Below are 65,766 nucleotides of genomic sequence, written 5' to 3'. Positions count from 1 at the left end.
GGACTCACAGTGACCCTATATAGGGTTACCAAGGAGCGGCTGGTGGGTTTGAACCGTCAACCTTGTGGTTAGCAGTCCAGTGCTTTTTCTACAGCGTCGTACCAGGACTACCAGTGATGAGTCTGTATTTAGGGCTCTGATCTCTCTCTGATGGCTCAGGGGCATACTCCTTGTATCTTTCCAGCATCTCTTCCTTAGCTCCTTGGTGAATATATTTTCCTTTATTTCCCCTTCCGGGTGGCGTCCCTACTTTGCTGGCTCTATCTGCTGTTTCATATCTTAAATGAAATTGACTTAAGACACACCCTACACTAATCCTACCTCATTAGCATAACGAAGAAAACCCATTCTAAAATGGGGTTATAACCACAGGTATAGCCTCAAAAAAAGAAATAAAATAAGCACCCCTTGCCTTCAGGCTGGTTCTCCTATAGGACTGAGGAGAGCTGCCCTATATGGTTTCCCAGGCTGTCATCTTTACGGAAGCAGACAGCCACATCTTACTCCCTCAGAGCAGCTGGTGGGCTGGAACTACCAACCTTTCAGTTATCAGTTGAGCACTTAACTGCTGTGCTACCAGGGTTTCATATATAGGGCAACACAGTGTTAGCTGCACATGATGTTGCCAGGAGTTGAACCCAGGTCTCCTGCCTGGAAGTTGAGAATTCTACCACTAGCCCATGGCTGCCATTCAGGTGTTGTTGTTGTTATGTGCTGGGGATTCGGTTCCGACTCATAGCGACCCTGTACAGGATTTCCGAGGCTGTAAATCTTTACAGGAGCAGAAAGTCTCATCTTTCTCCCACGGAGCAGCTGGTAGTTTCGAACTGCTGACCGTGAGATTAGTAGCCTGATTCGTAACCACTATGCTACCAGAGCTCCTTTCAGGGGTCGAGGTTAGGATTTACAACACATGTTTTGCAAGGGACTCACTTCAGTCCATAAATGGCAGCTGAATTTAACATTTGTCAAAACTCACTGAAGCCCTGTCCTTAAGTTCTACGTTTTACTTTACATAGGAGCCCTGGTGTGGTGCTGTAAGATCAGCACTGGACTGCAAACTGCAGGGTCAGTGGTTCAAACCCACCAGCCGCTTCTTAGAAATCGGACTCAACACCACTTAAGTGTATCTTGATGTATCTTGATGAAAACAACAAAAAATCTGCCCTTCAGAGAGTCACTGGACCAAACAGTCATCCAATGCCCTCCAAACACTTATCGTCTTTGACCCCGAGAGAGTCCAGTTATAGAAATGGATCCAAAGACAACAAGTAAAGATATGCTCCAAGATTCGCTGTATGGATGTTCAGTGCTGTGCGGTTTCCAGAGGAGTGACAGAAACCCCATCCGAGAAGCACGAAGCCATGCAGGTCAAGTTTCCATGGAGGCACACGGCAGATTTTGTCATTCCACTGCCATCAAGTCCATTACAACCCACTAGGGCAGAGGAGAACCGCTCCATAGGGTTTCCATAGGCGGAAGCAGACTGCGTCATCGTTCTCCCGAGGAGCAACCTGGTGGATTCCAACGGCCCATTTCTCCGTTAGCAGCCCAACCCTCAAGCACTGCATCACCAGGGAGCCTTTTGCGTATCACTGTTGTTGTTAGGTACCACCGAGTCGGGAAGGACTCATAGTGACCGACCCTATGCACAATGGAAAGAAACACTGCCCAGTGTGTCATCTTCACAATTGTTACGTTTGAGCTCGTTGTTGCCAATTCATTGGGGGTCTTCTGCTTTTTCACGGATCCTCCACTTTACCAAGCATGATGTCCTTCTCCGGGGACTGATCTCTCCTGACACCATGTCCAAAGTACGAGAGACAAATCTCGCCATCTTTGTTTCTTAGGAGCATTCTGGTCATACTTCTTCCAACACAGATTGTTTGTTCTTCTAACAACAGTCCATGGCACTTCCATTACTCATTTCCAACATCATAACTCTATGGTCTTCCAGCATCACTTCTTCTATGGTCTTCCTTATTCATTGTCCACTTTTCACCTGCCTAGGAGGCTTCTGAAAATACCATGGCTTGAGTCAGGCACACTGATATCTTTGCTCTTGAACACTTTAAAGAGGTCGTGTGCAACAGATTTGCCTGATGCAGTATGTTGTTTGATTTCCTGACTGCTGCTTCCATGAAGACTGATTGTGGATCCAAGCAAAATGACGTCTTTGACAACCTCAATCTTTTCTCCATTTATCTTGATGTTGTTTATTGGCCCAGTGGTGAGGATTTTTCTTTGCTACATTCTTCTTTCTATAACCCAGTTTCTCTATTTCCACAGCATACAGATTGAATAAGTATGGTGAAGGATACAACCCTGACACACTTCTTTCCTGATTTTAAACCATTTGGTGTTCCCTTGTTCTGTTGGAACAACTAACCGCCTCTTGGTCTATTATGTGTAGTTTCCTCATGAGCACATTGAAGTGTTCTGGAACACTCATTCTTCGCAATGTTATCCATAGTTTGTTATGAACCACACAGTCAAATTTCTTTGTATAGTCAAGAGAACACAGGTAAATATCTTCCTGGCATTCTCTGCTTTCAGCCAAGATCCATCTGACATCAGCAATGATATCCCTTGTTTCTAGATTCTTTTGAATCTGATTAGAATCTCTGGCACCTCTGTCGATGTTGATGCTGCTATAGTTTTTGAATGATCTTCATGAAAATTTTAGTTGCATGTGACATGAGTGATACTATTCAATGCTTTCTGTATTCTTTTGGGTCACCTTATTTGGAATGGGCACAGATATGGATGTCGTTCAATCAGTTGGCCAGGTAGTCCCAAATTTCTTTACACAGCCCAGTGAGCTCCTCCAGTGTGACATCAGTTTGTTGCAACATTTTATTTGCATTCTGTCAATTCCTGGAGACTTGTTTGTCACCAATCCCTTCAGGGCAACTTCAACTTCTTCCTTCAATAATACCAAAGACTCTTGAGCCTTTTGAAATGGTTGAACTCGACTGTTTCTTTTTTGGTGCAGTGACTCTTGTATTCCTACCATCTTCTTTGGAGACTTTCTGCATCATTCAATATTTTGCCCAGAGAATCCTTTAGTATTGCAAGTCAAGGCTTGAAAAAACAATTTTTTTTTTCTCCCCCAGGTCTTCCAGCTGAACATATTTCGGGTCTTTGCACACATTTCATTATAATACTTGACTTGTCTTCTTGAACCGACCTTTCAAATTTTCGACCTAGCTATTTTACATCTTCATTTCTTAGTCCCTTTAGCTTCATGCTCAAGTGCAAGTTTTCAGAGTCTCTTCTGACATCCTTCTGTTCCTTTCCCCCCCGTCTTTTTTAGTGACCTGTTTTCTTTCTGTATGATGTTCTTGATGTCATCTTACAGATCTTCTCATCTTTGGTCATTAGTGTCTAAGGTATCAAATCTGGTCTTGAAATGATGTCTAAATTCAAGGTCCTATATTGGCTTTCGTTGATTTCATTTTCTTCAGCTTCAGCCTGAAGTCGCATCTGAGCAATTGATGGTCTGTTCCACAGTCTGCCCCTGGCCTTATTTTGGCTGATGACATGGAGCTTTTCCACCACCTCTTCCCACAAATGGAGTCAGTTTGATTTCTGTGCATTCCAGCTGGTGAGGTCTATGTGTACTGTCACCTTTTATGTTGTTTTAAACAGGCATTTGCAAGAAGTTGTTGGTCTTGCAAAATTCTATCATGAGATCTCCAGCATTAATTCTATTACCAAGATCATATATTTCAACTTCTGATCTTGCCTCTTTGTTCCCAACTTTCACATTTGAGCCACCAATGCATCTTGATTGCATGTTTGGTCAATTTCAGACTGAAGAAGTTGGTAGAATTCTTCTTCAATGTCATCATTATTAGCTTTCGCGGTTGGTGCGTAGATTTGAACAACAGTGATTTTAACAGGTCTTCCTTAGGCGTAAGGGTATTACTCTATCACAGAATTGTACTTCAAGATAAATCTTGAAATGTATTTTATGTTGATGAATGTGTTGCCATCTCTCTTCAATTTGTTGTATAGTAAATCATATGATGGTTAGATTCAAAATGACCAGTACCTGTCTATTTCAGTGAATTACTGAAATAGATGAATACCAATTTCTATGCGTTCCATTTAATTTTTGACTACTTCCAATTTTCTTAAGATTCATACTTCGTACATTCCACGTTCCAATTATTAATGGGTGTTTGCAGTTGTTTCTTCTCATTTTGAGTTGTGCCCCATCAGCCTATGAAGCTTCTGAAAGTTCACATCATTAAGGTCAACGCTAGTTCAGGAGGCAGCTCTTCCCCAGTCGTATTTTGAGTGCCTCCCAACCTGAGGGGCTCATTTTCTGGCACTATATCTGACAATATTTTGCTTCTATTCATAATGTTTTCATCTCCTGGCATTGTATCAGAAAAGGTTCTGATGCTCTTCATTAGGTTGTCAGTGGCTAACCATTCGGAAGTAGTTCGCCTCTCCTTCCTAATTTGTCCTAGCCTGGAAGCTCATCCGAAACCGGCCTGCCATGGGTGACCTTGTTAGTATTTAACTCAGCAACACAAAAGCCACCACAGTACGACACACTAACAGATGGTGGCTTGCAAACCGTGTTGTGAAGTGCCCTGGAGTCCGTTTTGACTCATAGCCACCCTGTATAGGGTTTCCGAGGAATGGCTGGTGAGTTTGAGCCACAGACCTTATGGTTCAAACCGACCTTGCAGTCCAGTGCTTGTCAGACAGTGCCATATCATAGAAGCTCAGTAATCACTCATAGATGGAATTCATACGTGAGTACAGAGAAGGCCTTCCATCTAGCCCCCTTTCCCCACGTGTTTATTTTCATTGTGAATTGGATAAAGGTTTACAGGTCAGTTTTCCATTCAGCAATTGATACACATTTGGCTTCATCTCATTGACATCAATGTAACATCATTCGCCCCACGTTCTCCCTGCGTTTCATATTGTCATTGCTCTCTTCCCCTCCTTTCTCAATTTTTTTTTTTTTTCTGTTGTTGTGGAGAATGTACACAGAACACACACTGAACAATCAAAACACCCAAACCTATGTTCATCGTTCATTTCAATGCATAGCAACCCTCTAGGTCGGAGTAGAGCAGTCCTATAGGGTTTCTTTTCCTTTGTCCCATGTACTTTGAATGTCATCAGTGCCTGGAGAAGGACATCATGCCTAGTTTGGTAGAGGGTCAGTGAAAAAAGAGGAAGACCCCCAATGAGATGGACTGATGCAATATGGCTGCAACAATGCGCTCAAGTGTAAGGACAATTGTGAGGATGACGAAGACCCAGGCAGTGTTTCATGCTATTGTACCTACAGTCGCTATGAGTCACAATCAACACAACAGAACCTAACAATAACAGAAGTCTTCATGGAAGCAGGCTGTTACGTCCTTCACCCCAACGAGTGCTGGTGGGGGGTCTTTTGAATTAGCCACTACCTTAACAGTACTCCCTGAACACACATCAATTCATTAGGTTCTCCATGGCCAGTCCAGCGACACTGGTGACATTCGCCCACTTGTGAAAGCAGTCTCTCTCTCCTTTTCCGAGCAGTTCCTCCCCCACCAATTGGAACCCATCGCCGTCTGAATTTATTGTTCCCTTCTCCACCATTCTGTTTTCTCTTACGTCCATAGAGCCCCACCCAAAGCAAGCATGCAGGCAGTCCTCACCGTTGGGTGCTGACTTCTGGCGACCCCGAACGTGGCCCATCCCTGCGTCATCAGCAGCATCACCATGGTTGGTATGCCAGAGCACACGTTGTGTCTTTGTTGTTGTTAGGTGCCTTCGCCTTGGCTCTGACTCATACTGAAACACTATGAGTGTACCACCCCCAGAATGCCTCCCAGAAATAAGCCCATCGTTGACACGGCCACTCTGACCGTCCATCTTCTCCAGGGCCTTCCCCTTTTTTGCACATCCTCCATTTCACCGAGCCTGGTGGCGTTTTTCAGGGATTGGCCCCTCCTGACATGCCCAAAGTCTTGCTATCCTGACTTCTAAGGAGCAGCTGGCTGTACTTTTTCTAAGACAGATTTGTTTGTTCTTCTGGCAACCCGTGGTATATTCTTAGCATCTTTGCCTCAATCCAACTCACCAAGTGCCGCCCTCACTTTCGCTGGCCCTCTATGTTATCAAACAGCTAGTTCTTCTCCAGGAATCCCTTCCTCCTGATGAGAGCCAAAGTTTCAGGCAATATGCATAAAGTTTTCATTGGCTGATTTTTGGAAGTCAATCACCAGGCCTTTCTTCCGAATCTCAGTCTGGAAGCTCTGCTGAAACCTGTCTGCCGTGGATGACTCTGCTGGGATTTGGGATGCCAGTGATGTAGTTTCCAACCTCCCATCAACATGCAAGGCACCACACAACCACACACGGACAGATGAGTGGTATGTGTCAGATGGAGCAATGTGTAACCAGCCCACTCCAAGTCAAACCAGGGGTTCAAATCATGAAATAGTTCAGCATTCCTACCTGGGGCACCTGTCCTGCTAAGCCCTCTCCCTCACCCACAAAGCTTCAGAGAAAAACTCCTCTCTGAAACAGATACCGATTGTTGCTCTTGTTAGGTGCTATCGTAGCTGTTCCAACTCATAGGGACCTTACATAGGATTTTCTGAGGCTTCACATCTTCAAAGGAGCAGAAAGCCTCATTTTCCCCTGAATTCACAGCAATTAGGTGGATGGCTGGTTCGTTTGCATCGGAGTGGGCTGCGGGGCTGGTACACTTCACACAAGAGGCTTCCTAGTTCTGGTCCAGAAGGTAGAAGAAAGGAGTGCAGTCCTGACACTGCCTCGCAGCTGATCCTACTGCAAAGCTCAGTATTCCTTTCTGTACAATGGGCCTGTCCTGGCTGCAGCTTCCCGTTCTAAGCAAGCCTGCTCACCTACCCCTGCCCTTCTCTCCACTTGAGAATAGCCGCCCGCCCCCTCCTCCCCACCTCCCAACTCATCCTCTCTCTCACCTCCAGATTGGATGGTGGTTCCCAGGTACCCCTCAGAACCACAGACAGGACTCCGATTTAGGGTCGGCCTGCACTTGTGTCTTTTGGTTCCTGACTTGGCTCCATGTCCTCCACAGCCAGACCCCAGGCTTTGGGAATTTGTTTAGGGCCGTGGGTCTCAGGGAAGCAGGGAGGGGTGATTCTGGCCTGTATTCATTATTGTGGAGGAAATTTTGAGTTTGATCCCTACCTCACACCATATCCCAGAATAAACTCAAGACGGTGTCAACCAAGGGGTCTGTCCTGCTCCTGTGATTTCCCCTGTCCCCTCCCCACTCAGTGTGCGGATTTCAATGTGGGCGGCATCCCAGGATGTCAGGGGTCAAATGACCATGGGACACAGAGTCTCTTGGGGGTTGGTGGGTTCTTACCTGGTGGTGATTTTGCTTCCAGGGAACACTGGGCGGCGTCGGGGGACATTTGTGGTTGTCATAACCAGGCAAGTGCTACTCGTATTGAGTAGTGGATGGCAGAGATGCTGCTCAACAGCCCCCAGTACACAGGACGCCCCCACCCCAGAGAAACATTTGGTCCCCAGGTCAGCAGTGCCAGCGGGGAGGGACTTGCCCTGAATAAATATTGGCTTTGTACTATCTTCTCCACTAAACCAGCAACGAGGCCTGGGATCTATCCAATTTGTTCACTGCCAGCACCCCAGCACCTGGTTTAGGTTTGACGCATACTACGTGGTGACCTCGGAGTCCTGGTGTGGCGCTGTAGGTTAACGCGCCAGACTGTAAAGCTGTTTGAACTGCAAGGTCGGCGGTTCAAGCTCACCAGCTGCTCGGAAACCCTAGGCAGGGTTGCTATGGGTTGGAACCGACTCAGTGGCACTTAACAACATGGTGACTTCAGCCAGTATGGGATCAGACCACGTACATCATACGGTTTTCATTGGCTGATTGTTTGGGTACTGATTGCCAGGACTTTCTTCCTATTGTCACATTGTTGTTGTGTGTTGTTGAATCAGTTCCAACTCATAGTGACCCAGTATAGGGTTTCCAAGGAGCAGTTTCTGGGTTTGAATCGCTGACCTTTGAGTTAGCAATCCAGTGCTTACAAGGTCTAATTTCAATCTTGCCTACTTCTGAATGTTCCTGTTTGCTTCTCCCCTTCGTAGCTGGGCTCTGCAGAGGAGGACAACCACACTTCATGGCCTCTGGACAGCCCTGGTGTTGCAATGGTTAAGCGCTCAACTGTGATCTGAAACCTTGGTGATTCAAATTTTCCCAGTGGCTACCTGGGAGAAAGACCCAGCGTCTGCTCCCATAGAGATGGCAGCGTAGAAATCTCTCTGGGAAAGTTCTAACCTGTCACATGGGGTCGCTCTGAGTCAGAATGAACTCAATGGCATCTGACAACTGGTACCTCACCTCTGCAGCAGCAGAACCTCCAAGGTCACCTGGTGCTATTCTCAGAGGTGGGGAGTGAGGGTGGGAGGGGTGTGGCTATTCTCTTTGGGGGCATCTGGGGACTGCTAGAGATGCACCCTTGGTTCTCCTCCTGAGGACCCCCAAATAAAAACCAGCTCTGTCCCCCTTAACCATACAGAACCCACAAGACAGCACCCCCATGAGAGCAGGCAGAGTCAGGAGGGGGCGGGAGGGGAGAACTAACATGGCAGCTTTCTGATCCTTTCTGGCGGGGCTGACCTCCGACCTCTGAGGCGCTGTCTTTTTTTAAATCACCGCAATGGAAGGCTCCTCGGCCCCTCCCTCAGTCCTGCCTGTCTGCCTGCTGCCACGTGGGCTGGTGGCTGGAGACCTCTCCCTTGCCTGAAGGGCTGGGCTGCAGGGCAGTGGCTTCGGTTTCACTTCAGTGTCACTGGTTTCACTTTCAGAGAAAGAAGAGAGAAGGACAGGGGGGGGAGGGGAAGGGGGAGAGAGGGGACGGCGGTGGGGGGTGGGGGCAGAGAGGAACAGAGGGGACACAGAAGGACAGGGAGGAAGAGAGAGAGAACTGGGAGAAACAGAGAGGGACAGAGGGGGCAGAAAGTGGGGGCAGAGAGAAGGGGCCAGAGAAAGGATGAGAGAGGGAATGTGGCGGTGTTGCATTCAGCACACGAGGCTGAGGTCGGCCACCCTTGCCCTATGTGCTCCCTTCCCTGATCTCCTTCCAGGCTCCATATCTGGAGTCAAGGTCAAGCTCTTCTTGAGTGACCTTGGGCAGAGTCAGTGGCTTCCTTGCTCTGGGTCTCATCATCTCCCTGCTACCCCCATCCCCCAAAGTGGACTTAACCTCCCTCCCACCCCCCGGGCGGGGAGACATCCCAACGCCCCTGCCCAGGCCAGGACTTGGCGTGGACAGTCTCTCTCGAGGTCCCTGGTGGGAGGGGGCAGGGCAGTGTCCCCACAGAACAGGATGTAGCTGCCTTAGCCACCAAGGACCTTTGGCCCAGAAACCTCCAGGAAGAAGGCCCCATAGAGCCCGAGACGGGGCCTGGAAGGACCTGTGTCCCCTGAGGTCCCTGCTCGTGGCAGATCTAGGCTGGAAGACTGGCCGCTGGTCTTCCCAGTACAGCTGTGTCTGAAACTCAGTGATTCCAACTGTAAAGTAGGTTTGCCGTGTTCCCCAGCCTCACCCCCACCCAAAGGGGCCTATCCCCTCACCCCGCTGGCTCTGGATGGTCATTCCATCTAAGGCTGGTGGAGAGCCACTGAGGGGTAGGTAGCTAGCACCCAGGGAGAGTTTTTAGAGGTGCCTGCGAACCTTAAGGTCAGCGGTTCGAAACTACCAGCCGCTCTGCGGGAGAAAGATGAGGCTTTCTACTCCCGTAAAGATTTACACCCTCGGAAACCCTGTACAGGGTCGCTATGGGTCGGAACCGACTCGACGGCACTTAACAACAACAACAACAAGGAACTCGTCAAAGAAAAGCGTAGAATCTCTGTCCAGATGGTAAGCATTTGTCTCCATTAGACCGGAAAGTTCGGTGGCTCAGGAGAAAGAGCTGGAGATCTCTTTTCATAAAGATAGTTGTTGTGTGCCATTGAGTCGGTTCAGACTCATAGCAACCCTGTATAGGGTTTCCAAGGACTGACTGGTGAGTTTGAACCGCCAACCTTGTGGTCCAGTGCTGTATCCCACAATGCCACATCAGGACTCAGCCTAGGAAACCCTATGGGGCAGTTCTATTCTGACCTATATAGCATTACTATGAGTCACTCAGTTATTAAGTACCGTGGAGTCAGTTCAGACTCATAGCAAGCCTGTATACGGTTTCCAAGGCTGTAAATCTTTGCGGGAGCAGAAAGCCTCATCTTTCTTCCACAGAACAGCTGGTGGGCTCGAACCACCGACCATGTGGTTCACAGTCCAGTAGTTAACTACAGAGTCACCATGTTGCATTTCAATCGTTTTTAGTAAATCCACAGGGTTATGCAATCAGCACTACGATCTAGTTCCAGAGAATTTCCTTCACCCCAAAAAGAAACCCCGGCTGTTAGCAGTCACATCTCCCCTTTCTGTTTCTCTAGCACTGGGGTTGCTGTTGGGGGGAGGGGTGGGCATTGAGATTTCTAGTCACAGAGACCCCATGTTACGGAGTTGTACTGCTCCACAATGTTTGCTAGGCTGGTGTCTTTCTCTGGAGCAGCCCTCTAACCCTCGGCCATCATGAATCCACTCCTGTTTCTAAGGAACATTCTGGTTGTATTACTGTGACGGAGGCTGCAGGCAATCCTCGACTTCATGGCCACCCTATAGAACAGAGTGGAATTTGCCCTGTGGGTTTTTCCTAAGCTGTCACCTTTATGAGTGCCAATTACCAGGTGTTTTCCCAAGGAGTCTCTGGGTGGGTTTGAACCGCTGACCTTTTGACTTCAACAAATTGTGCAACGGGGTTCCTCTGGGCACTATCACGCACTCTGTCACTCAACAGAAACGCCCTTGAGGTGTAACACCCCACCCGCCCTTACACCTTCCCACCCCTATCCCTTGCCCTGGAGCCACCAAAGGTGTCTTAATGGCACAGTGGTTAAAGTGCTCGGCTGCCAACCATAAGGTTGGAGGTTCAAACTTACCCAGCAACTCTAAGGGAGAAAGCTGTGGCAGTTTCCATAAAGATGGCAGCCTAGAAGACTCTTATGTTGTGGTTGTGAAGTGCCGTCAAATCAGTTCCGATGCATAGGGTTTCTGAGCAACGGTCTTAAGGTTCACAGTCCGGTGCTGATCCACAGCGCCACACCAGGAGAAGAGCCGACAGGGCAGCTTTGTCTCCTGGGGTCACTGTGAGTTAGAGTTGAGTGGATGCTACCCAACACCAAGAACCCAAACCCCGCACATCTCCCGAGATCCACAGAGTGCTCTCTGCTTTAAGTCACCTTGTCTCAGGCTGTAGTTGGATCTCCAACTGGTCCAGCTTTCTCTCCGTTACCCTGTCTTCATAAATGTGAAACCTTAATTGAGGGTCCCTGGTGGCACAACAGTAAAGCTCTGGGCTGCTAACTGCAAAGTCCACCCAAAGGTACAGCAGAAGAGAAGCCTGGCGATCTGCTTGTGTTAAGATGACACTTTTGGAAACTCTGTGTGGCAGTTCTACCCTGTCACATGAGGTTGCCAGGAGTCAGAACCAATTGGACAGTGGTGCTCCAGTGGAGTGTCCCCTAGGACCTCCCACCCCACCCAGAGGGTTAAGAGCTACCTCCCCAGCCTGAGGCTTTCAGCCCCGGCAGCATGGCTGAACACTCTTCTCTAGACTCCCTGCTTCTAGAAGGTTCTATGGGGGTCAGAGCCCATTGTTCCTTTGCAGAGGCTGAGACCCATGGAGATAAAGCAGGGGTGGGATGGGCGGGGGCACCAGGTGTCCAGCCTGAGACTGACCTGATGGTAATGGGGTACAAGATGGTGGCCCTGGGACGGAGGAGGCTCTCGCAGGGTCAGCCCCACCAAGGCACAGGGCCAGGGGGCGGCTGTGATGCGCCCCTGCGTCCCCCGGGATCCAGAACCCAGGTTCCACTGGCCTGCATTGGTCCTCAGCCTGGGCTTGGGACCTGGGGTCGGTGGAGGGTAAGTCACTAGTGGAGGGTGGCGGGGGATATGACCTAAGCAGCCACCATCTGCCACTGCCACATCTATGGTCACTCCCAAAGCCCCTCTTCAAATGCTCCAGAAACTTCTATCCAGGTGCCCCTCCCAAGGGCAGCCAGGGCAGAAACCCCTCTCAACTCAGGCAGGATAATGGGCTAAATTATGTGCACCCCAAATACTTGCTGGAATCCTGATCCTTGGCAGCTGGGAATGTAAGGTCCTTTGGAATCTGAAGGTGTTATTCCAAACCAAACCCTCTGCTCTAGAGTGGTTTCCATCTCACAGGGACCCATTAGGTCAGAGCAGCATCGCTCCCTTGGGTTTCCCTGGAGGCTGCTAATTAATGCCTATGGAAGCAGGCAGCCTCATCTGTGTCCTGACCTTCTGGTGAGCAGCTTAGCGCTTAACCCACAGCACAACCAGTGCTCCTCAAAGGTACTGTTAGTTAGTTAAACGCGGTCACCTTCAATTAGGATTGGACTTAGACCCTCTGAGTGGTCTTAGGTTGGTTAAGTGCCATCGAGTCAGTTCTGAGGAGCAGCTGGTGGATTTGCACTCCAGTGGTTACCCTACAACACCACACCAGGACCCCAACTGGTGCCTTATTAAAGAGAAGACCTGGTGGTGCAGGGAAGTGCTCAATGGGAAGGAAAGGCTGGCGGTTCAAATCCCCTCAATGACTCAGAAGGAGATGAACCTGGCAAATATGCTTCCGTAAAGACGGCGGCCTAGGCACACCAATGGGGGCAGTTCCATTACCACACACAGGCGGTCACTGTGAGTTGGAATCCGCCCCACAGCACCCCATCCCAATAGGAGCGGGAGAGGTTGCACCAAAGAGGAGGGACAACGTGGGGACAGACGCAGAGAGGGGACTGATTCAGGAATAATCAACAAGACTGACACCCTGGCTGGCACCCAGTCTGTGCTGTTTCCCCGTACGGCAGCCCCAGGAAACTGGCACCAGGTGCTCCTGCCTGCCCTCCCCCTCCTCGGAAGCCAGCCCAGTTGCCACAGGAACTACAGAACAGGTAACTCTACCTGCTCCACCCACCCGACCTGTTGCTGCACACCTGCTCAGCCCAGGGCAGGAGCAGAGGCAGGAGCTGGGTCCCCCCCGGAAGCCATCTTGTAGTTTTAATTTGACCTGGAGCTGGAAATCTAACCTTCTTCCGATCCCTGCTGTTTCAGACGCATAGAGATTTTTAAGAGTTTACACTCCACAACCAGCGAACCAGGAGGTAGAGCAGAGGTTCTTAAATACAATTTGAGGCCAATCCACTGGACACATTCAGGAAATTATGACCCCAAACCTTCCAACAAAAAAGGGAATCCAGTGAAATGTTGAGTTGTTCCTAAGTTGTATCAGCTTTGTTTAGTTTTGGCTTGGAAACCCTATACAGGGTCGCTATGGGTCGGAACCGACTCGATGGCACATAACAACAACAACAATATTGTTGTTGTTAGGTGCCGACTCATAGCAACCCACGTGTAACACAGTAGAACCACCATGTAGGTTTGCTAGGCCGTCATCTTTATGGAAGCAAATTGCCAGGTCTTGCTCTCTCAGAGCCGCTGGGTGGGTTTGAACTTTGACCCTCATCGTTAGCAGCTGTGCACTAATTTTACAACCACACAGGCTCTCCTTGTGTGGTTGTAAAGTTATATAAAATACCTTATTCCCCGTTTTACCCTCTTTTTTTCTTCTGGTGGACAGCTTTGTAGGAAACCATGTTTGCCTTCACCTGAATGCTTTTGATTTTATTTTATTGTACAAGTTTGTTGTAACGATTTTTTAGTGCACAGTTCAGTGACAACATTAATGATATTCACTACGTTGGACTGCTAACAGCAAGGTCAGCAGTTCAAACCCACTAGCCGGGGGAGAAAGATGAGGTTTTCTGCTCCCATGAAGATTTCCAGCCTCCAATACAGGGTGTCACTATGTATTGGGGTTGACTCGGTGGCTTTGGATTTAGCTGGGTTTTGAGGTCATCCTGGTGGCGTAGTGGGTTGTGAGTTGGACTGCCAATCATAAGCTCTGCTTTCGTAAAGATTGAGTAGTGGAAACCCTAGGGAACAGTTTTACAGGGTCGCTCTGAGTCGGAATCGACCCCACAGTGGTGTGTTTGGTTGTAGTCTATGTTGTATTCCTGTAAGTCTTTCATCAGCCCAAATGGAAACTCCAAAATCAAAAACCAAAGTTCATGCTGTGATTCTGACCTTATAGGACACACAGTAAAACTGCTCCTCAGGGTTTCCAAGATTTTGATCTTTGCAGAAGCAGATTGCCACATCTTTCAACAGAAGAGCGACTGGTGGGTTCAAACCTTTGACCTTTCTGTTAACAGTTGGGTGCTTAGCCACTGAGCCACCAGGGCTCAGTTCCAAGCCCCGGAGAGTTCTCTTTGCTAACCCTAACTCACCAATTTCTCCTCCTCCATGAACTCTCTAGGAGCTGAGCTACCTCTTGAACACCTGCCCCTCCCTGGTAGCCTGGCTGAGCCCACCTCTCCAGAATTCCCAGTTTCTGGAAGCTTCTACGCTGCTCCTCTGCTCACAGAACAAGGCAGCTCCTGACCACACCCCCTCACATGGTGTCCCAGCCTTTGGCTGCACCTCTGAGCTCCAAGCGGGGGTGGCCGGGGATAGGACACAGGAAACTGGTTGCTCTAATGTGTCCAGGTGGCACACAGTGTGTCTGTGACCCTGTAGGTGACAGAAGAGGCACTGTGGGCGGTCCACATCAGGGAGCAGTCTGGGAATCTCCCACTCAACACTGCTGACATGGGGCCCAGTCCCTTCTGGAGTGGGGGCTTCCTGCACACTGTGGGGTATTGGGCAGCAGTGTCCACCCCCCACCCTATGCCAGTCACATCTCTCCTGGCTGTGATACCTACAGATGTTCTCAAGACATGGCCTAGTATCCCCTGGAGCAGAATCACCCTGGATTAGGGGATTCCACCGATATCCAACATCCCCCGCCGCAGGAGATGCAGGAGACTGCATCTCACAACCATGTGACGTCCTAAGATGCTGTCAGCACCAAAAGGCCCCCATTGATGGGAAGGAGTTACTGTTTGTTGCTAAGTGCTGTGGAGGTGGTTCTAACCGATAGGTGGTTCTAACTGAGTGGCTGGTGGGTTTGAACCAACTTTGCGGTTAGCAGTTCAGCGCGTATCCTACGGTACCACACCCGGACAGAAGAGAGAGAAGGGAAATTACAGGAGCTTGACTGTCTCCCCCACCCCCGACCCTGGTTTACAACATCTGACCCACTGGGAGTTTATTCTGCTGCAAGATAAGGGATTGGATCTCAAAACTCAAAAATCTCAAAACTGCTGACATGGGGCTGGATCCTTCTCTGGGGTGGAGCCACCCTGGGTACCGTAGGGTATTGAACAGCATCTCTGGTTTCTACCCATCTGATGCCAGTAGTACCTCTCCCCAAGTCACAGCAATATAAATGTCCCCAGACATGGCCCAGTGTCCCCAATGTGAGGTAGGGGACAGAACTGTCCTTGTTAGAACCCAGTGGGCTGCAAATTGGGAAAGGACAGAGCACAGTAAAGAACTGACTTGTGTCAGCAAATAGCTGGTAGCGTCGTGGTTCCGACTTGGTCTGCTAACCTCAAGGACAGCAGTTTGAAACTACCAGCAGTTCTGAGGGAGAAAGATGAGGCTTTCTGATCCCATAAAGATTTACAGCCTCAGAAACCCTATGCTGTCACTATGAGTCGGAACCGACTCCACGGCACACCAGCCAATACAGCAACCACTGGCCCGAGGAACTGTGGAGAGCTTGAAGTAGGGCCAGGCTGAATTAGCAAAAAAATACCCGAAAAATGTTAACATGGTAAGTACCTCTATCAAAAAGTTAAAGACCATAGAATGATCTTTTCCACCTATGGATTCCATATTGAATAGGTAGTATTTTAGCTGTTTAGTGCCATCGAGTCGATTCTGACTCATAACTGACCCTGTACAGGGTTTCATGGAACAGCTGGTGAATTTGAACCGCCAGCCTGTGGTTCAAACTGACATTGCAATCCAGTACTTTACCCAACAGCTTGTTGTGAAGTGCCACTGAGTGTTCCGACCCATAGTGACCCTGTATAGGGTTTCCAAGGAGTGGCTGGTAAGTTTAAACTGCCGACCTTATGGGCCAACGCACTAACCCACAGCGTCACAACAACTGGATGGGGGAGTGAAATGAAACTATGAAATTGATCTCGCCTGTCTGTCCCCTCTGTTCTCGGTGTCCCACTGTAAACTCACAGATCTGCTATGCTCTTCATTCGTGCCCCCGCTTTCACCTGGAATTCCATCAGGCTTCGAGAAAGGAGTGAGCCATCCCCGGGCCCGGGGCTCCTTCTGTGGAGAAGTCCGCAGGATGACGTAGGCAAGCAGTCACCCGAGAGCCCAGCTTCAGAGATGGAACATGCTGGGCTGCGAACCTCAAGGTCAGCAGTTTGAAACTACCAGCTGCTCTGCGGGAGAAAGATGAGGCTTTCTGCTCCTGTAAAGATTTCCAGCCTCGGAAACCCTGTACAGGGTCGTTATGAGTCGGAACTAACTCCACAGCACCTAACCACCACCACCCTGTTGTCACCTACAAACTGTGGGCTGTCTGGACTCCTTTTCAACTTTTTATTGTGAATGGAGAGAAGGTTTACAGAGCACACGATCAGTTTTACATCCAACAAATCACACACATCGTTCCATCTCACTGATTGTAATCCCCTTGTGTGAAAACTGAGCTACAGGAGTGATTCAGTTCCAGACCTGAAGAGTGGCTAAGGCCGTAATCTCCAGCATTCTACTAGTGTCTGGCCAGTAAGTCTGCTCCTTATGATTTTAAGTTTCTGCTCCACATGATTTAGGGCAGTTGGTAAGTGGTGGCTGGGCACCATCCAGTTCTTCTGATCTCAGAGTTGTGAATTTTGTTTTTCAACTGAGTTATATATTTCTACCACACATACACAGAAACAACGAAACAAATGCGCACCCACAGTAGCTGACATTTTCTTCTAACCAAGCATATACACACATAAAGCAGAAGATACACATAGAAACCCCCGATGCGTGAGTCTAAAGCTCTCAGGTTGGAGGCTCTTTCTTTTGCAGGGTGGGCAGATTCCAACTGAGCAGTGTGGGGTCACAGGTGTGACATGTGGCCCTCCAATAGTTATCAATTTGACCACATTATTTGGTGTTAACCATCTCAAGGTTTAGAGATGTAACCAAACCCACTGCTGTCTAGCTGACCTCGACTCCTAGTGACCCTGCAGGACAGAGCATAACGGCCTCAGGGTTTCTGAGACTATAAATTTTGATGTGAGCAGCCAGCCTTGTTTGTCCTGCTACACTCCTAGGACCCCTGCTATGAAGAACAAGGACCCCAAGACACCCAGTGCAAACTCTTGTGCTCTCTGCATGGTGGTGGTGGTTATGTGCCTTGGACATGAATCCGACTCATAGCGACCCTGTACAGGGTTTCTGAGGCTGTAAATCTTTACAGGAGCGGAAAGCCTCATCTTTCTCCTGCGGAACAGCTGGTAGTTTCGAACTGGTGACCTTGAGGTTTGCAGCCCGATTCGTAACTACTACGCTACCAGAGCTCCTTTGCAGTGCTCTCTGTATGATGTTGCTCTAAATCTCAAGCTGCTCTAATCAAAGTCCATCCTTAAAAACAAAAACTCCAGTTTGTACAAGTCATAAAATCCTCATACATGTAAACAGAGTACCACAGGGCTGTTGGGGGGGAGCGGATCAGGGTTCCTAGCACGCCCGACAGCTGAGCCAGACGATGCCACCTGTGGGTGGTCCTCCCAGAGATTAAAACCAGCAATCCCTGACGCAGGGCAACCGACCCCATGTGTCACGGGACTTCTCGGGAGAAAAGCCCAGCTATCTCTACTTCTCAAACAGCAGCCACCGATCCCCCGTGAAGGCCACTTCAATTTGGACCCAGTGGAGCCACCATGATCTAGAACTGACTCAGTGACAACCAGGGAATGAGGTGGGAGCAGGGTGCACCTGGCACATGCGAGTACGTGTACCCACCCCCCGCCCCCCGCAGCCAGAAAGTCGGTTCTGATTCCTGGCGACCCTGGGTGTGTCTGAGTACAACTGAGCACCGCCACGTTTACACGGCTGATTTCCCAGTGACTGCCAGAGCTCTCTTGTCCAGTGTCTCTGGGTGGACTTGGCCCCTCTGACCTCGAGAGGCTGGACCCTTGAAGAATAGATGCAGCCTGAGAGCACGCTTATTTTGTTTCGTCCAGATGACTAGCCGCAGGTCTCCACCTTCAAAACCTGACGTTTTTGGCTTGTTTTGTTTTTTTTGGTGTGTGTGGGGGAGGTGGGTGTATGGATTCCTAGGGTGGCGTTGTAGGATAAGCACCTGACTAGGAACCACAAGGTCAGTGGTTCACACTCACTCACCAGTCCGAAAGCCGGATGAAGGGGCCACACTCTGTCCTCTTCGGTATCCACAGAATAAAGACACGGACTAGAAGGATTTCCCCAAGGAGAGAAAGGTCAGTCCAGCAGTTCCCACTGGACCGCAAGCTTTGCTGATTTTTGCTACTTCCTCTGCAAAGTGCCCGTAGATAACTATCAGCCGGTTTCAAGCTATCAGGAAGTACGGAGGGGGACAGCTCTCTCAGAGACTCAACCCTGCCCACCGCCACTTCCTATTCCCCGAAGCCCCAACAGGACTGGGCCCCGGTTGTCTCAGGGTTTGAGCCCACTTGGTCTGACAAGTCAAGAGTGACCACACTGACCAAAACGCAGGGTCTAGTCAGGTCCCTGAGCGAGGACTGACGCGAGACCTCCCAGCTGCTCCTGCGGATTCACAGCTGCCGAGCGCCGCGCACTCCTGACTGGCGGGGATGGTACCAGCCACCCACATCTGTGACTTTGTCTGCTGGATCGGCTGTGGTCTTCGCCACACTGACAGCGAGGAAGCCCGGCACTTCCTTTCTGCCACGCCAACTCTCAGCTCAACTGCAGGAGAAGGGACTGAGTACCTGATGGGGGCGCCAGGCTCCCCACGGCAGGGCCTGAAGGGGACCAGTGCTGCGTTCTGCTCTGTACATGAACCGCCTGTGAGGAGGGTTCCACCTTCCTCCCCCATTTCTGCGAGGCCCCGCTGAGGCTGACCTCACCGGAAGCGTCCCGTCACTATGGAGTTGATGCTGATAGCTCCTGGTGGCACATGTGGGTCAGGGTAGTCAGACTCCACAGGACTTTCAATGGCTGCCCTCTGAGAGTGCAGAGCCAGGCTTTTCTTTGCAAGAGCCTCTGGGTGAATTCAAAGTGTCCACCTTTTGGGGAACAGGGCAGCATCCCTGTCTGCACCCCGAGGACACCCAAGCCAGAGGCTAAGGCCACTGCACAAACCGAGCATCACAAAGAGCACAGTAAGCAACTGTTTGCTTTCTTGGCAGGTTTTTTTTTTTTTTTTTTTTTTTAAATCTAGGAAAGCAGGGACCCAGAAGACCACCCAAACCATGGCGTTCCCCAGAACCCAGAGAGTGACCCCAACTGTGACAAGAGGGAGGGTAGGGGTGGGCCCTCCCTAGAGGGGCTGGGGCGCAGGGGTGGGAGAGCTGCAAGGGTGGGGCCTGGACAGGGACGGAGGCCCCACGTCATCATCACCATCGTTCACACTGCGGTACGCGTGGGTGTGCTGGGCTGGTTCAGCCGCAGCGTTTTACACAACCAGCCTGCAAAATCCACTTCTTCCACCTCGGACCGTTTGATGAAGGTATGGTTCTGGAAGGGAAAGAGGCAGGTAAGTGGCTGGCCTGGCACAGGATACCAAGGGAACAAGGACATCGCATCCCACCCTCCACAAGAAGCCGACGCATCTGATGGGCTGGTTCACAGAGGCAGCAATGAATGGCAGACTCAGAGCCTGGGACCCAAAGGTGCGGATGTGGGGGCACGAGGGGCCTCCGCCTGCACTGCTGACATGGGGCCAGGTCTTTCGCTAGGTTCCTTGGTCTCCACCTATCAGATGCCAATCTGACCTCCGGTCATGACATGGCCCAGGCTCCTGGGTGAGGCCCCTCTGATCTACAACATTCTGCCTGATATGGCAGCCACTTACAACCTGAGGCTACTGAGCCCTCCGGACGTGCCTGGTGTGACCCAGGACCATGAGAAGGAATTAATTCTGGATTCAGTGAGACAGGCCAGCGGCTTCCACACAGGATGGCGCCACACTAGGGATGAACGATTCTGGGGCCGGGGCTAGGCAGGGGAAAGAGAAAGGGGGTCAAAGCCCGCCTAGAAGCAGTGGGGGCTCAGAGGCAGAGTCCTAGCCTTCAGTGAAGGAGACCTAGGCTTGCTTCTTGGTCAGTACACCTCATGTGCAGAGCCGCCACCTGCCTGTCAACGGAAGCCTGCGTGTGGCTAGGACAATAAACAGGTTTGCACCGTGCTTCTGGGCTGACAAACTAGGAAGAAAGATCTGGTAATCTACTTTCAAAAATCAATAGTGAAAACTCCCGGGGGTTTATCAATAGCTGTAAAATATGTAAAAACATATCCACCCTCAAAACATGGAAAAGCATGCTAATGTTACAGAGGTGCAACTTTTTGTCTCATACCCTGTGGTATAAGAGGTCACAGGGAAGGGGCCCAGTCACGTGGTGCTGGTGGGTACCTATCCCCACAGCCCTTGACAGAGTCATCTGGGGAAGAGTCACAAAAAAAAGTACAAATGTCCCGATCTACATTACCCCAGAAAACGTAGGTGACAGTTCACCCGAGCACATGCAGAAGGACGGATCTCAATGGGGTTTCTTGCAGCATCAGTGATCACAAAGGATCAGAAATAACCTAACTGTCCACACGGACTGATCCCGAATTACGACCAGTCTATGCAGTGGGGCAGCACGTAGCTCCAACACCACCACGGTGAGGAAGTTCTCTATGTGCCCCGAGTGAAAACACCCCGCGTGCGGGGCGACGTTCTGCAGCGATGTCTGCTGCGACAGGGCCGAGGGGTAGGGGACAAGTACCAGGAGCTCATGTCTCTTAACTCCGTTTGCCACTAACTTTCTGAAGCCCCCTCGTGTATGTGAACGACACACAGAAAAATCCCCGCAGGTGACGTCGGTGTGGCTCGTGTATAGGCCGAGCCCGTTCACTGGGAACATGCCTTTCCATGTGTGCAGACACCACCTCCCTTGGTGCCTGGGGTCAGCGTGGGCTAGGGCTGATTGGTGGGGGCAGCCGGTATGCAGTCAAATTGACTCCGTCACAGAGCGACCCATATAGGGTTTCCCAGGCTCTAAATCTTTATAGAGCAGAAAGCCTTGGTGGATTCGAACTGCCGACCTTATAGAGCAGAAAGCCTTGGTAGATTCGAACTGCCGACCTTGCAGTTAGCAGCCCCACCTACTATGCTACTGCGGCTTCTTATCTCTGCTGGAGGATCAGGAGGGTGTCTTGGTGGTGCGATGGGTTGTGTGTCAGGCTGCTAACCCAAAGGCTGGAAGTTTGAACCTACCAGCCTTTCCGTGGAAGAGGAGGCAGTCTGCTCCCACAAAGACTGTCCGCTTCAGAAATCCTATGGGGGCAGTTCCAGTCTCCCTTATAGAGCTGCTAGGAGTCAGAGCCAACTCGGCAGCAGTCAGTTAGGGGATCACAACTGCAAGTCACCACCTGGGACCACCTACAGACACCACTGGGGAGGCAAAAACACCCGGCTCCTGAAAGGTGAAAGGTGGTCGTGGGCCTGGTTAACAAACCAAGGCAAACACACTAACAGAGCTCCTCTTGTTGCCAGAGCAGCAGCCGCAGTTACAAGAGCCCACCAGGCTGCTCTGGATTGTCACGATTACACTGCATCCTCTGAAACCCCAGCTTTCTTGGCCAGAGGTCGTCTCAGTGAAAGGTGTGTTTTAAGCCAATCACTTCGGAGATGGAAAAGGAGCAGACGAGCCAGAGAGGCGAGCAGAGAGGCCCCATCACAAGGTGGAGACCGGCCAAGAAGCAGAAACTCAAAGACACAAGAAGCTTTCCTAGAAGCGACGGAGGTAGAAAGTCATCCCCGAGCCCGCGCTCAGTTTGGCCTTGTGGGTGCCTGTGTTATGGTCCCGGCCACACCAGAAGCTAAGACAACACTATTAGTACAATTAAGACAGCTTGTTATGGACTGATGTCTCCCCCTAAACATCAGGGTGTCAATCCTCACCCCTCAACCTGTGGATGGAACCCCATTTGGGACTTGTTAAGTGCTGTTGAGTCGATTCTGACCTACAGCGACCCTGTATAGCGTTTCTGAGGAGCAGCTGGTGACCATTTGGGACTCGGCAGGATTAATGCGGGGTGGGTGCCTTTTACGTCAATCTCAAGACATGCCATGGGAAGATCACTGAGGATTGGGGGGACAGAGCTGAAAGGAGACAAGGGGCTTCTACCTGAGGTGGCACCCTGAATTTGGCCTTCTGGCCTGTTGAACGGTGCTCCAGTCACCTGCCCCTACCCCAACACCACGCAGTGCTCCTGTCACAGCCACGTCAGGATGAAGACCCACAGAGACAATGTGGTTTTGACTTATGCAGAGAGAAGAGATCGGTACGGTGTGAGTGAGCGCATGGTGTTACCACGGAAGCTGGTGTGTTTGTGTGGGGTGGTGTCACTGGCCGTCTCATTCCCATGTGTACAGCAGACAAAGAACACGCCTCATTTAAGACACGCTAATGAGAAACCTGGAATCCTGCAGGGCCGTTGGTTCAAACTCACCAGCCGCTCCTTGGAAACCCTACACAGGGTTGCTGTGAGTTGGAACAAACTTGATGGCACTTAACAAGAAACTTGGTGTGTGGCGCTGTAGGATCAGCACTGGACTGTGAACTACAAGGTTGGCAGTTCAAACCCACCAGTTGCTCCTCAGAAACCATATATAGGGTGGCTATGACTTAGAACCAGCTTGACAGCACTTACCTGCTACGTGTCAGCAGCAGGACTGAGGACGTGCTGAAGCTTCTAGAAAGACTCAGACAGACTCACCCTCCCCACCCAGTGCTTCCCTAGTCTGTCTTCAGGAACCACTGACCCTCCCCACTGGGCACTCTCTTAGTCTGTCCCCCGGAGGCTCTGACCCTCCCCACCCAGCACTCGCCTCGTCTGTCCCCGGGAACCACTGACCCTCCACACCAGGCACTCGCCTAGTCTGTCTCCAGGAACCACTGACCCTCCCCACTGAGCACTCGCCTAGTCTGTCCCTGGGAACCACTGACCACCCCCACTGGGCACTCGCCTAGTCTGTCCCCTGGAGCCTCAGCACACAGGCACACAACCCTGATAGGCTGGCTGTCACTGCAACTAACAGGTGACTGGGAGGGGTGGTTGGGAGGACATGTCGTTGAGGAATGGGTGGTCTGGGAGGGGCTCACTAAGGGAGAGGGGTGTGGGCCCATGGCCAGAAAGCAGTGAGCCCCTGGCTGGCCTTTGGCAGGGGCCTGGGAACTCCCTGAAAGGTGGCCTGGTTTTTTTCTTTTTCTGAAACACCAGACTCCAACCACCACAAGCCTGTTCCTTTCCCATTCAGCTAGCTGGCTGATGGGCTGGAACAGTGTCTGAGCTGCAGGCGGCAACACTCTGCACCAGGAGATGCTATGTAACGGCAGGCCTCAGGCCTAGTGGCTGACGAGGGAGCCGGGAGCCACACGCCAGTGGGTCTGCAGGTGGGGTACTCAGGTCCCAAGCTTGCGTTTCAAGTCAAAACTACCTGGGTTCCCCGGGGCTGGATGCTATCAGTCCAGAGCTCGGTCTCATGGAGATGTGAGGGGGTGAGTTTAAGGAGAGGGTCTCAGAGACCACCCCCTGGACTGAGGGGCAGGGCCTGCCAGGACTGTGAGACCAAGCCCCAGAATTTGTGGGCAAAGAAAGAGGGGAGGTGGGGAGATCAGCTCCCTACCCACAGTGCTCAGGAGGAACCTCCCAGGGCTCACCTGTCCTCCTGCTTGCCCTGCTGATGGACCAGGGAGACCCAAGGGCTCAGGGGCCTGGCTCTGCCCCAGCTCACCCAGGGATCCCAGCAGCTGAGGGCTCACTGTGGATGCAGGGAGGGGAAAGTGGTGACCCCGCAGGCCCTCTCGGGGGGCTGTCAGTCACATTACTCACCATCAACATCTTCAGGTCAGCACGTTCTGCCGGGTTCTTGATCAGGCTGAGGTCAGCATGGCAGGAGAGACGGGACAGAGAGTTTGGTCAGTGGGAGCCTCAGCTGGTCCCACCCTGAGCACTATCCTGGTTCCTGGGAGGGTAAGCAGCTACCCTTGTGCCTCTTGCTTCACAGGCAGGATGCTGGGGACACAGGGTGGGAACTAACCTCCCTCTTTCCCAGCTCGATGCCAGGAGCCAGCACAGCCATGTTTCAGAGTTATCTCAGGGCTGACCGGTCCTGCCATCACTCACCACCTCACACCGGGAACGACAACACTACAGGGCAAAACCGGATTGTCTCATTCTACAGCTAACCCAGCGAAGGGGCTGCGCAAATGGCCTGTGGGTCGGTGGGTGCCCCCAATGGACAAGGGGTGTGGCAGGAGGGTGCTGGCCCCAGCATGGGAGCATCCCGGAGAAGGTAGCTGGTGGTGGGACCCAGGGGCTGGGAGGGGGTAGCTATTCTGCCCTAAAGGCCCTCTGAGTGTGGATGGGATACCTAGGTTTGGGGCCTAGACAAGGCCTCTGGGATGCTTACCATTTATTTACGAACTCCTGGAACTCCTGGGTGAAGACACCGCTGGGCAGCTTGGGAGGAGGCTGTGGGGAGTAAGAGGAGGGTAGGCTCCACCACTAGCTCAGCTGGGCTATGAAACCACTTGGAAAGGTGCCCACGTCGGGGGACACCACGTACCCCCTGCTCAGGGAGGATCCCTCACTGTCCCCCGGGGCATAGGGACCTCGTAGGACACAGCGGGCAGCATCCCTGCCTCCGAGGGCCCCCGATACCAGAGGCGTTTCAGTTTTTCTGGAACTTTCTGAGTCTCATGTATGGCTATGGTGAGGAGAGCAGGGGTCAGTCTCATCTAGAGATGTCTACGTGCTAACACACCTGTTTCAAGGCTCAGAATGTCCCTAGGTGGGGCCAGGTAGACGTGCTCGTGTGACAGACAACCCAAAGTTGGTGGTTCTGCTTTACCTGGGCTTCACAGAACAAAGGCCTGGAGTTTAGCTTCTAAAACGTTAGCCACTTGAAAACCCCGCGAGCCCAGTCCTACTCTAGCACGAGGAGCCACGAGTCGGAACTGACTCAACAGCACCTGGCTTGGTTGAGGGCTCAAAACGTGACCCCACGGCACATGGGGTCTGTGGAGCACCTCTGTGGATGCGCCCCCCACCACCCGGGAAGGGGTCTGGCTCCCGAGGAAGCTGGCTGGAACAGGGAATGTTAGGGTCAAGTCTCAGAGCCTCCCCTTCACTGCAGGCCCTGGGCATCTCTGCCTTGTCATTGGACCCACCATGCCTTGTGTCACTTTGTGACCTGACCACCGTGCCCTGTCTTGTTCCAGGAGTTAAAAGGCCCCAGAGGCCCACAGATGGCCCAGAAGGGCCCTGTCCCAGCGGTTCTTCCTTGGTTTACTGAGTGGTACAACAAAGGGAATGTGACCACCACCCAGGCCCAGGGTCACCCTGAGCATGAATTCAGGTAATGCTCAGTAATGGGGCCGGTGACGCGCACTGGGCACCAGACGCCAGTGTGCCCTCAAGCCCTCAGCCACCCCTGACAGATGAGAAGAGGAGTTGCCCCCTTTCCAGGGACGAGGGTACACCTGCCCTCCTGGGGAGCAGCAGCCGTTTACATGCTCTGATGCCAAGCTGCCCGGCGACGGGGGGGCTGGAGGGGAAGCCTGACTTAGGTGGAGCAGGAGGAAGGTAGGCTCATGTTTTCACACCTCCCCTGGTCCCCAAATAAACCCCAGTCTGCCTGGTGGACCTAGGGTCTTTTCTGTAACGTATCAGATGAGGATGAGCCCCCGACCCTGCAGCTGTGAGTAGGGTCCAGTCTGCACATAAGGGGCTTCTCTCGCTTGGGCTCCTGTAGAGACGACAGCCTTAGAAACCCTGGGACACTTCTCCTCTGTCCTGCACGGTCGCTGAGTGGAAACTGACAGTGGATTGTATCAGGGAGCCCTAGTGGCGCAGTGCTGGTTAAGGGCTAACTGAGAGACCAGCAGTCCACCTGCAGAAACATGACAGTCTTGGTCGCCCCCCTACGGTGCTATGAGTTGGAATCGACCACGTGAATTTTAGGGTTCTGCGCTATGTTAACGAGGTGATGGTGGGTCCTAAACCCAATCCTTCTGAGTGGTGTCTTACAAACTCACAGAGAGACACAGATAGACAGACACACATGGGAAGACAGAGGTCAGGCAATGGTACAGTTAAGAGTCCAGGATCGTGGGAGCTACTAGAAACGAGGAAAGGAGGAAAACAGGGAGAGAAAGAGGACTCAGTCCTGTGGGCTCCTCAGCTTGGACCCTCCAAAACGGAGCCCATTGATGCTGCTCTTTCCAGGCAGCACCGGGGCCTCTAGGTACTGACCTCATTCACAATGTAGTCCAGCAGTTCAAAGATGGCCATGGCAGGCCGGTTGTCCATCCCGTGACCTGCATGGGAGAATCACAGTAGCAAGGGTCAGCGCCATCCATGGACAGGTGGGTGAACAAAACTGAGGACCACTCAGCGCTGTGATCCTGCTCCTACGAAACCTTGTTGAGTCAGGGTTACAGGAGTCCAGTTAAGCACTGGACTGCTAACCCCAAGGTTAGTGGTTGGAGCCCACCAGCCACTCCAGGAAGAAAGAGGATCCTGGGAAATCCCAGTGGACTGGTGGGCAGTAGGTTTGGTGTTTGCTTTGCTGGGGGGTGGGGGGGACACGGATCCTCCTTTGAGGGAGATGGAAAATGTGGGAATAGAGAAGCGTGATGCTTCAGCTACATGACGAACACTGCAGACGGATAAGATGTCGGTAGTTTGGTTACAGATCTAGTTCTCACGACTAAAAACCTAAGACGAATGTGTGATTCCACCTCCATGCTCAGAGACAGGAAGTGGACTAGTGGCTGTGGGGGGCTGGGTGTGAGAGCATTTCTATCTGGGGGATGGGAAACTCAGAATTGAAGGTGATGCATGTACAACGTGGTGGTGACCGACCCAGATGCTTAAAGATGGTTAAAACGGCAAGCTTCCCAGACTGATCGCTGCTGCTGTTGACAGGTGTCGGGTGAGTCCTAACCCAGAGGGACCCCATGTGATAAAGCAGAATTGCCCCCACGGCTTTCCAGGCTGTCATCTTTACAGGAAGAGTCCTGGTAACACTGTGGGATAAGCAATGGATTGCCAACCACAAGATTAACAGCAGTTCAAGCCCACCAGCCACTGTGTGGGAGAAAGATAAGGCTGTCCCCATAAAGACCGAGAGCCCCCATAAAGACCGAAAGCCTTGAAAACCCTATATGGGGTCAGAATCCACTGCACAGCATGGAGTCTAGCTAAACTAACCGTTCTTTCAATGACATCAGACCAGATGGGAAACTCGCAGAGGCTGAACCGAGGCCCCTCCAGCCTGGGCCAGCCATCTCTCCCCTGAGCCTCACGAAGTGACCACATGAACACAGGGTTCTTTTTGATTAGTGACCATTGACACAGGCCTGATTCCAGAGTGTGCCAAAGTCAGAACCCCTGGACGGGTGAGCCGGGGGCACATGACCTAGCAAGGAACTGCTGGTGGCGAAAGCTGAGGCCCTAAATGACAGGGCACGTGGGTGGTAGACCCGTTTTTGCTGCAGGTGGCCAGCTTGGAGCTTGGCAGCTGGACTTTTGTCTCTTGCATCTGTCTTCATATGGGCAAGAAGACAGGGCCAGGGTGGTGTTGGGCAGCCCGACATGCGTGCCACCCCTCTCCCCTCAGGGAGAGACCTCTATGAAGCCAGGGACAAAGAGGAGCAGAGGGACTATCCCATGGGACAAAGCCAGTATGCTTCAAGGAGCCTGTCTGCCACATCAAAAAGGAGAGGTGCGGGCCCCAAAACACCGTGAAAGCCCTGGTCAGCTCGGCCCGTGCCTCCCACCGGATGACTGGATGATCACAACATGGTCCATGCACGGAACAGGTGACTCGTGAGGATGAACCTGACACCAAGGTCACAATCAGGCATCAGAGGGCACAGTTTGTGTTAGTCTCATTAACATGGAAAGGTCAGAACAGGCCCAGCCATAAAGGAGCTCTGGTAGCGTAGTGGTTACGAATTGGGCTGTGAACCGCAAGGTCAACAGTTCAAAACTACCAGCCACTCCACGGGAGAAAGATGAGGCTTTCTGTTCCTGTAAAGATTTACAGCCTCGGAAATCCTGTACAGGGTCGCTATGAGTCAGAATCAACTTGACGGTACTTAACAACAAAGGCTTGGAAGGAGGCGGGGGATGGGGTGCCACTGCTGAATGCTGAATGGTACGGGTTTCGTTTTAGGAGGGAGGAAGATGGTCTGGAATTAGATATTACCTGACTTTGCCAGATAATGGATACTGCACAACTTCGCAAAAATACTGGCTTGGAAATTGAAGTAGGTGAATTGTATCTTAGTAAAGCTTTGAACAAAAATTCTCACAACTGGTCCTCCAGACTCTTAACTTGACCCTATTGCTGTCACTTGACTAAAAATAAGCCTCAACCTTCTCTCTCTCCCATCCCCCTGACGTGGCCAAAGTGTCCCAGCTTGACCATGTCTAGGAGTCAGGGAGTTCTGCCACACGAGGTGCTGCACTCTAACCTCCAGAAGGTTCTCCAGGGGAAGAGGTGTCTCCCCAGAACCCCGTCTCTCCCAGACAGTGCCTCTGGTGGGAGCGTGTGGAGACTGCATTCACTGAGCCACCTAAGGACGCTCTGAAGCAACACTGGTGGACCTGTCTTTGTATTCGAAGCTTGGCTCAGTCCAGGCACCATGTGAATGGGCAAACCTAGGGGGTAGGTAATCAGCATGTTCACTGAGCAAGTTTTCTGACTTTTTGGTCAATTTGATTATTTTCATGATAAAATGTGGGGAAACCAGCCAACTACAGGCATGGGGCCAGGGAGCTTGTTTCCGGATCCTTTCAGCTGGCAGCAACAGGTGCAGCTGCCCTGCAAGGAATGACTTTGTGACCGTCTGAGGTTGCTGACCATGCCAGCTCTACTCGGGGACAGGTGGTGATGAGAGGGGCCCGGGGAGGCAGCTGCTGTCCCCAGTGGAGGTCACCACCCGCTCAGAGCAGAGGTCCCTGACGCGGGCCGTACCACTGATGGGGCGTCCAGGGGGTCGAGGCCGCGGCGACACGCTGTGGGACTCTCCTTCAGCCCCGTCGACCACGGGCCGACCGAAGATGGCCTCCAGCTCCTTGGCATCTGGCGGGGGGATGGGGTACCTCCCAATGGACAGCTCCACCAGCGACAAGCCCATGCTCCAGATGTCTGACTGCACCGAGTAGTGGGTACCTTGCAAGCGCTCCGGCTGTCGGGAGACACAGTGGTGCTGGGAGGGGGCTGGGACCTAGAGGCGCTCCTCCCCTGGCAGCCCCTCTGCCCTCTCCCACTCAGCCCCACGCGTGATGAGAACCTTGAGGCCACACCTCCCTTACTGCTGTGGGCAGGGACAAGTGGCCCAGACAGACTAGACCCTCCTTGGTCCCGACCTCTCGAGACAGACATCCTAGGATCTGTTTATAGGACCCAGGCATCCGGCTCCCGCCCATCCCCCACCCCCATAGAAAATCAGTTGCTGTGGGGTCAACCCAGACTCAGAGCAGAACTACCCCCGAGGGTTAACCACCCGCCGCCAACCAGCAGTTGGAGGAAAAACCTGTCCAGAGCGCGCCCACCCTCAGCAAGATGATAATGGGGTCAAAGGAAGAGGAGGGAGAAGCAGGAGGCCCATGGCTGCCTGGAGCCGGAGGGAGGGGGCAGGGGACGTACCGACATGTAGGAGCGCGTCCCCACAAAGGAGTTGGCCATGGAGTCAATGAGCTGCCCGCTCACCCCAAAGTCACATAACTTGATCTCCCCTCGGGAGTTGACCAGAATGTTGGAGGGCTTCACATCTGAGGAGAGAGTCGGAGCGCATGACCACAGCGGACCAGCCGCTGGGCCTCGTGGAGTATAAGTGGGCGGGCATCTTTGTATTTGTCTGGGAGTCGCTTACCTCGATGCATGATCTGGTGTTTTTCTCGGAGGTACGCCAAGCCCCGGAGGACCTGCATGGGAGCCGGGTCAGTGGGCGAATGAGCACTGTGGGGTTGGGGGGTGGGAACAGCAGGCAGAGCCTGTGCCACGCACGTGCTGTACACAGACGGTGGTCTTATTCTGTGTCTGTGAATTTGCAGACTTGTCCTGGACTGAATTCCGGAAGTCAATTGCCTGGCCTTTCTTCCTACTCTACCTTGGTCTGGAAACCTATTCTGCATCCTAGCAACACACAAGCCCTCGCTGACAGACACAGGTGTTGGAGAGCCCATGAGGTGCACTGACTAGGAAACGAACCAGGGTCTCCCGTGTGGACCGTGAAGACTCCAGCGTGGCCTCTGGCTGTATGTGTGTAATTCATGGATTCTCACGCAGTGTCCCCACCCCGACACAGGAAGCAGGTGTGTCACATCCCCATTTTAAAGGAGAGGGAGCTGAGCACTGAGTGGCACCAGATTGAAGGTCCTCAGTGGGATGAAAAGATAGTCCTAGTGACCCCATTGTTACATGTATGGTCAAGCCTATATGAGGCAGTCAGGGTTACCCCCACTTCACAGGCAAAGAAACAGAGGTTCTTCCAGCAGTCATAGGGCACAGACACCCTGGGAGGCACCTCTGGCTCTGCCCTGTCATCCCACCCCAGGTTTTCCCTCCAACCAGCTTCTCAAGCTCCTCTTCCCAACACCCTTCTGCTGGCACCCCATCGGCAGTGTCCAGGAAGTCTGCCCACCAGTGTGGGGAAGGGGCTGCCGCTCAGGGCTGAGGTCTGCCGGGACTGCTCTGCAGCTCCCACCAGGCCGAGGCCAGTTCTCAGGACAGATCTCCGGACCTAACGGCTTCACTCGGAACTCAGGACTCAAAATCCTGCTGCAGTGGGAGACGGGATAGCAGACTGTGTGGTGGGTAAGGCTGGACCACAGCACAGCCTCCGGATCACGCAGGGCCGTACTCACCGCAATGCTGACCTTCCCTAGGATCTCTTCCGGGATCCGCTTGGCTTCTTTTAACACCTGGTCCAGTGAGCCTCCGTCCTACGTGGCCCACAGAAAAGACACGGAAAAACATGTGAGTTACCAGTCTCCAGATGGGGACGGTGCTGCCCTTCCCTCTGGGGCCCAGGCAGTGGAGCCAGCATGGCAGGCCTTGTCCTACGTAAGGCGTGATGCCATCTTCTCCTCAGGCAGGCTGCTGCTGCTCCCAGTGCCACCATAAGCAAGAAGAGGGCCTCACATCAGGGCTGGCCCCAAGGGCGCCCTACGGGGGCCATGACTCAGCCACCTAACACTGTTCACTCTGGGCTACAGATCAGTCTGATTAAAAACACGCTGGACATGTGGACCCATGCGCAACCAGGCTACACACTGGGAGGGCGCCTGGAGGTGGCCTACTGACCAGAATCTACCGCCTCCTTGCCCACAACCAGGAACTGACTTCTCCGTCCCTGGCAGGGGTCTGGTACAAGTGGGCAGGAAGACGGGCATCTAGCACCTGAGGGGCCTGTGCGCTGGACAGACCCTTGGGGGGGTTATTAGTCTACCTGCTGTGGTGCAGGGGCACGCGGGAGGACCCCACAACACACGCCCTGAGTGGGGCACCAAACACATGAACCTTAAACAAACACAGAAACAGACTGCCATGGAGCTGAACCCCAAAATGCTGCCAGTGGTCGCCCAAGTCCTGGGGTCTCAGCAGAAACGACCTCCCAGTACAAGAGGGGCTCCAACCGTGCTGGACACCTGCTAACTGCACAGAGGAAACGGAGCCTCAGTGGGGGTCGGTGGGGAAGGCTGTGGCTGGGGGGGGGCTCTCTAGAACCTGCTCGGAAGGGGCAGGAGACCCTAAGTGTTTGCGCTGTCGGGACAGGCGGCTATGGCTGGGGAGGGACGCCCGGGAGGGACCCAGCGTATTCCTGCTCCAGCAAGCCCCCCGCTGGGAAGTCCCCGGGTCCCTTCTCATTTGTTTAGCCTTCAACATTCTAAGAAATAGGAAAAAGTGTTTCTGAACGGTGACCCGAGCCAGGCTTCTGCCCGCATGGGTGACACAGGGCTGGGTCTTTCCAGAGATGTGAGCTGCACCCCAGCCTTCACCACTCCCGCCTGTAGTACCTCTCTGGTCATGACACCCACAAATGTCCCCTGGGTTAGGGGACTCCGTGGGCTCCCACCAGACTCTGCGTCCCATCATCACCAGACCCTGAACTTCCAGGACGCTGCCCATTCTGAAGTCCACAGACTTAAACACTGTGCCACCAGGGGTCCTCCCAGAATGAACTAACGACTCCCCTCTGTCAACTAGTGAAGATGGAAATCCCTGATGCTGGGGGTGGGGATCCCCTGGCTGACACCATCTAACCTACGGGGAGTTTATCTGAGTGGACGGTGTGAGACAGGGGCCAAACTCCATTTTTCTTCTTCATATCAAAAACCTCTCTTCTGCTTCGGCACTGGACACCCATGGCCCACTGTTCCTTTAGAGGGGCCATCTGGGGCACCATCGAGTGTTGAACAGCATCCTGACCTCCAGCCTTCATGGAAGCAGCACGTTTCCCGTCATAATGAACACAAAGGTGCCCAGACATCACCCAGCATCCCCTGGGAGAGGCCCCTTTCCCTGATCTAAGCACCGTGCCTACGTCCCCACAGGATGTGGTACTGGAGATGCCGCGCACCGGCCTTGTGAACCCCAAAAGCACCTCAGTCAACACCACACGATGCTGCTTCTGTTTTTTTAATGCTCTTTACATTTTTTTGTTTTTTGAAGCAAGACACACAAGTACATGTGTTTCATACAGAATTCAAGCAAATAACTCCTCTATCTCCACCACCTCAACAGCAACACCACCTTCCCTACCTCAACTGCACTGAAGTCAGCTCATATTCTTCCAGAGACTTCCATGTGCCTTTACAGACACATCTATGTACAGAGAGGCACAATCGGCTCAGACACTGGGTACTTTCTGCAACTTGCTTTTGTCCCCCCACTTGATAATATCTCTCGATCTCTTCACATTGAGCACGTGCTTCCCTTTCCATTACATGTGTACAGGGAGCTGGGCTCCTTCAGGAACCCGCTTACTGACGGGCCAGTCTGCTCTGGCCTTATTGTAGAACACACTTCAACAGATCCGACTCAACGAGCCCACGTTTTCCACGTGCCCACTGTCTGGGAATACGGGGATGGCAGGACAAGTACACCAACTGCTCCGTGGGGAAAAAGATGATACTTTCTGGTCCCGCAAAGATTTACAGCCTCGGACACCTTACACAGGGTCCCCATGAGTCAGGACCAACTTGGTGGACTTAACAAGCCCTGAATTTTTCCAGTAACACGTTCAGGGACAGGTTTACATGTCCCTAAACCCTAACTGCCAGTCTGTGCTAGCCAGCCCCACAGTGTTACTTCCTGTGCTGAAGCTGTCTGGCTCATCATTAAATTAGGGGTCTTCCATGGGGGTGCACACTGAACATGCTTGGTTTCTGACTTCAAGGTTAGAGCCATCCCGAGGTGCCTCACAAGGAAAGCCTGGCATCTGCTTCCGACCCATCAGCCGCTGAAACCCCCGGAACACAGCGGCACTGTCACATGTGTGGCTTGATTTCTTGGTGCCTCGAGCACACCAGGATTATGAGCCACCTTCTGTGGGTGTGTGCTGGCCCTGCCGGGCTGCACAGCTGTGCCACAAAGCATAGCTTTAAATTCACCAAGCACAAAGGTGGAGCAAGGGACCAGGTGGGCTTGCTCCTGTCTGTCTGCTCAGGGAAGAGGAGTGCACTCGTGGGCTGTTAAAGGGATGAGTCGCTGTATGGGGGCGCGGGCGGAGCTGGGAGGGGGCACCGTCGGGGGCGGCAGACCACAAAGCACTTCCCTGTCCTTCCTTCTCCCTTTGATTTCTGTCTGCAGGGTCACCTGGAGAGGAAGGAGGCAGACAGGATTCCCCCCAGGTGACAAGGGAGGCGCCGGCAAAGGCAGTGCCTGATTTGGGATCACCTTGGGGGGCACCATGCCCAACTCACACCCACACTGGGGCCTCTCCCAGTGCTCACGGGGTGTTCCTCAGAGCTGCTTGCTCAAATTCATTTCCTGCCTCCCTTACAAAATCAGCCACGGTGACTGTGCATTTTCCAGGCATAACCAACGTGTCAAAAGCCGCACCACCTCCTGGTGTCGAAAGGGCACCGGCAGGCCTAGGACCCTCGAAGAGTTCGGTTCCACACGGGGTGGGCGGCACTTGCGCTCGGGGCCTGCACCTCTGACCACTTCTGCTTTCAGGAGGCCCCACCCAATTTGCCTGCTTTTCAAAACCAGTTTCTTAACGACGGGGCACGTCGGAATCAACCAGGATGCTTTATAAATTGACAGTACCTACACCCAACCTGGAGATGCTAATCCCAGCGGTCTGAGCCAGGATGTGGCTGCAGGTCCCTTCCAGAACGTTCCTTAGCTGGCAAGTCTCCTTGTGGTTGCTATTGCTGGCTATTGCCAGCTCACAGCCACCCCAGGGAACAAGATTTGCGTGTTCTGTGCTAGCCCCTGGGTGCTGTGGCCTGGCCCACTTAGAGTCAGTTACCAGGCCTTTCTATCTAGTTGATTCACCTACAAGCTCAGCATGCTGGCAACATGCCAAGTCCACTGACTGGGAGCTATACCCAGGTCTCCTACTAGGAAGCCATCATCTTGGCCTGGTCCCTGGGGCCTGGCCTTTCCACTCTCTGCACGGCGGATGAGAAGATGGGCCAGATTACTAAGGAGCCCCGGTGACACGGTGGGAAAATGCGTGTCTGCAAACCAATGGGTTGGCAGTTCCAACCCAGCCAGGAGCGCTGTCGGTGGGAGAAAAGGCCTGGCGATGTGTTCCCAAGAGACGACAACCTCGGAAGCCCACGGAGGCAGGTCCTTCTCCTACGTCACACGGGATCGCCGTGAGCTGGACTCCACTTACAACATATGAACCAAGCTCTTTATAAGCTGACAGAATGTTTCCTGTGATTTATCAAGTGAAGCAGCATAGGACTAAGGTTGAAACCAGGGCTTCAAAGCAGCTCAGTCATGGACAAGGGAAACAAGGGTTGCCTACACAGTACACACAGTAATCAAACCTCTGTGTTGGATTTTGACCAGAGTCACGATGGTGGCCAACTGCGTCATTTTAAATATGTGTCACCGGCCATCTCTGAGCAGCTTATTTCTGACTTGGGTCAAAATTGGCTGCACAGGAGATCTGGCTGCTATACAACATGTATACACTGCCCTGGTTTCGGTTGGCCATGACTCAATTATCTTGAGCCAGTTCAGAACCCTGGTTTAAAACTAACGGAATCTCTCTGTTCTTAAGCTTTGCTTGGCATCACCAGTTTCCAGAAAGATCCTCTTTGAAACGAGCCAGAGTGGATTCCTCTGAAGACAGAGATGTTGGGTCACAGACATGCCCTTCTGGACGATGTGAATTTTATGTTCTGTGAGTCCTGAGTAGTAGAGCTGCCCCAGAACTTCAAGTTCTTTCTGGAAATCAGACTAACTGGGCACCCCGAGACTGTAACAACCCCCCAAATCTATGGCCTGGAAGCAACTTTTAAAGCCCTAACCATGTCTCTCCCACACGTCACCTTTACACTCACCACTTTCTAAAGGCTGTTCACCTTGAGCAGCGCGCTCTTCTAAAGCATGAGGCCAGAGAGAGCCCACAGCAGGTACCCTCCCAGCGCAGAGGGGACTGGTCAGGGGCCGAGAGTCTGAGGTGACCGTCACAGGGAAGCAACATGGAGAGACACTGGGAAGAGTGACATGGCACCGGGAATTGTACAATTGTACGTGGAGAGACTGCTGAACGGGGTATGCTTTGTTGTGTGTGTTTTCATAAAAAATTTGAGAAGAACACGAGCTGCCGCCCATACTCACCATGTGCTCCATACAGATGCTGATCTCCCCGTCACTGTAGAAGGCCCCGTAGAAGCCCACGATGTACGGGGAGTTGCACCCGTGTAGGACCTGCAGCTCCCGGATGATCTGGTTCCGGATGGCCGGCTTGATCTCCAAGTGAATCAGCTGTTAGGGAACAAGGGTGGAACAGTGAGGTGAGGGACCACAGGGGAGGGGGAGCTGGTCCTTGCCCTTGAGGGGCTCAGGACAGCGGTCCACATCCAGATCTCTGCCCCCAAGATCTGGAAGCAGGGAGTCACACAGATAAGTGTACACCAACGGCTACTGCAGCATTGTTCACAGGAGCCGAGGGGTGGAGACTACCCACATGTCTGCCTGTCCATCCAGACGAGGGGCTACAACTCAGCCATAAAGCGGAATGAGGCCCTGATATACACTATCACATGGATGAACCTTGAAAACTGGAAGCAGAAGAAAAGCTAGACACCAAAGGCCATGGTTCGCTTCCATGGTGATGAAATGCTCAGAGACAAAAAGTAGACTGGAGTTTGTCAGGGGCTTTGGGAAGGGAAGGGGGGGAGGGGGTGGTAGGGAGTCACTACTCAGAGGGAAATGTTCCAAAATCAACTGTGGTCATGGTTGTGAGACTCTAGAAACACACTAAAAACTACTGAATTGGACACTTAAGAGAGTGAATTGTATGTTATAGAAATTACATCTCAAAGGCTTTGTGGGGTCGTGCACTGGACTACATGGTCAGTTTGAACTACAAAGTTGGTGTTCACATTCCCCAGCCCCTCCTTGGGAACCCTATACAACTATGAGTTGCGACCAACTCGAAGGCAGTTAACAAGCAAGTTGCTAAAAAAATTAAAGTGAGTCAACCTCTTCATTTCATCACAACAGGTGTTGTGAACAGGATGGTTTAGCCACTAACTATGCTACAGGTGACGACACACTTGTATCCAGCCCCCATCTGCCTGCAGTGTGTGGCACTAGGCTGGCATGTGTGCTGTTGTTGAGATGCTAGAAGTTTAGTTTACTGCGATTTCAACTCCCTGCAGGGTCACCCATGGTGGAGAGGTTTCCGGGCAGCTTCCAGACTAAGATGGAACTACTTCTGAACATCAACCAATGAAAACCTTCTCAATCACAACAGGCTTTACTGGGCACATGGTGGGAAAATGTGCCCCAGGGACTGGAAGGCACTTGAAAGACACAGTGACCACAAACTGAGGACCTGAGCAGACCAGCAATGGTGACAGTGGTATAGGACGTTCTGCTGCGCTGGGGGGCTGCTGTGAGTGGGGCTAGCTCAGCAGCAGTTAACCACAACACTGGACCAAGAGCCGCAGCTTTCTCCCTGGGCCCAGGCCAGACATGTCAGAATTCCAGTCCTCCTTCCACTTGAGTTGAATTTTCATTGACTCCTCCACCACTTAAAGGTAAGAAACCAGACAAACATGGGAGACATGCAGAAAAGGTATCTGGTATAACATCACAGGCAGTCTGCAACCTCAAGACCAGGTAAACCAAGAACCTGCAGCATGCTGGCAAAGGCCCCGCCCGCGGCCCTGGAGTCCCACTTCCTGGCGGCTATAAGTGTCTCAGTTGCTGTCAGCTGCTGCCCTGCGTCCTCGTCCTGATCTTTGTTGGTCTGCTTGCTGAGTCCATGGGTACAGCCAGTGTCTAGCCCAGGGAGCTCAGCTTCCAGAAGGTTCTCAGTGTTTTCTTGTCATCTTGAGATTTCCCCTGGTTGATGCTCCTAAGCAGCAGGCCAGACCCTTCTTTCTAGTCTGGGAGCTCTGCTGAAACCTGCCCACCTCGGGTGACCCTGCAGGTATGTGGAATCCCAGTGGTCTCACTTCTAACAACACAGCAGCAACATGCCAGGTGCCACAGGGTGACACGCTGACAGAAGGAGGGTGGAGTCACTTCAGAAAAAGAGCTGTGACAGCTGTCTGAGAGGAGGAGCCAGGTCCCGGGACACTGAGTGTGGATGACAGACACTAGGCTGATGAGGAGGGGACCAGGTGACTAAGGTGGTCCCACCATCAGGGGGAAGACAAAGCAAAGAAGTGCCACCAACAAGCACATTACAGGAGGCCAGGGAGAGCCAGCGGGAAGGTGACATTGGGGCTCGCTCCCCGAGGAAGGGTAGGCGCCAGCCAAATGGACCAGGTGGGAGGAAGGCTGTTCCAGGCGTGGGGGACAAAGACCTGCCTGTTCAAGGGCATGTGGCGTGGAGAAGCATGTGCAGTCCCCGCACTGGGGTGGAAGCCACTAGCTGAGCAGGCTGGTGCCACCACCTCAGGTGACCTTGAGGGCCTTGGCTGGGGCCAGTCAGCCATAAGCACAGCACCCAGACCTGGCCTTGCCCCAGGAGAGCTTTGTGCCAGCTCTGACCCCTGGCAGGATGGAACCCCACTAGACACAGGTCTGCAAGGTGATGGAAAAGGCACACCCTCCTGAGTTGAAAGGGCGAGATGTGGGGGCTGGGGTTGCATCTCATGACCAGGCCTTGAAGTTGTGTGGGGGGTTTGCTTTGACAGGTAAGAAAGGTGAAGAGGGGTGAGGGGATGAGACTGAGACCAGTGAGGTCTAAGACGAGCCACAGGGGTGATCTGAAACCTTCCAGTCGCCTCAGTGAAGACAGGTGAGGCAGGTGAATGTCTGCACTCTTCATACTTAAAGTTAACTCAGTATACCAGAAAGTGATCAACAAGTCCACGATGGCAGAGATTTTCATACCAAGCCTTCAGAAGCAGGTGCGTGTTTGACATACACTGCTTGTTGCTGTGAATCAGCTCTGACTCACGGTGACTGCGTGTCCCCCTGTACTAATCCCTGCCCGGTCTGCACCATCTTCACGCTCAGTCGGCCGGAGACCACGCTTGTGACCGCTGGCTATTTGAGAGCCTTCTAGCCCAGGACACATTGTTCATGATACTGAGCAGGTTCTGCCCTGATTCCCAGAACTCTAATGGTCTTTCTTCCAGACAGTCTCAGTCTGGAAGTGGAGATCACGGGTGGCCCTCCTGGTCTCTGAAATCCCAGTGGCCTAGCTCCCTGCACCACAGCAACATGCCACAGGGCGACAGGTGGGGGTGAGTATGACTTGTGCACACACATCCCGCTCACATCTCAGACACTCAGGAGCCACATGGGACGTGGCGGCTCTATATCCGGAACACTGAAGGGGCCACACTTCAATGTTGGTCCTATCTGGGGAGGCCCTGGGTAATGCAAACAGTGAACCTACTTGGTTGGCTATTGACCAAGAGGTTGGAGGTTCAAATCTACCAAGAAGTGCTTAGAAGAAAGACCTGGCCATCTCTTTGTACCAACCACTCCCACACTGAGAACCTTATGAAACCCATTTCTATTGACATACATGAAGTTGCCATGAGCCGGGGTTCAACTCGCCGTGGTTGGTAAACTAAACCAACCTTTCCAGACTGGCGGGAAGCCACACACAGGGCATGTGGAGGAACAGGAACGAGGAGCTGACGAGCCTGGGCGGGGAGGGACATTCTTGAGCACCTGGGTGACTGACAACAGCTTGCAGGACAGGTGTAACTGGCCCGTCTCACTGATGAGCAAGCTCACCTTTGGGAAAGTTAAGGTACTGCTGGCTGGTGAGGAGGAGAATCAGGATGGAAGCAGGGCTCCTGGAACACCCCCACCCCCACCCCACCCCCACCCCCGGCTGTGAGTTCTGATGGAAGGAGCCCAGAAGAGTTCAAGCCTATGAGGAGCTGACGGTGGTGTCTACGGAAGAAGGGGCCCTGAGTGGGATGGAGAGAGAGAGACAGAGAGAGAGAGAGAGACAGAGACAGACAGACAGACAGAGAGAGAGAGAGAGAGAGAGAGAGAGAGAGAGAGAGAGAGAGAGAACTGGGTCTACAATGATTGAGGCAAGAGCATAGGTCCAAACTGGTGGTCCCTGAGCTGGACATGGCCAGGAGCAGTGACCGTGTGGCTCCTACAGTCGGCAATGCTCAGACTGGACCCACGGCACCAGAAAGCAGTGAGCAGAGAGCCAGCCCGGCCTGCAGTGCTCTGGGGGCATCTGGGAGTAGCCTCGTGAAGACAGCCCAGCCTCCAGTTTTACCAGTCGCTGTCATCGACCCAGAATCATGGTGACCCCATGTGTGTCACACACAGAGCTCTGTGCCACCAGGCTTACAGCAGCTGATAATACGGGAATAGACTGCTACGGACTGCTACGACTTTCTTCCAAGATGCCTCTGGGTGGACTTGAACTGCTGAAGTTTTGGTCAGCAGATGTTATGGATTGAACTGTGGCTCCTAAAAATAAGTGCTACCTTAGCTGGGCCGTGGTTCCCAGTGTGAGGTAGCTATCCTCTATTTTGGGACCTGAGGTGACGATCCTCTTTGGAGCCTTGCCAGGTTAGACAGTTGTGCTAAGGAGCCAGGAAACCATCTACAGGATTGGACTGGAGCTGAAGCATCTCTTATGAGATGCGAGCAGAGACAGGGGGACCACCTACCACCAAGAAAGAAGCCAGGAGTGGAGCGTGTCCTTTGGACTCAGGGTCCCTGCCCCAGAAAGCTCCTGGGCCCAGAGGAAGACTGATGCTAAGACATGAGATCTCAAGGAATGCTGGGCCTGCAGATGCTGAGAGGAGACAAGGACCTTCCCTCCCCAGAGCTGAGAGACACAAAGCCTTCCCCTGGAGCCTGCACCCTGAACTTGGACTTTAGGCTTTGGGACTATGAGAGAGTAGACGTCGACTGAAGCGCTCCCAACCTTGTGGGGTCTCTGTTACTGCAGCATAAGAAAACCAAGACAGCAGCCAAGCGTATCCACAGTCTGCACCAGCCAGGGACTCGGGAGAAGGATCCTGTTGCAAATCAGTTGGTTACGAGGTGGAAAGGGGCCTGCCACATCAGGTACTGAAGGCTTGCAGAGAAAGGCAGAGAATTCCGATTCGATTCAGGCAGATGTGGCTAAGCCTCGGATTCCTCATCTGCAAGTGAGAGCTGCGGTTCGATTTAAAGAATACAGGCTCCGTGTTAGCAGCACCTTGGACCCAGGGCAATGATTGGATCAGGAGCCCTGGTGGCAGCATGGTTCTGCTAACTGAAATGCTGGTGGTTCAAACCACCCAGAGGCTCTGCAAGAGCAAGACCTGGAGATCTGCTCCCATAAAGACGACAGCCTGGAATCCTTGGGGGCGGTTTTCCTGTGTTACATGGGGTGGGGAGGAGCTGATATCAACTCGAGGTCACCCAATACCAATAGTCCTGTGGCTTCTCCACCTCACATCATCCCAGTCAGAACACCGGGAGCAGACATTGCTACTGGCCCACAGAGCAGTATCCGCCTGCTCTTCCAGACCCTTGCCCAATTCCCTATGCACACACCTCTGGACAGCTGGTTTGAGATTCAGTAAGTGAGTCTGCCCGCCGAAAGTCCTCACCCCACACAGGGAACGCCTGCACCTCATCTGTCTTCCTGGAGAAGGGGAGGACCCAAGGCACGGTTCAGGAAAGCCTTGTTTGCTGTGTTACTTCTAATCTTCCATCTGGGCAAACAGCCTTCAGCTCCATCAAGGGAAACTGGTCTCATGGGGAGCCTGCATGCCACAAGGACCCCACAGCCTGGTGGTGGGCTCCAGCCCCTCAGGTGCTATGGCCCCAAAGTGCAGACACACGCTCGGGAAGGTCCCCTTCCTAGTCAACGTACTTCCCAAATGCTGTTAAGCATCTGTTCTGACACGTTGTCCTGCATGTCAGCAAGGCTGCAGGGTAATGGGTTTCCTACATCTGAAAGGACATATCGCGCGGGCTCCTGGGAATGTGCTTAGGAGCTGCACATCCTAATTTGGTGGTAGAATTTTTGCCTTCCATGTGGGAGACCCCGGTTCAATTCTGGGCCAAGGCTCTTAATGGTCCATGGGGAATAACATGAAATTCCCCATAACCAAAAAATAGAAAAACCGGCTGCAGAAGCGTCAATTCTGACTCATAGCAACCTTGTGCGTTAGAGGAGAACTGGCCTTCATGCGGTTTTCCTGACTGTCATTTTTAAGAAAGCAGGTCACCAGGACTTTCATCGGCAGCACCAAAGGAAGGGTTGGAGCCACCAACCTCTCGATTAATAGCTGAGGATTAAGAACAAACCATCTGTACCACACAGGGGATACCAGATGCCTATGGTTTGGGCGTGTCTTTTTTTTCTTTCAAACTTTTAATCTTGAAATAACGGTAGCATCACAGACAGTCACAAACCTCACATGTGGAATTCCCCTCACCCAAGCTTCCACCAGGGGTTGAGGCCCCGTGTTACCATCACACCCAGGAATCCGATACTGGGATAATTCCACTAACCAAGCGACACAACTTAGCCATCCACGTAGTTTTTGAGAGACACTGAGTAGACCTGTGTGTGGTTTTCAAGGGCTGAGAGCTTGGAAGGGGTCACCAGGCCTTTCGTCCACAGCATCTCTGGATGGACATAAACTTCCAACCTTCTAATACCAGCTGAGCGCATTGTTTGTGCCCCTCAAAGAGCCCCACCTGCACAGATTGAAATATCCGCCCCTTACTTTCCAGCTGTACATAATAAAGCTTCCGGAGACCTCCTCCCCCTAGAAACCAGGACTCCCCAGGTTCTTTGCCTTTCTGTGAGAGTTCCAAGTTGGGCTGAGCTGACTCTATAGCATGCCCGTGACCTGGGGCTGGTCAGAGAGCTCCCCTTGACCTGCCACTGAGCAGCACCCTCACTCTCAAGTTCCCTTGTCACCATCAGAATCACTTTGCCTCTGTGTGTCCCCAGGCTCTGGCCAGCGCTGCTCTGCTTTAAGGGAGCCTGCAGCGTGGGGACACAAATAGAAAGCGCGCGGCTGCAGATGTCTTGGGGGAGGGGAACGGTGCTCGCAGAACCATCTGCAGAACCAAATTTTACCTGAAACTGAGCGTGTCCTTTTTAGCGAGGACCCTGCAGGTGCTGCTGGACCCCTACAGACCCGCTTGGGTCAGGAGCAGCTGGTTTTCTAAGAAAACAATTTGGGGGAATATAGGATGGTGGGCTTCCAGGAAGAGGTGGCTTGTACGAACTGACCCACTGATAACTAGTAAGTGCTCCTGGGGATATGTCTAGGAGCTACTCACCATAAAATGGGTGCTCACTGGTAGAAACCACCCCCACCTCGTGCAGAAGACCTGGTTCCATTCCCAACCAATGCATCCCACGCACAGCCACGGCCCGTCTGTCCGTGAAGGCTGACATGCTGCTGGGATGCTGAACAGCTTTCAGCTCAGCCTCCAGACTAAGACAATTAGGAAGAAAGGTCTGATCACTGACTTCTGAAAACCAACCCATGAAAACCCTGTGGGTCATAGCGGCCTGGAACATGTGGGCTTGCCAAGAGTGGGCGCCGACTGGACAGCTGCCAATAGCAGTGAGAAATCCCAAAATGGTCATACACTCCCTACATCTCCTGGGAACAGGCTCTCTCAGAGGGAGACTGACTTGCAGCCTAGGAAGCCAGACCACGATGACAAGAGAGGCACAGAACTTTCCAACTCCAGTGTGTGCGCGCTTCTGCAGTGTGTGTGTGTGTGTGTGGGGGGGGCCTCCAAGCTCACCCCAGGCAGCAGCAGAACGTGCTCTTGGGCTGTGAAGCACTATGATGCTAGCTTTACAGAGACTCATGTCTCCACCCTTCTTTCCAAAAACATCCCCCATGAACAGTCTGCAAAGTTTCTTGCTGTGAAGTGCCATCGAGTCGATTCCAACCCCTAGCGACCCTGTATAGGGTTTCTGAGGAGTAGCTGGTGAGCTTGAACCGCCAACTTTGCAGTTCAAACTGGCTTTGCAGTCTAGTGCATTAACCCACAGCACCGTGACACCAGGACTAGGGACCCGAATTTCAAAGGATCTCAAAGGCGGAAGTCAACAACCAAAGGGGAGGGTTGTGTGAGGCAGTTCAGGGTTGCTACGAAGTCTCGAGAGCCTCAGGCACTGAGGACCGACGGCTGGGGAGAAAGGCCCCCAATCACAGAGCCAAAGCTGACACCTGCAACTACTCACATTGCCAGGGACCCGCCCTGCGCGCCCCCACTCACCTTCCTGGCCATGATGAGGCCCGAGGGCCTGTGCTGCACCTTGGTGACCACCCCACCATTCCCGGCCCCCAGCTCCGAGATCCTTTCAAAGTCATCGTCCTTGAGTTCGCCGACCTTGGCCTTCTGGGTGAGGAAGGCTTCCAGACGTTTCTTCTGTTGCTCATCAAGTTCCAGCTCCTCCAGTTTCTTCTGGAGGTCCGCCCAGTTTGCTCTGTGGGGACCCCAAGAGCCAGGGTTAGTGTGGGGGGGCAGGGCGGACGTGTTCCTTGCATGTCAGGGGTTCATGAGTTGGCAGATGCAGGAGCAGGGGGCCCCCGGACCCCAAGTCCACACCGTGGCACCCTGGCCCTGGGTTGGTGTTGGGCCTGATGGCAGGTACTGCTGCGTAGACCCACGAGTCCACTTCCCTGAAGCTAGCATTCCCAATCAAACCCAGAAGGGGAGACAAGATGGGGAGGGGTGAGTGAAGGCCACCAGTCTCTCATGAGGACAGAGGTGTTAACTTGTTTCCAGTGGCCTCAAAATCAAGGACTAGAGTCAGAGGGTCAAGGGTCAAGAAGAACACGTGCCCCCTACCTGCACCCAATTTATGTGAATCAAACCCAGGCATTGAGGAGGGGAAAGGGAGAGGTGTATTCTAAGTCATGTGGGCCATTCTGGAACCTTCTGCTCACTCTTAACTAGATCCCATATAGGACCGTAACAGTTAGGGGACACTTTTGGCACACACACTCATTCCCAAACTGTCAAAACCATTTACACTACACTTTCTCGAGTGATTTCAGGGATCAAAACGAAACAAAAACCAAACCCACCCTAGCTGCTCTGGGTAGGGACTCTATGGGACTAGGAAGAATTGCTCCCATACAGCCTCCTCTTGGTGGGTTTGAATGGCTGACCTTGGGGTTAGCAGCCCAATGCCTAACCCACTGAGACACCAGGGCTCCATTCGCGCAGAGTCTCTGGGTGGTACAAATGGCGAGCAAGTCTGGCCTGCTGAAACACTGTGGAGATATGAGTGCACTTTTTAAAAATGTGGGTACTAGAGAATGTCAAATTACATACAGGGCTCAGGTGATACTTATTTTAGGAGTCCTTGGTTAGTTCATCCATGTGTTAAGCTAAAAATCTGTCTGCCTTTGACAACCAACCAGTTGCTGGAGGAAGTGGCCTCCAACTCCTGCCAACCGCATGTATCAGAGTAGAGCTGTGCTCCATGGGCTTTTCTTGAGCTGGTTTTTCAAAGTACATTTCCAGGCCTTTCTTCTGAGGTACACAGACCCAAAAGCAGTTTATGGAACAGAATGAGGGGATACTGAATATTTTAAAAGTAGGGATGTAGCGTAGCGGTTACGAATCGGGCTGCTAATATCAGACAGCAGTTCGAAACTACCAGCTGTTCCGTGGGAGAAAGATGAGGTGTTCTGCTCCCGTAAAGATTTTCAGCCTCGGAAACCCTGTACAGGGTAGCTATGAGTTGGAACTGACTCCACTGCACATAACAACAACAACAACCCTTTCACCATATTTTTTTAAATTGAATCTGTAGAGTCCTGGTGTGGTGCTGTGAATTAATGCACTGGCCTGCAAGGTTGGTTTGAAATGCAAGGTCAGGGTTCAAGCTCACCAGCAGCTCCTCAGAAACTCTATACAGGGTCGCTATGAGTCCGAATTGACTTGACCGCACTTAACAACGACATCGAATCTGTTTGCTGGGCAAATAATCCAAGAAGCTAGATTATATGAAGAACAACTTGGTATCAGCATTGGAAGACTAACTAAAAATCGTAAGTATTTTCGTTGACACAAAATACTTAAAGGACATAAAATACTTACTGAAGATCAAAGACTACAGTCTTCGGTATGGATTGCACCCAAATGTAAAGACAGTGAAAATCTTCACTACTGAACCGATCGATACATGACATCATGATAAGAAAAAAACTCCCAAAGACTTCAGTTTGCCTGGATCCACAATTAACATTCAAAAGCCAGCTGTCAGGAAATCAAACTGTGTTAGGCAAACCTGCTGCCCAAGCCCTTTCTACAAACCCAAGCCATGTATACACCTTCCATCGCCTCTTATACAGTCAGATGCTGGACAACAAATAGGAAAGACCATAGAAAATAGATGCATTTGAACTATGGTGTTGAATGATACTGAAAATATCACGGACTGCCAGAAGAACAAACAAATCTGTCTTGGAAAAAGTACAGCCAGAGTGCTCCTTAGAAGTCACGATGGGGAAACCTTGTCTCTCGTTCTTTGGACATGTTATCAGGAGGGACCAGTCCCTGAAGAAGGACATCATGCTTGCTAGAGTTGTTGTTGTTGTTATGTGCTGTGGAACAGTGACCCTGTAACAGGGTTTCCGAGGGTGTAAATCTTTACGGGAGCAGAAAGCCTCATCTTTCTCCTGCAGAACAGCTGGTAGTTTCGAACTGCTGACCCTGAGGTTTGCAGCCCGATTCGTAACTACTATGCTACCAGAGCTCCTTGCTTGGTAGAGTGGAGGGTCAAAAAAAAGAAGATCCCCAACTGGAAGGACTGACACAGTGGCACCAACAATATGCTCAAACATGACAACAGTTGTGAGGAAGACACAAGACGGGGCAGGGCTTCGTTTTGTTGTGTGCAGAGTTGCTATGAGTGGGACCCAACTCTTCAGGACCTGACAACTTGACAGGAGCAGCTCGCCACGTCTTTTTCCCCAGAGCTGTTGAAAAGTTGATTCGAACCACCAGCCTTTCTGTCAGTAGACAAGCACCTAAGCGCTGAGCCACCAGTACTCCTTTTCAACACACAGGCGACATACAAAAAATGAGTACAGATGTACTATACACAGTTTGGTCTTTGTGCTAGGTCTTTATCATCTGGACTATAGCTTATAACCACAGCTCGCCTTGATACGAACAGACTACAATTCTCTACAGAATGGGTTGCCTCCAGGGGACTTGGCCCACCTGGGGGGGCACAGCACAGAGGGGATTCCAGTAGGGAGGGGTGAAGGGTGAATTGGACAGTCCTCACGCAACTTTCCCATTCTAAAATTTTGTCATCATTCCCCACCAGCTTGGGACCAGGCAAGCTGGGATCCGATGGCGCTGTCACCTGAGCTGGTGCTGAAAGAACTGGCCAGACGGGATGGGGCTCAGTCCCAGTTCTTGTATTGCGTGCATTACAAACACCATCATATGAAATCCTCCCGACCACCCAGGGAGACAGCTGTCTGCTGGTTCCAGCCCAGGCAGACAGGCTCCTGGAGGTGAGAGAACTTGCTCCAGGTCACAGCACAAGGAAGTGCCCGAAATCAAGCCTGTGTTCACCTAACAGTCAAGCTCATGACATGACGCTGTTTGTCTTGGTGTCTCTGAACCAGGACCAGAGACATGCCTACTGAATGAAGACAGGGCTAAAGATGCAATGAAGGGACTCTGAAGAAAGGAAGATGGAAGACCACGGAGTGAGTCCCTTTGGCTCTGTTCTTTCAGGAACTACGCTACACCATAGTGTTGAGGAGGCACCTGAGGCCAGAACTTTCAAGGTCTTGGGACTGCACTATGATCAAAAAATGCATCTTGGAGTCAGCTGATTAATCCAGTTCCAATGCAATGGCTACAGCAACTGCGGTTATATAGAACAAAACCTGGAGTTCTTCCTATTGGAATCCAGACTCACAGGACAGGTGGAGTCTGGAGAGACCCTGAGTCTACTGCCTGGAAATGCTTAACTGTGAGCTGAAACCCTCCCACTGTCATCTTTCAATGAAGCGACAATTTAACTCAGCCCTGCACCGTAATGAAGATGGCCAAAAGCTCCGTGAGCGCACAGACGAGAGCTGTAAGGGGCAGAGAGCTGCCGGAGGTGAGGCAATAAGAGACTGCAAGCGGATAAACAGTTGAACAGGTGCATGCTTTCTTGTGTATACCACCACTCTACAGTTCCAATGGGGGGGGGCATCCTCTACTGGGGGAATTTTCCAAGTGATGGAAATCGGAGACTACAGACAAGAAGATGAAGGTGAGGGCACTTGCTTGTAAGAAGGTGGTGGTTTTAAAATAAGGAATAGATCCCCATTGACGACTCTATATTCTCCGTGGTGGTGGCGGCAGCGGATACCTAAGCACGCAATACGTGCAAGCGCACGTGCACGCAAACGTGCAAGCACGTAAGCAACACGCAAGCACGCATTCACGCACACACGTAACACGCAAGCACACGTGCACGCCAAGACGCACGCATGACGCAAAGCAAGCACGCACACAAGCATACGTGCACACACGCACGCATGCACATGCGCGCGCACACAGTAAAACACGTCAGCATTATAATAGGTGAGGTTCCCCCCGACCCAAGAGGCAATAAGCCCACTACCTTCCTCTCATACCTTGTTCTCACCTCCAGGCTGGTCCTGTGCAGGTGGGAGGCAGGAATGGGACAACCTCAACCCTTAAAGTCAATGCCCTCAAGTTCCTTGCACCCCTGGACGCTCCATGCTCAGTACCCTGCCCCTACCCCACCTTTGGAATCCCCCACCCCCAGTCCCGTAAGTCTGCTCATCCTTGGTCCCTCCAGGCCTTTCTAGGCCCCACACTTTAGAATCTCTGCTCACCAGCTTCCAGGGTTCCCAAAGGCACCCCCCTCCCCCCAGCCAGGGAGGGTCTGCTTCCTGGTGCGGCCTCTTAGGACCCCCAAGGACCCACCTCAATCCTGACCCCTCTGGGATCCCTTCACCCACGACCCTCTTCACTCTGACTTCACTAGTCAAGGACCCCCACCTTTTCATCTGTCCTGGTACCTAAGGAACCCCCAAATCTCATTCTTGCCCTCAAGACCCTTCACCTCACACCACCCCATTATTCAGGGCCCCCCTGCTCCCCATCCCTTCCCCACCACTCAGAGACCCCAGCCTCCTTCTCACCTCAGCAGTCAGGACCCCCCCCACCTACATTCTGCAAGGACCCGGATCCTGATCTCACTATTCAGGGCTCCCTCCCCGTGTCTTCTCCCACAAGGGGACCCCTGATGCCAATCTAACTACTCGGAAACCTTTCATCCCGCCTCCTTCCCGCAGGGACACCCCTCACCCCGCTTCTCAAGAGCTTGGGGGCATCCACCCCTACCCCGCCGACCCCGGTGCACTCACTCGGAGGCGCCCTCGCTGGTGGGAGACGGGCCTTCGGTGATGCCGGGGTTGATGGTAAGCGCCGGCAGCACCGGCTTCCTCCGGGCCAGCATCGGGGCTCCGCGGGCCGGCTGCGGGGCGCCTCTAGCCGGGGCCCATAGGGGGCGGGCCGAGAGCAGGTGATGCCGACACGAGCCTGGCGCTGTGGCCTAGGCCGATGCCGGGACGGGCCGGGGATAAGGGTACCAGGTATGAGAAGAAGGAGTTGTTGCAGCCGAGGCCCGAGTGAGGCTGACGCTGCAGCGGGAGCCCGGGAGGCCGAGCAAGGGGAGGGGCCCGGCGGAATCTCGTGCGGCCTCTCGCGAGAGCGAACCACACCGAACTCCGCCCCCGGAAGTAGCGCGTGCGTTCCAGCTACCCGCTGCCTCCTAGAAGGAAGAGGCAGAGACTAAGAGAACCTGCGTATTCTCTCGCCTCCCGCCGTGCGAGTGCGCTTGCGTCGGGGACGCCGGGAGGGGGCCCAGAGAGGTCGAGGGGGCGGTAGCGATGGAGGAGTGGTGGTGGAAGGGAATGTGCGAGGAACTAGGTGGGCAGGGGAGAGGGCGGACCATTTAGAGCCTGTAGGTTAGTGCACTGGACCACAAGGTCTGTTTGAACAAGGTTGGTGGTTCAAACTCACCAGCCGCAACTCGGAAATCGTATACAGACTCGCTATGATACACACACACACACTTTTGTCAATTCTTTGGTGAGTCAAAGGTCTTAACACCAAAGAAGGAGGGAGCATATGACACAGAATACATGTGCACGGAGGGAGCAGGTGGGGACAGTCATTTAAATGGGAAAAAGGCTGGCTTTCTGAAAAAACTCACCACCTTATTGTTTTATTGTGGCATATCTCTGAACATCTGTGTTTGGATGCCCATCTGGGAAGCCACATGTGTGGGAAGGACCCAACCATCACATTCTGGATCCAGGGTCCCCGGTTCTCTAGGCTCTGTCCCATCCATTTCTCATCAGTCATCGTTAGCCCTGGTGTGGTGCTGCCGGCTAATGCGTCAGAATGCAAAGTCGGTGGTTCAAGCTCAATAGCGGCTCCTTGGAAACCCTATACAGGGTCGCTATGGGTCGTAATCGACTCAACAGCACTTAACACGCTTAGTCATTCTTGAACAATTCGTTTGTAAAGTCTGGAAGAAGTCCCTGGGTGGTGTAAACGGTTGGGAGTGCTCAGGTGCTGACCTCAAGATTGGAGGTTCGACTCCACTCAGAGGACACCATGCTTGATAAAGTAGAGTTAGCGGAGAAGAGGAAGATTCTCAATGATTGGTACAGTGCCTGCAATAGGGGCCTCAAGCATAAACAATTGTGAGGATACGCAGGGCAAGGCAGGGTTTCAGTCCACTGTACATAGGGCCGCTATGAACTAGAACCAACTTGACGGCACCAAATAACAACAACATTTAGTTACTGAGAAGTAGCCCTGGTGATGCAGTGCTTAAAGCACTCGGCAGCTGCTCCAAGGGAAAAGGATGTGTGTGACAGTCTCCTTCTGTAAAGATAGACAGCCTCAGAAATCCTGTGGGGCACTTTGATGGCGAAGAGTTGTTTTTGTTTTATATTACTAAACTTTCTCTCCTCACCCAATTCAGCTTCTTGGATAATTGGCATTTGATGAATCTATGCTGCTTGAACTAATTAAATGGCTGTTTTTGTCCTTGGAGTTCCCTGGGTGGTACAAATGGTTGGCACCCAATTAAAACCTAAAGGTTGGTGGCTCAAAACCACCCAGCAGTGCCATGAAGAAATACCTGGAGATTTGTTTCTGTAAAGATAAACCCCCAAACCCTACTGCCGCTGAGTCAAACTGCTCCATAGGATTCCTAAGACCATAAAGTCTTTACCGAAGCAAATTGCCTTATCTTTATCCCACAGAGCGGCTGGTGGGTTGGAACCACCAACCTTTCAGGTATCAGCACGATGCTTAACCCACTGTTCCACCAGGGTAAGAAAACCCTCTGGAACAGTTGTCCTCTGTAACAGATGGGGTCACCATGTGTTGGAAGCAGCTTGATGGTTGTGGTTTGTTGTTTTCTTTCCCTGTCCTTGAGGAAATAGGTTTCCTGCTACCCATCCAGTTCTCAGTACAGGCTGAGCTTTTTTATCATTGATGAGTTTACAGTTCAGAAGGTCATTCTCCACTCGCTTTCTATCTTTACTACCAAGCTCTTTAGCCTCTCCCTGTTACATAGCTGTGCACTTATCATGGGGTCCAATAACATCTTTCTTAATGCATCCGTACCCTGGTCCCAGATGCTTGGGTGTCTCCTGACCTGCCCCCCTCGGGAAATAAATTTCTAATAGCTTTGCTGATAGATTCGATCCAGCATGGCAGTTATCTTGTTTCGGCACAATCTGGTATTCAAATCACTGTGTACACTGTGCCTATCTCCAAATGCACCCTGAACTTTCTCTCCCTCTCTTGTGGGATGGGTTAACTGAAATACCGCTGACCCGACACCTTTGGAAAGCAATTATGCCCCATTTTTTCGTATCCTCCGATCCAGTAATTCCACTCCTAGGCACATTATTGTACACAGGAAACATGTACAATAATGTTCTCAATGGCAAACATCTGCAGTTGGAGGATGGAATGAGAGATTCTGCTCTAATCCCTCAAAGAAATAGTGCTGTTGTTAAGCGCTGTTGAGTAGGTTCCGACTCATCGCAACCCTGTATAGGGTTTCCAAGGAGAAGTTTCTGTGTTTGATTCCCCCAACCTTTTGGTTAGTAGTCCAGTGCTTATCCAACAATGAGACCCCAGAAATATTATACAGTAGAAAATGTACAAATGACAATTACATGGTTATTAAATGCCACTGAGTCGGTGCCAATTCATTGCGACTCTGTACAGAAAGACTTAAAAACACAATGGTGTTGTTAGCTGTTGAACCAGCTCCTAAACCCATGCACAACAAACAGAAAAAAGACACCACCTGGTCCCATGCCAGCCCCATGGACAGTTGCAGATTGGACTGTTGGATTTCATTGACTGGTTTTTTTGAAAGTGGAACTGCAGGCCTTTTTTTCCCTGGTCTGTCTTAGTGTGGAAACGCTGCTAAAACTGACTCAGCGTCCTAGCAACTCTCAGGTCTCCACTGACCTTTCAGTTAGCACCTGAATGCTTAACTACTGCTCTATTAGGGATCCTTGCAAATGATAATAAAATATGCAGTATTCTATTATGAATTCTTCATAGCCTACTTTAAGTTATATTTCATAAGATATTTTCCTATTTTGTGTATATTGTTTTGTTGTTAAAGTGCTGTCAAGTTGGTTCCAACTTACAGTGAACCTATATAGGGTGTTCAAGGCTTGAAATGTTTGTGGGAGCAGTTACGAGTCGGGCTGTGAACTGCAAGGTCAGCAGTTCGAAACTACCAGCTGTTCCGCAGGAGAAAGATGAGGCTTTCTGTTCCCGTAAAGATTTACAGCCTCGGAAACCCTATACAGGGTCGCTATGAGTCGGAACCGACTCCACGGCTCATAACAACAACATATATAAAAAATAACCATATCATAAAAACAACAACAGTTTTAAGTGTAGTTCATCATAACTCGACTACATTGAAAGTCAGGGTCTACCTGTAGTAGAAAAGCAGCTAAGATAATATCTAAACAAATGGACATATCTGTGTTCCAATCAAACTTTATTTATAAAAGCAGGTAGAGGGCCATTGTATGCCAAACCATAGTCCAGACTTAAGAATGTGCTGGAGAAAATGTGAAAATTTTTAATGTTTTGAATCTGTAGTGGTTATATTGTGAATAATACAAAAAATTGGAAGAAATATTCTTCCAGAGTTCAAAAATTATTACCTGATTTATCAAAGAAGTTCAACTGTTGATCTCTCCCTGTATAGATCGAAGAAGAGTGAGGAAAGCCGAAGACACATGGAAACACTCAGCCTCCACTACCCTGAGACCTAGATGGTGCCCAGCTACCACTGCCAACTGCTCTGAAAGGAATCGCATTGGGAAGAGTGGGGGGAAAACCAAAACTCAAAATAATGAAGAAGACCAGGCCTAGTGGTCGCATAGAGATGGATGGAACCTCTGAAACTGTGGCCCTTTGTCACCCTTCAGGTCTGGAGCTGATCTGACCTCCAGGGCTCACTTTCAGCCAAACAGCACAGTCGTTGTATGAAGGGAGCAGTAATTCACTAGTGTTCTATTGTAAAGTCCATAGAGCCTCTTACACCAAGTTGTTACTGTTGGCTGCTGTCCAGTCAGCCCCCAGATTATGGTGATCCCATATACGATGCGATCAGACTCTTGCGATCCATGGGGTTTTCATTGGCTGATACTCAAAAGTAGATTGCCAGACCTTTCTTCCTAGTCTTCATCTAGCAGCTCTGCTGAAAGCTATTCAGCTTCATAGCAGTACACAAGGAGGTGCCCTGGCCAGGAATCAAACTTGAGTCTCCCATCTGGAGGGCGAGGATTCCACTACTGAAGCATCACACCACCACACACACACATACACACACAAGCTACAAGAGTTAAACAAAAATCAACAAAACCATTTGACGAGAGTCAAGTGGCTATATGGAATATTTTATTATCACTTGCAAGGAGCCCTGGTAGCACAGTGGGTAAACACTCAACTACTAACCCAAAGGTCAGTGGTTCAAACCCATAAGCAATTCCACAGGAGAAAGATGGGACCGTCAGCTTACATAAAGATGACAGCTTTGGAAACCCTCTGGGGCAATTCCACCCTGTCCTCTGAGACGACACCAACTCCAAGGCAGTGGACATTATGATTCCAGTGTTGTTAATCACTGCCCAGTCCAGTCCCCTGTCAACCATCAGCCACTCATTTACTTGCCACCTCTCAGAGTGTGAAGTGTCTTTTGTGACCAGCTTCTGGTTGTACCAGTGACATACAGTGACAGATGAAAGTGACAGACGGGTTTTGATGCTACAGTGCAATCTCTCATATCAAAGTTCCAAACTCAAGGTTTGTAGACAGAGTTAAGACTTTTTTTTTTTTAAACAGGGGCAATTAAAAACCTCCCCGCCCTAGTTAGCTCACTTGGGTGTGTGAGTGCTATCCCAGGTGACCTTCAGATTACAGAGGTGTTCACGTGAAGTATTGAGGTGTCATCCTGTGGAGCACTTGAACCCTAGTTTTGGATAATTTGATGAATGTGAGAGCTTGGAAAACTTATTTCAAGTCTCTCAGCCTGTTTCCTCTTTTGCAAAATGGTTTCTTCTGCTGACAGTAAGACAGCAGCTGGCAAACTTTTTCCATAAAGGACCAGACAGTAAATCTTTTTGATTTTGAAAACTATAAAGTTTCTCTGACAGCTACTCCAGTCTGCTATTGTAGCATCAAAGTAGTCATAGAGAATGCATAAAGAAATGGTTGTTTTGTGTGTTTTTTTCCTTTTAGTATGGGTATCTTAAATTTTTACAATGGTGGTCTTATGTGATATTTGTCCTTTTGTGACTGACTAATTTCACTCAGTATAATGTCTTCAAGGTTCATTTATATTATGTGGTGGCTTGCCGCTTCCTTGCTACTCTTCAAGGTAGCAGCTAGAAGAACAGAAGATGTATCTTGAAAGAAAGACCAGAAGAAAAATCCAAAACAAAAATGGCAGTCTGATTGGCTGCTACAAGAACAAGCAAGTTGTTTGCCCTGGGGTCATCAAGGCAAATAATCAAGTCCCTTCAGGACAAACCCCCCTCCAAGACAAACTCAAAGGGAACCCACAGACAGGCATGTAAGCTTGCTGGTTACCACGTTGGTCGACTGGTGAGTGGTAGAGGGGGAAAGGCAGCACTGAAGAAATGGGCTGAGTTCAACCACGGTCCATAGACTCCCATCGACCTGGAGATCAGAGAGAGAAGAGGAAGAGCTGGTTGGTCCAAAGTGTGGTGAGACCTGGACACCTGAGCCCATGGACAAGGACATAGCCACAGAGGGCTAGAACTGAGAGTGAAGCATCCAGCTGATATGAAGTGAGGGGAGATGCACAAGAATGCCCAAACTTGCAGACAGTACCCATTCAACCTAGCTTCGATGGCTTGACGATAAGAACACGACTAGAGAAAGATAAAAAAAGAAAGAGTATTGATAAAGGGAACAAGTGTAAATTGCTACTACTTGATGAACTTGACCTATACTTATGAATGTAATAGCTCAAAATACCAACTGAAAGTGAAGGAGTCTTCACATCAAATATCAATCCTATCCCCTCTGTACACAGGATAGCTAAGGACGGGCAACTTAGACATTGGCTATCAAAAACAGGGGGCTATAGAGGCAGGAAGTGACTAGCTTACAAGTTTTCAAGAGGGAGTTTAGTTTCAGAGTGTGTGGAGGACTTGGAGAAAGTGCTCAGCTGAGGACTGTAGACTCATGGAAAAAGAAAGGTTATGTGCTGGTGGCCAGGTGCTGGCTGCCAGGAGGCAGATTTGCAGAATGTGCCTTTGAGTTATTTAAATGATTATATATTCCTGATTGTTTTTGTATACATCCCCCCCTCCCCCCCAAAAAAAGCAAAAAAATAGAGGGAATGGAAGCAAATCCTGTTGAATGATGATGCACAGAGGAGATTGTAATCATTGCAATGAAACGAGTGTAAAACCGATGTTCTCCCATGTAAACTATCACTCAATTCACAATAAAAACTTAAAAAAAGAAATGGTTGTGACTGTGTGTCAATAAAACTTTATTTGTTGCTGTTGTTGGCCATTTGGCAACTATTAGCCATTGACCCTGAGAGCCAGATCAAGATCAGATTTCTATATATGATGGACAGAGCAGAGCACATTGAATCTACCGTGTGATGCTGTTGTCAGGTGACATAGAGTCTACTACTGATCCCTGGTGACCCCATGCATAACAGAAGGACACACTGACCAATCCTGCACCATCCCCAAGGTTGGTTGTGGATCAGACTGTTGTGATCCATAGAGTTTTCACTGGCTGACTTTTGATTGTGGGTTGGTAGGCCTCTCTTCCTAGTCTGTCTTAGTCTGGACGCTCCATTGAAACCTGTCCACCATGGGTGATACCTGCTGGTAACATAGCGTCCAGCATCATGGCACCACAATAGGACAGACTGACAGATGACCAATCGCTTTGCATATAGGCCACACTGCAGGTTGTTGTTAAGTGCCATTGAGTTGGTTCCGACTCAGCAACCTTATGCACAACAGACTGAAACACCACCTGTTCCTGCCCATCCTCACAATCGCTGCTACGCTTGAGCACATTGCTGCTGCCACGATACTAATCGATCTCTTTGGGGGGGGGTCTCCCTCTTTTTCACTGTCCCCCAACTTTACCAAGCATAACGACATACTTGAGTTAACAACAAAGTGTACTTAGGACCATCCGTTTTGGGTACATCTTATCATTCGTCATGGAGAGCTGGTATGGTGTTGCAGGATGATACACTGGACTGCAATGTTGCTTTGAAGCACAAGGTTGGTGGTTCAAACCCACCAGCTGCTCTTCAGAAGTCCTAGCAGGGTCACTATGAGTCAGAACTAACTTGATGACGCTAAGGAATAACAGTCATTAGCAATATGTGCTACATGCAATCTGCCAATCCTGATGCCAGGTTCTTCTTCATATATTCCAGTTTCTCTGATTATTTGCTCAACATACAGATTCAATAAGTATGAGAGGATACAACCCTGCTCACACCTTTCCTGCTTTTAAACCATCAGAATCCCCTTGTTCTAGTTGAACAGCGGCCTCTTGGTCTACATACATGTTCCTCATGAACACAATGAAGTGTTCTGGAATAACCATTCTCCGCAATGGTATCCATAGCTTGTCATGATCCACACAGTCGAAAACTTTGGTATTGTCAATAAAGCACCAGTAAACATCTTTCTGGTATTCTCCGCTTTCAGCCAAGATCCCCCTGACATCACATTGATATCCTTGGTTCCACATTCTCTTTTGAGTTAGACTTCAATTTCTGGCGACACTGTCAATGTATGGTTGTAGCCGTTTTGGAATTATCTTCAGCCAAATTTTATTTGTGTTTGATGCCAATATTATTTGATGATTTCCACATCCCACTGGGTCACCTCTCTTGGGCATGAGCACAAATGTGGATCTCTTCCAATCGGCATCAGGATTGGAGGAAGACTCATTAACAACCAGCAATACGCAGAGGATATAACCTTGCTTGCTGGAAGCGAAGAGGACTTAAAATACTTACTGATGAAGATCACAGACCACAGCCTTCAGTATGGGTTGCATCTCAATGTAAAGAAAACAAAAATTCTCCCAACAAATAACAATGTAAATGAAAAGATCTACTAATATTTCATTTACAATATGGCATCTGTAGATGAGAGATTTATATACAAACCTCATTCTCAGGACCCAAGGAAATAAGTAAACAGTGTTTTTGTTTTTTGTTTCAATCAGCGTCAACTCATTTTAACCTTACATTTCTTAGATCAACATGTGCCATCTTCATGACCCTGCGGTGTATGATTCTATTGTTGTGCCTGTTGTATCGATCCATCCCAGAAAGTGTTTCCCTCATTTTCATTGGCCCTCTGCTTTACCAAATAGATGTTCTTTTCTTAGAATTGGTCTTTCCTGATATTGTGTGCAAACTATAATAAAACCTCACTATCCTCTCTACCAACAGATCTGTGTTGGAAGAAGTGCAGCCAGAGTGCTCCTTGGAAGCCAGGATGATTAAGCTTCGTCTCTCATACTTTGGACATATTGTCCGGAGGAAACAATCACTGGGTAGGGTGGAGGGTCAGAGAAAAAGAGGAAGACCTCTAACGAGATGGATTGGCCAGGTGGCATCATTGATGGACTCAAGTGTGGCAGCGGTAGTGAGGTTGGCCCAGGATCGGACATTGTTTCGTTCTGCTGTGCATGGGGTCGCTAAGAGTCGGGTCCAACTCGATGGCACCTGACAACATCCTCTCTACTAAAGGAGCTCTGGTAGCGTAGTGGTTACGAATCGGGCTGCGAACCGCAAGGTCCACAGTTCGAAACTACCAGCTGCTCCGCGGGAGAAAAGATGAGGCGATTTGCTCCTGTAAGATTTACAGCCTCGGAAACCCTGTTCAGGGTCGCTATGGGTCGAAACCAACTCGACGGCACTTAACAACAACAACTTCCTCTCTACTAAGGAACATTCTGGCTGAATTTTCTTCAAGACTGGTTTCTTCGTTCTCCTGGAAGTTCAGGTAAATTGAATACCCTTCACCATAACCACAGTTTGAATACATGAATTCTTCTTCCGTTTCCAATCCATATCCAACTTTCCCATGCATGTGAGGTGATGCATGTGGGACTTAAGTGAGTCACACCTTAGGAAAATGAAATACCTGTTGTTGTTTTTTTAAAAAAATGTTCAAGATGTCTTTGCAGTAGATTTGCCCCATTTTATTTCTTGACTGGAAATTTCATGGGTTTGTATTGTTAAGGTAAATTGAAGTCACTGATAAGTTCAATGTCTTCTTCATTTATCTTTTTTCTTTAAGGTTTTTATTGTGGATTGAGTGAAAGTTTACAGGGCAGATTATCAGTTTTGCATTCAAGTAAAAGTGTTTTAATACATTGACTTGACAGATGAATACAAAATTCAGCATTAAACTAACCTCAGAACTGACTTAAGATGGAAGGAAGCCTTCCATAAATCAAGGACTACCTGTATTCCAAAAAGTAAAACCCAACAACACTATTCACCAATAACTAGTGTCATTTCATGGAGAAAAGAGTGACGTTGTCAAGGATTTCATTTTACTTGGATCCACAATCCAAGCTCATAGAAGCAGCATTCAAGAAGTCAAAGGACATACTGCATTGCAAAAGATCTCTTTAAAGTGGTAAAGAGCAAACATGTCACCTTGAGGACAAAGGTGCCCCTGACCAAAGCCTTGGTCTTTTCAAACGCCCCATATGTGTATGAAAGCTCAATTAGGAAGACAGGAGAAAACGGGTGCCTTTGAATAGTGGTGCTGGCAAAGAATATTGACTATTCCTTGGACTTCCAGAAGAACGAATAAATCTGTCTCAGAAGAAGTCCAGCCAGATTGCTCCTTGGAAGCAATGATGGCCAGACTTTGCCTCACATACTTCAGTCATGTTATCGGGAGGGACCAGTCCCTGGAGAAGAACATCATGCTTGGTAAAGTGGAGGGTCAGCAGAAAAGAGGAAGACCCTCAAGTAGAAGGATTAGCACAGCCGCAACAACAATGGGATCAAAAATCACAATTGTTGGCCAGAGACGGGTAAGGATCACGTGGAACCTCGGCAACCTAAGACAGAGCCATTGCCATGCTGCAATGAGTTTCGATGACAGGTAAGACTGAGGAATTTGTACTGACCGCCTAAGACAGGCAGCGTCTCTTAAACAAACAATAAATAAGGGGGAATCTGATGCAGACCGTGCAGACCCGGTCAGGAGTTCAAGGCCCTGTGGGCCCAAGCGTTGCAGACCGTCCAAACCATAGGCTTTGAGGATCAGAGTTTAGCTACCTAGTAGACATAGCAAACTGTCCCTCATCTGATTATTCAGTTATGCTTGTTAGTAATCGCATACATGAGCCCTGGATATCCACAGATAAATGTAAAAACCTTCCCTAAAAGCCAAGACTGTAAATTCCAAAAAGGCAAAGTTTTCCCCCCTCCCCCCAAAAAAGGAGAAAAGCCAAAGAGGATAGAGAGAAACACTGTTGACTGATGATGTATGGAGGGGATTGGGGATTATAATCAATGTAATGAAACAAGTCATATGAATGGCTGAGTGTGAAACTGATGATGTGCCCTGTAAACTTTCACTCAATCCACAATAAAAACCTTAAAAAAAAAAACTAAAAAAAAAAAATCACAATTGTGAGGACGGTGCAGGACTGGGCAGTGTTTTGTTCTGTTTACACCAGGTCACTATGAGACACAACCAACTGGACGGCACCTAAGAACTACAAAGGTCTACATGCACTGAAGAAGCTAAAGCTGTTGATAGAACAAGCAACAAAGTCAGATCAGGGAGGCTTGTGTTGTTCTGATTAATGTACAACAACCGACTTTCCAAAGGCAGGAACCCCAAATCTGTAGCTTTAACCATTTCCTACGCTAGCCAGTTTCAAGCTGCCCACAGGTCACTGAACACAGAGACACAGAAAGACGTTCATCATGGACTCTCACGAAAACCCGAGCAAGCCAGCTCCGGTACAACCCTGCGGCTGAGTCTTTTTCCCTTTTGGGCCTCAACATTTTCTCTTTGCTTGAGTACATACTTGCCTTATCTGTTCCTGTATTCCTTTGTCTGTCAGTCCTTTCTCATAGTTGCCAGATGAAAAGATACAGGTCACAATACACTGGGGGAATGAAGAATGGCATGCTGGACAAATGCAAACCACACAGAAGCAAAGCACAAATGAAGTAGAGGTTTGGTGAAAACAAGGGAAACCAATGCTGTAGCCCCAGTAATGGACTGAAATGTACTAAGACAAGTAGGTTCTAAGCATGTATTTGAAAGACTTTCTAAACGTTGTGTACCATCAAGTCAGCTCTGACTCTTGGCGATCCTTTATAGGGTTTCTGAGGCTCTAAATCTTCACAGGAGCAGAAAGTCTCATCTTTCTCCTGTGGAGTGGTTGGTGGATTCGAACTGCTGACCTGATGGTTAAAAGCTCAGTGTTGAACCAACTGTACCATGAGGGATCTCTTTGAAAAGCAGCTCTTCCATTTGATAGTTTTGACACTTGATGATGGTGGTTGTGTGCTGCGAAGCGACTGTTTATAGGGTTTCCAAGGCTGTAAATCTTTACAGGTGCAGAAAGCCTTATCTTTCTTCTGCGAGGTGCCTGGTAGATCCGAACTGATGACCTTGCGGTTAGCAACCCAAATCGTAACCCACTACACTACCAGAACTTTGACACTAGCCACATGTAATTGAATTAAATGAGAATCCCTCAAGTGTATAAAGTATGTTGGGATCGTGGAGATATGGCCTTTTCAGGCTGCAGGGAATAGGATCAGTATGAGCCGGGAGACTGGGAAGAAGTTTCAAGAGGCAGTTGCAGAGACTGCCCTCTAGAGGGCGCCAGAAACCGGCATGAGAATCTCTGTCTCCCCACGCCTGAGACGTGACCTGGGTGGGAAGACCAGGGGGTCATTGAGTGCCAGGACGCCAGAAGAGGGGTGGTCTCTGTCTTTGAACATGAAGAGCTCTTCTGCCTTTCCAGATTTAGAGGCTTGGAGGAGAGTGGTTGACAGGTTTTGTCTGGAGGTGGGGGTGGGAGATAAGGTTTGCACGAGTTGGCCAACTTTTTCTTAAAGGACCACGTGTTATGTTTGCTGTTGCTTTTGGTGCCATTGAGTTGGTACCCACAAAACACTTCCTAGTCCTGGGCCAACGTTTGAGCCCACTGATGCTGCCACTTTGCCAATCCATCTCGCTGGGCGTCTTCCTCTTTCTCTCTGACCCTCCACCTTACCAACCATGATATCCTTCTCCAGCAACTAGTCCCTCTGGACAATATGTCTGAAGTATGAGAGATGAATTTTGGCCAACCAGGCCTCCAAGGAGCACTCTAGCTGTACTTCTTCCAGCACACATCTGTTTGTTCTTCTGGTGGTCCATGGTGGGGGTTACTAGTTCTGTGTCGTGGAGTCGGTTCCGACTCATAGCGACCCTGCACAGGGTTTCTGAGGCTGTAAATCTTTACGGGAGCAGAAAGCCTCATCTTTCTCCCTCGGAACAGCTGGTAGTTTCAAACTGCTGACCTTGCAGTGCGCAGCCCGATTTGTAACTATTACGCTACCAGAGCTCCTTTCTGGTGGTCCATGGTACTTTTAAAAGACCATATAGGGAGAAGGATGAGGCGTTCTACTCCTGTAAAGATTTACAGCCTCAGAAACCCTGTACAGGGTCGCTATGAGTCGGAACCGACTCCACAGCACATAACCACCATAGTGAATACATTAACCAGGGTTTCTATGGCAACTGCTCATCTCTGCCAACACAGCGCAAAAGCATTCACAGACAACACAGGAATGAATGGGCATGGCCAAGTGTCAATAAGATTTTGTGGATGCTGAAATCGGCATTCTACAGAATTTCCCTATGACACAAATTTTTTTTTCCTGTTTTACTTTTTTAGCCATTTTTAAATGTAAATATTATACTTAGCTCGAAAGCACGTCACTAACGGGGGTGGTTCTGTTGGAGCAGGAAACATCCAAAAGAAGATTGAAGGAAGGCACAGTCACAGCACCAGAAAGAAATGGTCGATGTTCTGTCGTTTCAAGACGTGCCATGTGACCAAGAACCGATGGGAGTGAAGGAAGAAGTCCAGGCAACACTAAGGCACTGTCAACAAACAAGGTGCCAAGATTTGATGGATTACAAACCGGAATCTTTGAACAAACTAATGCAGCACTGGAGGCACTCACTCATCTATGCCAAGAAATAGCATAGACTGAGGAGCTCTGGTAGCGTAGTGGTTACGAATAGGGCTGCGAACCTTAAGGTCAGCGGTTCGAAACTACCAGCCGCTCCGCGGGAGAAAGATAAGGCTTTCTACTCCCGCAAGGATTTACACCCTTGGAAACCCTGGACAGGGTCGCTATGGGTCGGAACCGACTCGACGGCACTTAACAACAACAACAACAAGTGCAGCCAGAGTGCTCCTTAGAGACCAAGATGATCAAACTTCGTCTCTCATATTTTGGACATATTGTCAGGAGGGAACAGTCAGTCATTGGAAAAGGATATCATGCTGGGTAAGGTGGAGGGTCAGAGAAAAAGAGGAAGACCCCCAACGAGATGGATCAGCCAGGTGACATCGTTGATGACATCAAGTGTGGCAGCGGTAGTGAGGTTGGCCCAGGATCAGACATTGTTTCGTTCTGCTGTGCATGGGGTCGCTATGAGTCGGTTCCGACTCGATGGCACCTGACAACAACAACAACAACAACCTGGCCAACAGATTGGTGGAGATCCATAATTGCCCTGATTCCAAAGAGCGATGACCCAATGGAATGCAGAAATCATGGGACAATATCATTAATATCACAGGCAAATGAAATTTTGCTAAATTTAATTCAAAATCTATTGTAGCAGGATAGCAACAGGGGGCGGTCAGAAATTCCAGCTGGATTCAGACGAGGACGTGGAATGTGGGACATCATTGCTGACGTCAGATGGATCTTGGCTGAAAGCAGAGAATACCAGAAAGATGTTTCCTTGTGCTTTATTGACGGTGCAAAGGCATTCAACTACGTGGATCATAGCTAACCATAGATAACATTGCAAAGAATGGGGATTCCAGAACACTTCATTGTACTCAGGAGGAACCTGTACAGAGACCAAGAGGCAATAGTTAGAACAGAATAAGGGGACACTGAATGGCTTAAAATCAAGAAACAATGTACAACTAGGTTGTATTCTTTAACCAGGCTTATTCAGTCTGTACGCTGAGCGAATAATCTAGAAACTGGGTTATATGAAGAAGAGCTAATTAACAACCTGTGATATGCAGATGACATAACCTTGCTTACTGAAAAAAAAAAGGATGAAATACTTTCTTATGAAGATCAAGGCCTGCAGCCTTCAGTATGGATTGTATCTTCATGTAAAGACAAAGAAAACCCTCAGAACCGAACCAATCATTATAAATGGAGGAAAGATCAAAGTTGTCAAAGACTTCATTTTCCTTGTATTCACAATCAATGTTCATGGAAGAAGCAGTCAAGACATTAGATGACATTTTGCACTAGGCAAACCTCTTGTACAAGACCTTTTTAGAGTGTTCAAGAGCAAAGGTGTCAGTTTCAGGACTAAGGTGCAGCTAACCTAGGCCATGGTATTTTCAGTCACCTCCAACACATGTGAAAGTTGGGAAATGAATAAGAAAGACAGTAGAAGAATGGATGCATTTGAATTATTATCGTGTTGGAGAAGAAGAGTGAAAGTACCGTGGCCTGTCAGAAGAACCACCAAATCTGTCTTGGAAGAAGTACAGCGAGAATGCTCCCTAGAAGTCAGGATGGCCAGACTTCTTCACTTGTAATGTGGACATAGTGTCAGGAGGGCCTCGTCTCTGGAGAATGACGTCATGTTTGGAAAAGTGGGGGTCAGTGGTCAAGAGGAAGATCATCAACAAGAAGGACGGACACAGCGGCAGCAAGAATGGACTCAGACGTGACGGTTGTGAGCAGGATGCAGGCCCTGGCCGTGTCTTCTGTTGTGTGGCCTCACTGCCTTTAGTGGTCAGTGCATGACTTTGAATAATAGTGGTATTAACTGGACTTCCCTGTAGGCATAGGGATATAATCCTATCACAGACAGGGTTGTACTTCAAGACAGATCTTGGTATGTTCTTTTTGATGACGAACGGATCTCCATTCCTCTTCAATTTGTCATTCCCAGCATAGTAAACCATGTGATTGTCAGATTCAAAATGGCCACCGCCAGTCCAGTTCAGCTCACTAATGCCTAGGATATCGATGTTTATGCGTTCCATCTCATTTTTGATAACTTCCAATTTTTCTAGATTCGTACTTCATACATTCCATGTTCCAGTTATTAATGGATGTTTGCAACTGTGTCTCCTCACTTTGAATTGTGCCCCATCTGCAAATGAAGTCCCAAAAGTTGTCATCATGGTCAACATTACTTTGAGGAGGCAGCTCTTCCCCAGTCTCATTTCACGTGCCTTCCAACCTGAGGGGCTCATCTTCCAGCACTAGATGTGACAATATGCTGGTGCTTTTCATCATGTTTCAGTATTCAATATTCTGGTGTTATCTGGCAGTTTTTTACTTCTATTCACAAGATCGTCAGCGGCTAGACATTCAGAAGTATCTCCTTCTTCCGAGTAGCTTTTAGTCTGGAACTTCAGCTGAAACCTGTAAAGTACGGGTGGCCCTTCCAGCATTCAAAACACCAGTGGCCTAGCTTCCAGCGTCACAGCACCACACAAGCCACCACAGGGCAACAAACTGACACAAGATTGGTCGAAATTGGAATGATGTTTTTGTTCTTGTTGTTAAGTGCCGTCAAGTCAATTCCGACTCATAGTGACTCTTTAGAAAGTTTCAGAGGAGTGGCTGGAGGGTTTGAACCATTGACCTTGTGGTTTCAAGGGAGATCTTGAAAAGTTCTCTTTGACCATGAATGCGATGCCCATCCTCTTCAATCGGACGTTCCCAGTGAAGTAAACCATGTGATTGTCAGATTCATAATGGCCAATACCAGTACATTTTAGTTAAATAATGCCTACGATATCAATCTTTATGTGTTCCATAAAAAATGTTCCATTTTTGATAACTTTCAATTTTCCTAGATTCATGCTTCCTACATTCCATGTTCT

The 65,766-nt window shown here is 50.4% G+C and overlaps 1 protein-coding gene across 1 annotated transcript; it reads right to left on the bottom strand.

The window, feature by feature from the left end:
* Positions 1–19,706: 19,706 nt before the first annotated feature.
* Positions 19,707–49,492, bottom strand: MAP2K2 (mitogen-activated protein kinase kinase 2). The gene is made up of 11 exons (XM_006868935.1): positions 49,401–49,492; positions 44,254–44,464; positions 36,175–36,321; positions 31,233–31,310; positions 30,239–30,290; positions 30,013–30,137; positions 29,338–29,551; positions 26,607–26,671; positions 24,763–24,824; positions 24,183–24,228; positions 19,707–19,817 (listed from the first exon to the last, which is right to left on the bottom strand). The coding sequence occupies exons 1-11, from the start codon at positions 49,490–49,492 to the stop codon at positions 19,707–19,709; spliced, it is 1,203 nt and encodes a 400-aa protein (XP_006868997.1).
* Between the last annotated feature and the right edge of the window lie 16,274 nt (positions 49,493–65,766).

Source organism: Chrysochloris asiatica, unplaced genomic scaffold, assembly GCF_000296735.1.
Source record: "Chrysochloris asiatica unplaced genomic scaffold, ChrAsi1.0 scaffold00125, whole genome shotgun sequence".
Lineage (NCBI taxonomy): Eukaryota > Metazoa > Chordata > Mammalia > Afrosoricida > Chrysochloridae > Chrysochloris > Chrysochloris asiatica.
This window is presented reverse-complemented; position numbering and strand designations above follow the sequence as displayed.

Excerpts from the sequence above, each read along its gene's own strand:
- MAP2K2 (XM_006868935.1), bottom strand. The coding sequence starts at position 49,492 with ATGCTGGCCCGGAGGAAGCCGGTGCTGCCGGCGCTTACCATCAACCCC. Across the intron at positions 36,322-44,253 it reads GCCTCATCATGGCCAGGAAG|CTGATTCACTTGGAGATCAA; the intron begins GTGAGTGGGGGC and ends GTTCCCTAACAG. Across the intron at positions 30,291-31,232 it reads TAGGGAAGGTCAGCATTGCG|GTCCTCCGGGGCTTGGCGTA; the intron begins GTGAGTACGGCC and ends GCTCCCATGCAG.